This window comes from Lucilia sericata, unplaced genomic scaffold, assembly GCF_015586225.1.
Source record: "Lucilia sericata isolate MDLA Ls3-8-SP2 unplaced genomic scaffold, ASM1558622v1 Contig001732F_arrow, whole genome shotgun sequence".
NCBI lineage: Eukaryota > Metazoa > Arthropoda > Insecta > Diptera > Calliphoridae > Lucilia > Lucilia sericata.
In genome coordinates this window covers 7,702-79,790 of record NW_023995637.1, presented here as the reverse complement: position 1 = coordinate 79,790, position 72,089 = coordinate 7,702, and the positions used below count along the sequence as shown (strand labels likewise).

General features: G+C 31.5%; 2 protein-coding genes across 2 annotated transcripts; one reads left to right on the top strand and one right to left on the bottom strand.

Annotated features, from left to right (window-relative positions):
- Positions 1 to 38,210: 38,210 nt before the first annotated feature.
- LOC119612552 lies at positions 38,211 to 60,607 on the top strand. The gene is made up of 6 exons (XM_037968368.1): positions 38,211 to 38,418; positions 41,480 to 41,724; positions 51,911 to 52,098; positions 52,672 to 52,819; positions 59,411 to 59,576; positions 60,599 to 60,607. The coding sequence occupies exons 2-6, from the start codon at positions 41,639 to 41,641 to the stop codon at positions 60,605 to 60,607; spliced, it is 597 nt and encodes a 198-aa protein (XP_037824296.1). The 5' UTR covers positions 38,211 to 38,418; positions 41,480 to 41,638.
- A 10,128-nt stretch (positions 60,608 to 70,735) lies between these two features.
- Positions 70,736 to 71,311, bottom strand: LOC119612551. Its single transcript, XM_037968366.1, has one exon. The coding sequence runs from the start codon at positions 71,309 to 71,311 to the stop codon at positions 70,736 to 70,738; it is 576 nt and encodes a 191-aa protein (XP_037824294.1).
- Between the last annotated feature and the right edge of the window lie 778 nt (positions 71,312 to 72,089).

Genomic DNA, 72,089 nt, shown 5'->3' with positions numbered 1-72,089 from the left:
AGTTCAGTTCTAGTTCAGTTCTAGTTCAGTTCTAGTTCAGTTCTAGTTCAGTTCTAGTTCAGTTCTAGTTCAGTTCTAGTTCAGTTCTAGTTCAGTTCTAGTTCAGTTCTAGTTCAGTTCTAGTTCAGTTCTAGTTCAGTTCTAGTTCAGTTCTAGTTCAGTTCTAGTTCAGTTCTAGTTCAGTTCTAGTTCAGTTCTAGTTCAGTTCTAGTTCAGTTCTAGTTCAGTTCTAGTTCAGTTCTAGTTCAGTTCTAGTTCAGTTCTAGTTCAGTTCTAGTTCAGTTCTAGTTCAGTTCTAGTTCTAGTTCAGTTCTAGTTCAGTTCTAGATCAGTTCTAGTTCAGTTCTAGTTCAGTTCTAGTTCAGTTCTAGTTCAGTTCTAGTTCAGTTCTAGTTCAATTCTAGTTCAGTTCTAGTTCAGTTCTAGTTCAGTTCTAGTTCAGTTCTAGTTCAGTTCTAGTTCGTTCTAGTTCAGTTCTAGTTCAGTTCTAGTTCAGTTCTAGTTCAGTTCTAGTTCAGTTCTAGTTCAGTTCTAGTTCAGTTCTAGTCAGTTCTAGTTCAGTTCTAGTTCAGTTCTAGTTCATTTCTAGTTCAGTTCTAGTTCAGTTCTAGTTCAGTTCTAGTTCAGTTCTAGTTCAGTTCTAGTTCAGTTCTAGTTCAGTTCTAGTTCAGTTCTAGTTCAGTTCTAGTTCAGTTCTAGTTCAGTTCTAGTTCAGTTCTCAGTTCTAGTTCAGTTCTAGTTCAGTTCTAGTTCAGTTCTAGTTCAGTTCTAGTTCAGTTCTAGTTCAGTTCTAGTTCAGTTCTAGTTCAGTTCTAGTTCAGTTCTAGTTCAGTTCTAGTTCAGTTCTAGTTCAGTTCTAGTTCAGTTTCTAGTTCAGTTCTAGTTCAGTTCTAGTTAGTTCTAGTCAGTTCTAGTTCAGTTCTAGTTCAGTTCTAGTTCAGTTCTAGTTCAGTTCAGTTCAGTTCTAGTTCAGTTCTAGTTCAGTTCTAGTTCAGTTCTAGTTCTAGTTCAGTTCTAGTTCAGTTCTAGTTCAGTTCTAGTTCAGTTCTAGTTCAGTTCTAGTTCAGTTCTAGTTCAGTTCTAGTTCAGTTCTAGTTCAGTTCTAGTTCAGTTCTAGTTCAGTCTAGTTCAGTTCTAGTTCAGTTCTAGAACTAATAACTTTTACTCAATTTTATTAACATATAACAATGTTTGCATACATATATCCATACGATAAGATTTAATAAATTTAAAGTTTTTATAAAAATGAACAAAAAAACTTGTATATACTACATTTCAGTTCTAGTTCAGTCGTATGTTATTAGGGTAGATATTTATAGTGTATAGTATATTTTAATAAAACAACAATAGAAGTTCCGACCAAGTCAATAAGTTTGAGCTGAAACAAACATAACTGTCAGGAATTTTGATTTTGGAAAGGGAAAACTCTAATACTTTAAAAAAATCACAAAGAGCAACCTTAATAAACATTTTAATTTTTGGCGTGAGTTTATAATAGTATAAATGTTATCTATGGAATTTAATATTGTAAAACCGTAGAATTAATTTGGAAAAGTTACTTTATAAAACGTATGATAAATATTAATTACAGGGAATATAATATTGCTCATACGATTACAAAAAAAAAAACTGTGGGAGTTAGCTAATAAATATGTATGTATATAGTACATATTACATAAACATTTCAGCTGGAATTGTGTGGTAAATTTGAATTCATAAAAACTTTCGTTAAACTGATAGTAATAGTTCTGTTAAGCTTAAGTGCAATCATGGCATATTAAAATTTTGTTTTAATAAAGGTTTAAAAAAGCTTTGCTTAGTTAAGGAGGCAAACAGCCAAAAAAAGATCGACTGGACCTTAGATCATTAATGGGTCCGGCTCTGATAAATGAAGCCATATCTCTCCATTAACCATAATGGATCTCCTAGGATAGGAGCTACGAGATTTAGTCTTCTAGCACTAAATCTTACCCGAAAAAACCAACCCATCCACTAGTTCTGATTCCACAAAGACCATCAACTCTAAATGAAATGAATAACAACTCAGCTTCGGCCACGATATTTCCAATACCTCATGATATCCCAAACTAAGACGATTCTAAACCATTGTTTTATTTTGACCATTTTACCAAAATTAATAAGGATTGTTACATCTCTTTTAAAATGAGTTTCAAGTTTAACTTTCCTTGTTATTGTTTCTGCCATATTGTTTTTATTTTCTTCCTTCCATTTTAAGACACACAAAGCGTGAAATATGTTTTTACCGTTACCAAATAAATCAAACTAAAATACAAAACAATAGTTAGATGTGAAAAAAGAGGGGAAAAGAACAAATTTTAAACCATTAATAGAAGAAGCGAAAATAGAACAAAAACAAAGTTACTTCTTGTCGTAAGATTTTTCTAACCCATTCTTTTCATGTAACATTCAAAATTATACTTCACACAATACCAGCCAAAGAAAATAAGCAGTTGTTTGCAAGAACAACTGAATGCATGTTCTCGACTACTAAATGGTTGGTTGCTGATGGTTGAATACTTGAATGGCTGGTAGAGCGGTTTGTTTGTTTTAAAATTGTAAGGAGGCAAAAACAAAAAAGAGTTACATCTTCAACTGAAAAACACATTTGGTTTTAATGGCTAAAATACTTTCCTTTTTTTCCTTTCTCAGCTACTGTTTTCATTATTAACTATTTTCCTTGTGTTTTCTTTTTCGGAAATGTTAAGACAGCTGCAAACAAAGTACAATTTATCTCTCATCATTTATGCACTTTGGAAAGGAACAAAAACAGTTACCAAAAAAATATATATACTAAAGAAAATTATAAGAATGAAGACAAAACAATAACAACAACAAAGTGGCAGCAAAAATGGAAAATTCTGCAAATACGTTTGAATGACTGTATTATTAATCATCATAAAAATGTTCTCATGGCGGTAGTTTTTTTCTTTTTGTTTTTAACTTTTTATGAATGTAGATTTGGAAACGGAAGAAAAAAGTTCTTAAACAAGTCTGGAAATACACAAAACAGTCTCTGTTTACATTCTTTAGTTCAAAATTCTCAAATAATTTGAAACCATGACTTGACTATATAGATAAGTCTTGTCTATAAGGATAAGTCCATAGTCTTTTCTATAGATCAGTCTATACACTTGACTATAGTCTTAGATATGGCTCCATCTATAGTCTTGACAATAGAGCAGTCTAGAGTCAGTCTTGACTATAAATCAGTCTATAGCCTTGACTATATTGACTAAATATAAGTCTATAGTCTTTACTATAGATCAGTCTATAGTCTTGACTATAGATCAGTCTATAGTCTTGACTATAGATCAGTCTATAGTCTTGACTATTGATCAGTCTATAATCTTGACTATAGATCAGTCTATAGTCTTGACTATAGATCAGTCTATAATCTTGACTATAGATCAGTCTATAGTCTTGACTATAGATCAGTCTATAGTTTTATCTATAGATCAGCCTATAGTTTTGACTATAGATCAGTTTATAGTCTTGACTATAGATCAGTCTATAGTTTTGACTATAGATCAGTCTATAGTATTGACTATAGATCTGCCTATAGTCTTGACTACAGATCAGTCTATAGTCTCGACTATAGTTCAGTGTATGGTCTTGAGTATACATCAGTATATAGTTTTGACTATAGATCGGTCTATAGTCTTGACTGTAGATCAGTCTATAGTCTTGACTATAGATCAGTCTATAGTCTTGACTATAGATCAGTCTATAGTCTTGACTATAGTCCAGTGTATGGTCTTGACTATAGTTCAGTGTATGGTCTTGTGTATAGATTAGTCTCTAGTCTTTACTACACAGCAGTTTACTAATATAATCTACTAGAATAGTCTAGAGTCTGGATTATAGCTCAGTCTATAGTCTTGACTATAGAACAGTCTATAGTCTTGACTATAGATTAGTCTACAGTATTGACTAAAGATCATTCTATAGTCTTGACTATAGATTAGTCTACAGTCGTGACTTTATATTGGTTTATAGTCTTGACTATAGATTAGTCTATAGTCTTGACTATAGATTAGTCTATAGTCTTGACTATAGATTAGTCTATAGTCTTGACTATAGATTAGTCTATAGTCTTGACTATAGATTAGTCTAAAGTCTTGACTATAGATTAGTCTATAGTCTTGACTATAGATTAGTCTACAGTCTTGACTATAGATTAGTCTATAGTCTTGACTATAGATTAGTCTATAGTCTTGACTATAGATTAGTCTATAGTCTTGACTATAGATTAATCTATAGTATTGACTATAGATTAGTCTATAGTCTTGACTATAGATTAGTCTATAGTCTTGACTATAGATTACACAGAAAAAAATATGCACAATTTTTTTCTTAACAATCGTTTGCTTAAATTTAATTTCGATTTTTATAAATATTTTTATTTGGGTTTATAACGAATTTGTTTGATGTTCACACAGAAGGAAAATATTTTCTAACAAACACTTTATTGAAATAAATTTAACTTTCAGTAAATATTTTTACTGATTCAATAAATGTTTTTGTTTGAGTTTTATTTTTATGTCAGCATATGGAATACAACAATAAAACCAGTTTTGGAATGTACTAAAATGAATTGATATAATTCCTATTTGGTTTATAACATTTAATGTATAAGTGTTTCAGTTTTCACAGTACAAAATAATAGTTTCTAGAATTAGAAACGTTTTCTTAAAAATGTTGTAAGTATATATGTAATTTTTTTACTACTTTTAGTTTTAAATATTTTTTGTAAAATTTTTGTTAAAATTTAGTATATATTTTTTAACAAAATTTTTATGGATTCAATAAAAAATTTTCTTTTTATTATTGCCAAAATACAATAATTAATTTAACTGTTTCAGAAACATATTGGCTTGAATTTCAGTACAAATACTAATAACTTGTGTTATTGTTTCAGTAAAATAATTGTTTGGAAATGTTGCAATTATTTATTAATGTTTTTCATAAATAGTATATTATTTTAATAAGAAAAATCCTGAATTTTTTTCAATAAAGAATTTACGAATTTGAGTACTTGATTTTACGAATTTCGTGATAGGTCCTATTTTAGTAAAAAAAATACTTGGCTTTATGAATTTTTTGTTTGATTTTGAATTCCATTTTTTTCTGTGTAGATTAGTCTATAGTCTTGACTATAGATTAGTCTATAGTCTTGACTATAGATTAATCTATAGTCTTTACTATAGATTAGTCTATAGCCTTGACTATAGATTAGTCTATAGTCTTGACTATAAATTAGTCTATAGTCTTAACTATAGATTAGTGTATAGTCTTGACTATAGATTAGTCTATAGTCTTGGCTATAGATTAGTCTATAGTTTTGACTATAGATTAGTCTATTGTCGTGACTATAGATTAGTCTATAGTCTTGACTATAGATTAGTTTATAGTCTTGACTGTAAATTAGTCTATAGTCCTGACTATAGATTAGTCTATATTCTTGACTCTGGATTAGTCTATAGTCTTGACTATAGATTAGTCTATATTCTTGACTATAGATTAGTCTATAGTCTTGACTATAGATTAGTCCATAGTCTTGACTATAGATTAGTCTATAGTCTTGACTATAGATTAGTCAATGGTCTTGATTATAGATTGATAGTATTGACTGTAGATCAGTCTATAGTCTTGACTGTAATCAGTCTGTGGTCTTGTCTATAGATCAGTCTATAGTCTTGACTATAGATCAGACTACAATAAGCCTAAAATATTGAAAATTTTCACACAAAAGCCTATTTTAACTCACATCTAAAATTTAAACATTTTGGTTTTATTATTTTTTTTTTTTTTTTTTTTTCGTCGGTTGTTATGGTAGCAGTTACTACACCATTTTAAGTTTAAATTGAGAAAATCCAAATTTATATTGTGAAAAACCAAATTGAATTTCAGAAATCCAATTTTATATTGAGACATAACAAAATTAAATTTAGGAATCAAAATTGATATTAAGAAAAAACAAATTGAAATTTAAATTTCCAACTTAATATTGAGAAAAGACCAATTGATATTGAGAAACAGAAATTAATATTGAGACAATACAAATTGAAATTCATAAAATACAACATGATATTAAGAAAACCTAAATTAATATTGGGAAATAATCATTTTGTACTGAAATTTATAATATATTAAATTCATATCCTATTTAAAAAATTTATAAGAAAAATATTTTCAAATAATTTTATACAAATTTATATATCTCATTATCATTTATTAATTTCTCAATTTCAATTTGTAATTTCTTAATATAATGTTGAAATTCCGAATTTCAACTTGGTTTTTCTCAATATTAATTTGCATTTCTTAATTTAATTTTCTCATTTCTCAATATTAATTTGGATTTCTCATTTTTAAATAGGTTTTTCTCAATATTAATTTAAATTTCTCAACTTTAATTTGTATTTTCTAAATTTTAATTTGTAATTCACAATATGAATTTGTATTTTCTCAATTTAATCTTAAAATGGTGTAGAACATGCACAACAAGGAAAATATTATTAAAAAAGTTTGAAAAAAACATATTTAAGTGCATAATATTTTTCATTTAATGTTAAAATGGCATGTTTTTGTTCTTTTTGTAATTTTGCGAAATGCGATGTGTATGTTTCTTTTTCTTTATTCTTGCATTTTGTTTCCACCAAAATGTGCATGACCATGAAAGAACAGGGGGTTATTAAAAATTTAATGATCTCTTTTGAAAAGAATTTTTAGTGGAAAATAGAAAATAATCTACTGTTTAATTTATTTGGAATGCACATTTTGTAGAAAGAATATTTTTCGTTGTATAAATATAAACTTGCTCTGCTAAACACATGGTGCAGTGAATATTTATGACTGTAGACTACAGGAAGAAAATTAAGTTTTAAGGAAAATTATACACTATATGGAAAGGTAATTTTATAGCTTGAATATAATTTATAAGTTGTAGTCAAGAGGTAACAGAAAATAATTTAAAACCAAAATATTTTAAAGTTCTGCTTTAATTTCAAGCAATCAAGCATTCTTCAGTTTATTTTTTATAAAAATCTTAAATTTCTTTTCATATTTGTAACTGACAGATTGTCTATCAGCTACTTAAACAATTAACAGGTGTGAAATTTAAATATGTATCCCTTTACAAAAATAATCTATTTATTTAAATAATTTCCCCTTTTAATCCTTTAGGTTTAAATGCTTTTCCCTTTTTTTTGAAATTTAATATTATTCAATTTTTTTATTTTTATTTCAATAATAAATCATTCTTTAGTAGATGAATTATACCGTTTGTAGGTTTTGTATTTAAAAGTTTTCCTTTTGAAATCATTCATGCTTCTCTGTATTTACTAATTTTATTAAGGATTCTTTACATTTTTCTCGTTTTCTATAACCTTTCAACATTATGATGTGAATGGATTTGAGTTCTTCCTTTCGTTTGTGTGATTCATTTGTAACTTTGACTAGTGAACCCAATTCTTGGGTTCTGAACCGCTTAAAATATCTGTAATTTTAATAAAACCTTTTTTTGGTTTTTCCTCATATCGCTTTAAAATATCTCCCGATTTCTCTGAAACTGCTTTTTAACAATTATCAACACATATTATTAGTCAGTAAAAAAATATCTTTTAAAGTTATAGATTTTTTTAAAACAGTGTTGTAGTCTTAACTATAGATCAGTCAAGTCAAGTCTTGACTAAAACTAAGTCTATCAGTCATGACAATACATATATATCATCAGATCACTTTAGAGTCTTGACTTTAGGTCAGTCTATAGCTTTGACTCCTGATTATAGATCACTCAATAGTCTTGAATATGGATCAATCTATAGGATACACTATAGATCATTCTATAGTCTTAACAACAGATCAATCTATAAGCTGCACTATTGATCATTCTATAGTCTTGACAAAAGACCAATCTATAGACTTGACTACAGATCATCCTATAGTCCTGATTACAGGTCAGTCTATAGGATAGTCTATAAATCACTCTATAGTCTTGACTATAGATCACCCTATAGTCTTGATTATACATCATTCAATAGTCTTGACTATGGATCAATTTATAGTCTAGACTACAGATCACTCTATACTGTTGACTATAGATCACTCTTTCTTCTTGACTAGATATCTCCATAGTCTTAACTATAGACTATAGATCACTCAATAGTCCTGACTATGGATCATTCAATAGTCTTGACTATAGATCACCCTATAGTCTTGATCATTCTATATTCTTGATTAAAATCACTCAATACTCTTGACTGTAGTTCACTCTTTAGTCTTGACTATAGATCACTTTTTAGTCTTGTCTATAGATTAGTCTGTAGTCTCTATAGTCTTGACTATAGATCACTGGATAGTCTTGACTATAGATCACTATATAGTTTTGACTTTAGATCACTCTATAGTCTTGGCAAAAGACCAATCTATAGTCTTGACTACAATCATCCTATAGTCCTGATTACAGGTCAGTCTATAGCATAGTCTATAAATCACTCTATAGTCTTGCCTATAGGTCACCCTATAGTCTTGATTATACATCATTCAATAGTCTTGACTATGGATCAATCTATAGTCTAGACTATAGATCACTCTTTCTTCTTGACTATAGATAACTCCATAGTCTTAACTATAGACTATAGATCACTCCTTAGTCCTGACTATAGATCATTCAATAGTCTTGACTATAGATCACCCTATAGTCTTGATCACTCTATATTCCTGATTAGAATCACTCAATACTCTTGACTGTAGTTCTTCCTTTAGTCTTGACTATATATTAGTCTGTAGTCTCTATAGTCTTGACCATAGATCACTGTATAGTCTTGAACTATAGATCACTATATAGTTTTGACTTTAGATCACTCTATAGTTTTGATTATAGATCACTCTATAGTTTTTACTACAGATCACTCTGTAGCCTTGACTATAGATTACTCTATATTATTCATTATAGATCACTCTACAGTCTTGATCACTCCATATTCTTGATTGTACATCACTCTATAGTCTTGATAATATATCACTCTATATTCTTAACTATAGATCAGTCTATAGTCTAGGCTATAGATCACTCTATAGTCACTTTATAGTCTTTACAATAGATCTAGTCTATAGTCTTGACTATACACAAATCTATAGTCTTGACTACAGATCAGCATAAAGTCTTGACTATAGGTCTATATATAGTACTAACTGTAGATAAGTATATTCTTGACTATAGATCAGTGTAATTCCTTCAATATATTTCTGTATATAGTCCTGACTACAGATGAGTCTATAGTCTTGGCTATAGGTCAGTCAGCAAAATGATTCATTTACATTCCATATAGAGCCTTATGTTAGATTCGTTAATGCCGAGCTTTTTACTTTTCTATTCCAGTTATAAGTGTATTGTGTATGTTTGGTTGCTTAGTAGATTGAATGATTTTCTTATTGTTATTTTTTGTGCTATTCATCTCTATTGTCCTTTACTACTACTACTTTATTAGGATGTTTTTTATACGTTTTCTTTTTTTTCCAACATTATTCATAGAAATTCATTCGTAGAAGATGATTATTATAATCAAGTTGCCTTTAGAATTTATATAAGAGAGTCAGTATGTTAAGTAGTTCTTGAATAAATTTTATTATTGTAAAATAACTTTAAACACGCATCTACAAATATATATTTTTAAAAATATACCCAATAAGCAAAAGCCTTTGAAATGATGTAAATATGTATTTGAAAACCTATTCAAATTTCATACATAGCCTTTGAGAACAAATTTGAAAATTTTTGTTTTCAAATGGAAAATTATGGCCTTCTCAAACAAAAAGGCAGTTAGAAATCAAACGTATTTTTCAAATGTATTTCAAATTTAAAAAAAGGCTAGAGGTAAGCTTGAAACTAAAAAAATTTTCAAGTATATATTTCAAGTATTCTTTATTATTATTTTCAAGTATTCTTTATTATTATTTTCATACATATTTCAAACCCTAATTATAATGCTAACTATTGCAAAATTCATATATTTTTTTACATCACCTGAAAATAAAACATTCATACATTTATTTTAGCATATTTTTCTTTTATATCTCCGATTATTTCTCCTATATTTAACGTTTTTTCGCTCCCTTGCTGCAGAAAAAATGTTCTGTTTTTATTTTTCTAAAATAATTTATTTTTTGAAAGAAACTTTTCTAAGTTCAATTAAAACAAAACTTTGAAAATTTTATAAATATCACACATTATATTTTTTTAAACGTTTTTTGAAATTATCATGTTTATTTCAAAGGCTAAACTTTAAAATTTGAAAACAATTTGGAAAATACATTATTTAGTTAAGAAAATTTTCAAAAATATTCACAGGTTTGAATCGATGTTTATTGGGAAAATTTAAAAGCTTTTATTTAAATTTAATTTTTGAAGTACATATTTAAAAATTCATGAAAAATTTGTTTAAAAAATCAGATATGCTGACAATATAGATTTTTAATAAGAGTTTGTCTTTTAATTATTCTATTAAAAAAAACTGCTTACATGGCCATCATTAAAGCCATTTCATTTATTCTGACCTTTGCCGAATGATTAGCAGCAAAATATATAAAATTATCTTTTATTAAGTTCTCCTTCGTACTTTATTCTATGTCACTTTATACTGTTGTTGCAAGGTCCTTCTTCAACTGCACGGTTTATATATATGAGTTCGTAGAAATCATTGACATTTACAAATACTGTCGTACGTTAACTTTTCATAATTACTCGTTTTATATTAAATTTAATGAATTTTATGATTTTGTTTCTCCTAATTTATTTTCATTCAATAACGACCAACAGCAAATTTAATGAAACATGAGCTCTTTTGTAAATGTAACGACCGTTTTTTTTAAAGTTACAATTTAATTTAGTAAAACTTTTTTAATATTTATTGTAATCTTCGTAATTGAAAATAATGAATTGCATACACCCACATTTTGGTATGAAATTTTATGTTTTTGTTAAAATGTTGAAGCATGATCGTGATATGAAATAAATAGTCTAAAGATCAATTTTTTATATTTATACTTAAGTATAGATATGGACTGGACTACAGACTAGACTAGACTAGACTAGACTAGACTAGACTAGACTAGACTAGACTAGACGAGACTAGACTAGACTAGACTAGACTAGACTAGACTAGACGAGACTAGACCAGAAAAGACTATAGACTAGACTATAGACAAGACTATAGACTAGACTATAGACTAGACTATAGACTATACTATAGACTAGACTATAGACTAGACTATAGACTTGACTATAGACTAGACTATAGACTAGACTATAGACTAGACTATAGACTAGACTATAGACTAGACTATAGACTAGACTATAGACTAGACTATAGACTAGACTATAGACTAGACTAGTAGACTAGACTATAGACTAGACTATAGACTAGACTATAGACTAGACTATAGACTAGACTATAGACTAGACTATAGACTAGACTATAGACTAGACTATAGACTAGACTAGACTAGATAGACTAGACTATAGACTAGACTATAGACTAGACTATAGACTAGACTATAGACTAGACTATAGACCTAGACTAGACTATAGACTATAGACTAGACTATAGACTAGACTATAGACTAGACTATAGACTAGACTATAGACTAGACTATAGACTAGACTATAGACTAGACCTATAGACTAGACTATAGACTAGACTATAGACTAGACTATAGACTAGACTATAGACTAGACTAGACTAGACTATAGACTAGACTATAGACTATAGACTAGACTATAGACTAGACTATAGACTAGACTATAGACTAGACTATAGACTAGACTATAGACTAGACTATAGACTATAGACTAGACTATAGACTAGACTATAGACTAGACTATAGACTAGACTATAGACTAGACTATAGACTAGAACTATAGACTAGACTATAGACTAGACTATAGACTAGACTATAGACTAGACTATAGACTAGACTATAGACTAGACTATAGACTATACTATAAGACTAGACTATAGACTAGACTATAGACTAGACTATAGACTAGACTATAGACTAGACTATAGACTAGACTATAGACTAGACTATAGACTAGACTATAGACTAGACTATAGACTAGACTATAGACTAGACTATAGACTAGACTATAGACTAGACTATAGACTAGACTATAGACTAGACTATAGACTAGACTATAGACTAGACTATAGACTAGACTATAGACTAGACTATAGACTATACTATAGACTAGACTATAGACTAGACTATAGACTAGACTATAGACTAGACTATAGACTAGACTATAGACTAGACTATAGACTAGACTATAGACTAGACTATAGACTAGACTATAGACTAGACTATAGACTAGACTATAGACTAGACTATAGACTAGACTATAGACTAGACTATAGACTAGACTATAGACTAGACTATAGACTAGACTATAGACTAGATTATAGACTAGACTATAGACTAGACTATAGACTAGACTATAGACTAGACTATAGACTAGACTATAGACTAGACTATAGACTAGACTATAGAATAGACTATATAATAGACTATAGACTAGACTATAGACTAGACTATAGACCAGACTATAGACTAGACTATAGACTAGACTAGACTAGACTATAGACTAGACTATAGACTAGGACTATAGACTAGACTGTATAGACTAGACTATAGAATAGACTATAGACTAGACTATAGACTAGACTATAGACTAGACCTATAGACTAGACTATAGACTAGACTATAGACTAGACTATAGACTAGACTATAGACTAGACTATAGACTAGACTATAGACTAGACTATAGACTAGACTATAGACTAGCTATAGACTAGACTATAGACTATACTATAGACTAGACGAATAGACCTAGACTATAGACTAGACTATAGACGTAGACTAGCTATAACTAGACTATAGACTAGACTAGACTAGCTATAGCTAGACTATAGACTAGAGACTATAGACTAGACTATAGGACTGAGACTATAGACTAGACTATAGACTAGACTATAGACTAGACTATAGACTAACCTATGACTAGACTATAGACTAGACTATAGACTAGACTATAGACTAAGACGATAGACTAGACTATAGACTTAGACTATTAGACTAGACTATAGACTAGACTATAGACTAGACTAGACTATAGACTAGACTATAGACTAGACTATAGACTAGACTATAGACTAGACTATAGACTAGACTATAGACTAGACTATAGACTAGACTATAGACTAGACTATAGACTAGACTATAGACTAGACTATAGACTAGACTATAGACTAGACTATAGACTAGACTATAGACTAGACTATAGACTAGACTATAGACTAGACTATAGACTAGACTATAGACTAGACTATAGACTAGACTATAGACTAGACTATAGACTAGACTATAGACTAGACTATAGACTAGACTATAGACTAGACTATAGACTAGACTATAGACTAGACTATAGACTAGACTATAGACTAGACTATAGACTAGACTATAGACTAGACTATAGACTAGACTATAGACTAGACTATAGACTAGACTATAGACTAGACTATAGACTAGACTATAGACTAGACTATAGACTAGACTATAGACTAGACTATAGACTAGACTATAGACTAGACTAGACTATAGACTAGACTATAGACTAGACTATAGACTAGACTATAGACTAGACTATAGATAGACTATAGACTAGACTATAGACTAGACTATAGACTACGAGACCTATAGACTAGACTATAGACTAGGACTATAGACTAGACTATAGACTAGACTATAGACTAGACTATAGACTAGACTATAGACTAGACTATAGACTAGACTTAGACTAGACATAGACTAGACTATAGACTAGACTATAGACTAGACTATAGACTAGACTACTAGACTATAGACTACTATGACTAGACTATAGACTAGGACTATAGACTAGACTATAGACTAGACTATAGACTAAGACTATAGACTAGACTATAGACTAGACTATGACTAGACTATACAGACTATAGACTACTAGACTAGACTATAGACTAGACTATAGACTAGACTATAGACTAGACTAGACTAGACTAGACTATAGACTAGACTATGAGACTAGACCTATAGACTAGACTATAGACTAGACTATAGACTAGACTATAGACTAGACTATAGACTAGACTATAGACTAGACTATAGACTAGACTATAGACTAGACTATAGACTAGACTATAGACTAGACTATAGACTAGACTATAGACTAGACTATAGACTAGACTATAGACTAGACTATAGACTAGACTATAGACTAGACTATAGACTAGACTATAGACTAGACTATAGACTAGACTATAGACTAGACTATAGACTAGACTATAGACTAGACTATAGACTAGACTATAGACTAGACTATAGACTAGACTATAGACTAGACTATAGACTAGACTATAGACTAGACTATAGACTAGACTATAGACTAGACTATAGACTAGACTATAGACTAGACTATAGACTAGACTATAGACTAGACTATAGACTAGACTATAGACTAGACTATAGACTAGACTATAGACTAGACTTATAGACTAGACTTATAGACTAGACTATAGACTAGACTATAGACTAGACTATAGACTAGACTATAGACTAGACTATAGACTAGACTATAGACTAGACTATAGACTAGACTATAGACTACATAGACTAGACTATAGACTAGACTACTAGACTATAGACTAGACTATAGACTAGACTTAGACTAGACTATAGACTTTAGACTAGACTATAGACTAGACTATAGACTAGACTTTAGACTAGACTTTAGACTAGACTATAGACTAGACTATAGACTAGACTATAGACTAGACTATAGACTAGACTATAGACTAGACTATAGACTAGACTATATACTAGACTATAGACTAGACTATAGACTAGACTATAGACTAGACTATAGACTAGACTATAGACTAGACTATAGACTAGACTATAGACTAGAATATAGACTAGACTATAGACTAGACTATAGACTAGACTATAGACTAGCCTATAGACTAGACTATAGACTAGACTATAGACTAGACTATAGACTAGACTATAGACTAGACTATAGACTAGACTATAGACTAGACTATAGACTAGGCTATAGACTAGACTATAGACTAGACTATAGACTAGACTATAGACTAGACTATAGACTAGGCTATAGACTAGACTATATACTAGACTATAGACTAGACTATAGACTAGACTATAGACTAGACTATAGACTAGACTATAGACTGTAGACTAGACTAGACTAGACTATAGACTAGACTATAGATTAGACTATAGACCAAACTATAAACGAATTATTAAAATATTCGTTCTTAAATTAAAACATATTAATGTGTTTGTGTTTAAATTTCCAGCAAATCTTTATGACTTTATTATGAATTTTTAAAATTAATTTTATTTTATTCTTATCTACTGCATATGAATAACATAAAAGTAAATACAAATATGCGATAAATCGTTAAATATTTATTTATTTAAAAGTTCAACACCAATTTCAGTGATACTAGTGACTGAAATTTTAAATATTGAATTGTTAATATTTTTCTGTTTGCATTTTCCTAGAAGGTGAAGTGGAATTTATCTCTGTTTTCCAATATTTTGATTTGTTTTCATTTCGTTGGTGTTGCTGCTGGTAATGTTCATTGAGGCGTGTTTTAAATTGACAATAAAATCTTTTAAGTCTTTACAGTATTGTTGAAAGTTATGACACTGATATGTTGTGGAAAATAAAAGCAGAAACCCTAACTACTTAAATATGCTAGAATTGTTTGCATAACTGTTAAATGTGAGGGTGTAGAAAGCACCTGTTGTTTTTTTATATTTTCGAATGTGTATATGTATTTGTAATTGTAAGCAAATCTTTTGTGTGTCAATTTTAATTATCTTATGTATTTAAGCTAACATATTGTTATGACATGAAGTCTGAGGTGTTTTCTTATGATATCAAAAAGTGTGACATTGTTTCTTTAGAAAATATATATGAAATATTTTAATGATTTGTTAGCTAATCCAGCACATCAGCTGCTAATGTTTAAATACAATTTGTAGGTCTGAAAAAAAGTTTCTTAAAATATGACTTCACATTATTATTAAACGCAAAATAGACTTATTGTATGAAATTCTTTTTCACAATTAATATTGATAATTATTCGTAATGAATGAATGTATAGCTGAGCATTAATTGTCAGTTTTTAAATTATTTTTATTACGCGCCATTAGCACATTTTTATTCTCTTTAATTTTTTTGCTTTTGAAGTATTACTGCGAAAATAAAACTAATATACATAAATTTAGTGGAAACCAAGATCAAAGTAAATGTTATACACATCGAAGAAAACTGTTTAAAAAAAGTTTATATTTATCTGCATTTCATTAAAAAGAAATTCCTAAATATTTTGTTCAACTAAATTTTTAACTTTATTACCACAAACTATTTTAAACACATTGTAAGTTTCATCATAAGCTTTAAACACAAAACTGTATTTTCCTTATCTAATGCCATTCTTTGAACATACAACATCTCAGAAGATAAATAGATTTCCGTACATTAATTACCAGACAAGTAGATCACTTATAGGTTTTAATTGTATTACAATATACAATGGATTTATTGTTTGTTCAAATGTTCTATTTTTGTTGGTTATATTTGAAAATTCTTCGTAATTTTGCTTATAATATTTTGCATTTATGTTTAATGTGTTGGCATTAAAAGTACATGTTATAATAATAAGATTTAATTTTCAATATGTATTTCAAAAGATTATTCAATGATTTAAGGAAATTTCTAAGAACTACATATCATATGTGTGTACGTACTATATCATGGGAAACAATTTATTTAAGAGTTTCGTGTGAATTGATACTCAACACTTTTTAATGTCTGAAAGCAATTTTCAATTTTTTAGTTTATGTACAGTGGCCTCTACACAAAAGTTTATAGTACACTATAGAATAATACTATTGCCAAGACTATCTAACGACTAATATAAAGTCCAGACTCTACAATCGAGATATAACACTGGTATATAGTCAAGTCTAAACAACAGATTACAGACTCCTTTATAGTCAAGACTATAAACTCATCTATAGTTAAGACTATAGACTCATTTATTGTCAAGACTAAAGACTCATCTATAATCAATACTATAGACTCATCTATAGTCAGGACTATAGACACATCTGTAGTCAAGACTATAGACTCTTCTATAGTCAAGACTATCAAGACTATCATCTATGTTCGAAGCTATAGACTAGTAGACAATACTTTAGACTGACATTTACTCAATAATATAAACTGGACTACAGTCAAGAGTAGAGAAATCTTATAATTTTATTTTATTTCTAATACACACCCGTTCTATTTCCCTTTTTACTTCCGTTTTCAGATTTCATTGTTTAATCAAGCACTTTATTTTGGATTTCTATTTTTTCCTTGTTAACTTTTAGACAATTAATCATTTGCTTTCAATTTCCTTTTAATCGCAAAAGTTTTGATTTCCCTTATCTATTGTTACGAAAATTTCAAGTTGAAAAAAAAATATATTTTTTTATTTATTAAATAAAAAATTGTTTCATGAGAGATAATAAGAAATTTAATTTTTTTATAAATATCTAAGGTTTTAAGGAAAAGTTTTTTCATATTTCCGTTGAATTTTCATTGAGATTCGAAAGATTAATTATGAGTTCATTTTACATATTGATTTTAATTAATTAGACATTGGAATATGTCTTTTAATCTTAATTGAAATAAATTAATGCAAAAAAAATCGCTATAAACTGGTTGTTATTGTTATTGTGGCTTTCATATATAATAGATATACATATTAAGTGGATTGTTTAATATTTGTTTAAAACTATTATACAGCCATCACTTGAAAATCTCTATTATAATATCAAGCTTTTTACGTAATTGACTTTAAAAAATATCAAATAGTTATTAGTTTTCCTTTTAAAAATTAGCATTTAATATATTTTAATATAATATACAATTTAATATAATAATACAATACACTTAGCAAAACAAATAATTTATACAATTTTCTAAATTATTCACATTTTCAGTTGCATCATCCAACACTTCCTGGCTTAACAACAATTTTCAAACCGGATGTCCTTTGTGTGGTAAGTTTTTGTTTGTGTCTAATTTGTATTCAAATTCTATATACATTTACAACTAAAGTAGCAATTTTGTTTTATAATACTAAATAAATGTACATACATACATACATATATACATACATACATACAATTGATTTAAATTATTCAAAAATATATATATCTATGTATGTGTTTAGTCATTTGTTTTTCTTTGGCCAATTTGTATACAATAATTTTGTTTAATCTATCAGACGTGCTCTTTTAATCCCATTCATGCATTCAATTTTCAATAAATTTTTTTATTGTATATTATTTGTATCTGTGGAAAATTGTGTATGTGTGTCTGTTTTTGTTTTATAATCAATAATTATCGAAAAATATCATCAAGTCCTGAATGTACACATATACATACATCTATCTATATAATTAAAAAGTTTAACATGTTATTTGAATGTAAATTCACCTTTGGCATAAAATTTGACTAAATGAATTTTTATTCAAAATATTATTCATAAAAACATTACGTGTGTATGGGGTAAAATAAGTAAATATTGATGGCAATGAAGTTAAAAACATTTGAAAAACGTTTAAAGCATTGAATTCACATTGAATCACATTTTAATTCAATTGCAATGAAAAAGGATATAAAAACTCTAATCAGAAATTTTATGGCAGAAACATTTAAACATTAAAAGTGTTTGCAATATTTAAAGTATAACTACCGCATAACTAACACCTAGAACTGAACTAGAACTGAACTAGAACTGAACTAGAACTGAACTAGAACTGAACTAGAACTGAACTAGAACTGAACTAGAACTGAACTAGAACTGAACTAGAACTGAACTAGAACTGAACTAGAACTGAACTAGAACTGAACTAGAACTGAACTAGAACTGAACTAGAACTGAACTAGAACTGAACTAGAACTGAACTAGAACTGAACTAGAACTGAACTAGAACTGAACTAGAACTGAACTAGAACTGAACTAGAACTGAACTAGAACTGAACTAGAACTGAACTAGAACTGAACTAGAACTGAACTAGAACTGAACTAGAACTGAACTAGAACTGAACTAGAACTGAACTAGAACTGAACTGAACTGAACTAGAACTGAACTAGAACTGAACTAGAACTGAACTAGAACTGAACTAGAACTGAACTAGAACTGAACTAGAACTGAACTAGAACTGAACTAGAACTGACCTAGAACTGAACTAGAACTGAACTAGAACTGAACTAGAACTGAACTAGAACTGAACTAGAACTGAACTAGAACTGAACTAGAACTGAACTAGAACTGAACTAGAACTGAACTAGAACTGAACTAGAACTGAACTAGAACTGAACTAGAACTGAACTAGAACTGAACTAGAACTGAACTAGAACTGAACTAGAACTGAACTAGAACTGAACTAGAACGACTGAACTAGAACTAACTGAACTAGAACTGAACTAGAACTGAACTAGAACTGAACTAGAACTGAACTAGAACTGAACTAGAACTGAACTAGAACTGAACTAGAACTGAACTAGAACTGAACTAGAACTGAACTAGAACTGAACTAGAACTGAACTAGAACTGAACTAGAACTGAACTAGAACTGAACTAGAACTGAACTAGAACTGAACTAGAACTGACTAGAACTGAACTAGAACTGAACTAGAACTGAACTAGAACTGAACTAGAACTGAACTAGAACTGAACTAGAACTGAACTAGAACTGAACTAGAACTGAACTAGAACTGAACTAGAACTGAACTAGAACTGAACTAGAACTGAACTAGAACTGAACTAGAACTGAACTAGAACTGAACTAGAACTGAACTAGAACTGAACTAGAACTGAACTAGAACTGAACTAGAACTAGAACTGAACTAGAACTGAACTAGAACTGAACTAGAACTGAACTAGAACTGAACTAGAACTGAACTAGAACTGAACTAGAACTGAACTAGAACTGAACTAGAACTGAACTAGAACTGAACTAGAACTGAACTAGAACTGAACTAGAACTGAACTAGAACTGAACTAGAACTGAACTAGAACTGAACTAGAACTGAACTAGAACTGAACTTGAACTGAACTAGAACTGAACTAGAACTGAACTAGAACTGAACTAGAACTGAACTAGAACTGACTAGAACTAGAACTGAACTAGAACTGAACTAGAACTGAACTAGAACTGAACTAGAACTGAACTAGAACTGAACTAGAACTGAACTAGAACTGAACTAGAACTGAACTAGAACAGAACTAGAACTGAACTAGAACTGAACTAGAACTGAACTAGAACTGAACTAGAACTGAACTAGAACTGAACTAGAACTGAACTAGAACTGAACTAGAACTGAACTAGAACTGAACTAGAACTGAACTAGAACTGAACTAGAACTGAACTAGAACTGAACTAGAACTGAACAGAACTGAACTAGAACTGAACTAGAACTGAACTAGAACTGAACTAGAACTGAACTAGAACTGAACTAGAACTGAACTAGAACTGAACTAGAACTGAACTAGAACTGAACTGAAATGAACTAGAACTGAACTAGAACTGAACTAGAACTGAACTAAACTGAACTAGAACTGAACTAGAACTGAACTAGAACTGAACTAGAACTGAACTAGAACTGAACTAGAACTGAACTAGAATGAACTAGAACTGAACTAGAACTGAACTAGAACTGAACTAGAACTAAACTAGAACTGAACTAGAACTGAACTAGAACTGAACTAGAACTGAACTAGAACTGAACTAGAAACTGAACTAGAACTGAACTAGAACTGAACTAGAACTGAACTAGAACTGAACTAGAACTGAACTAGAACTGAACTAGGACTGAACTAGAAATGAACTAGAACTGAACTAGAAACTGAACTAGAACTGAACTAGAACTGAACTAGAACTGAACTAGAACTGAACTAGAACTGAACTAGAACTGAACTAGAACTGAACTAGAACTGAACTAGAACTGAACTAGAACTGAAACTAGAACTGAACTAGAACTGAACTAGAACTGAACTAGAACTGAACTAGAACTGAACTAGAACTGAACTAGAACTGAATAGAACTGAACTAGAACTGAACTAGAACTGAACTAGAACTGAACTAGAACTGAACTAGAAACTGAACTAAACTGAACTAGAACTGAACTAGAACTGAACTAGAATGAACTAGAACTGAACTAGAACTGAACTAGAACTGAACTAGAACTGAACTAGAACTGAACTAGAACTGAACTAGAACTGAACTAGAACTGAAACATGAAACTGAACTAGAACTGAACTAGAACTGAACTAGAACTGAACTGACAACTTAACTACAACTGAACTACAACTGAACTACAGAACTAGAAACTGAACTAGAATGAACTAGAACTGAACTAGAAACTGAAACTAGAAATGAAATAGAACTGAAGCTAGAACGGAAATAGAACTGGAACTAAGAAACGGAACTAGAACTGAACTTAGAACTGAACTTAGAACTGAACTAGAAACTGAACTAGAACTGAACTAGAACTGAACTAGAACTGAATTATAACTGAACTAGAACTGAACTAGGACTGAACTAGAACTGAAACTGAAAAGAAACCACATATGTAAGTATGTATGTCTACAACTTGCAACTTTTATTTATATCTAAGCTTTTTTAAGTTTCTTTCTATGTATATAAACATTTCCAATTTGCCTTCTGTAGTCAAAAACCCAATGAAAACTAATTTCTTTTGATTGCAAATTTTTTATGCTGTTTGCCATTTATTTTCAGAGTTTTTGCAATCAAAAATAAAATTTGCATATATATTGATTTAATAACCAAAACAAAAAGTTAATACACACAAAAAAGCAAATAAGTAATGCTGGCAAACAAAAAAAAAGGCAGGAAACAACTTTTTAAAATTTTTTTTCTGGAGGAAAATATTGAATATTAGGATAGCCTCAATAAGTTACTCACTTCAAATATTTTAAATTTGATAGGAAAAAATTTCATCTGACTATAAGGAGGGGTAATATTCTGTGGAACTTTTGTGTTTCAATGAACAATTTTACGAAATGTGGAAATATATGTCTAAAATAAGCATTAAGTTTAATTTATTAAAATCTTCACATTAGTTGCGGTTTTAACTATTTACGAATACGCACCTTTAATGATCTAAAATCACTTCCTATAGTTCAAAATTTAGTAATAATTTGTCTAACTTCATTTCATATATTTTGGTTTTAATTATTAGACATTAATTAATTCTATAATTTATCACAGGTAATCAAAATTGGAGTCAAGAATATTGATATTTTTATATGTCCTTAAAAAGGTCCTTTTGCAGTTTGCTCTTCTGTTACCCATGCAGACCTATAACAGTTGTTCAAAACTCGACTTCGAAAAAAACGCCAAAAACTATAGGGTTTTGTTTATCCAATTGCTCTACTTTGTATCTTCTTTGGTCTCAGGATTATACTGTTTGCTAATGTATATTTGTGTGCATGTTTACACATCTGTGTGTTCAAATTTATCTACTTCAAAACAATATTTGTCTATTTAGTATTCAAAGTGCAAAACCCTTAAAAATAAAATGCAATTTTACCAGATTGTGTTCGATTGTTACTTGTGATGGTATGTATGTATTGTGAGTTTGTGTGTATGCACTTGCATATGTTGTGGGTTGTTTGTTCTTGGTCTATTATAAATTGATTTCCTTTGTAATTCTTTCTGTTTCTATAACAGTTCTTTATCATGCACATATATCTGTACATATGTATGTACTTTGTACAATGTACATACATATGTATTAGTAGGATGGTTCTATTTCTTGGAATTCAAATGAGTGTAGTCAACAAAATGTATTAGAAACACAAAAGAAATACATATATCAGGTCATATGCTAATCTGGAGGCTACTTTAGGGAGATTAGGTATTAGACTCGACTATAAACTGGTCTAAGCTAAGACTACACTATAGTGTAGACTTAAGTTTGGACTATAATCCAGAATATATACTAGACTAGACTATAGATTAGACTATAGACTCGACTAAAGACCAGAATATAGACTAGAATATAGACTAGACTATAGACTAGACTATAGGCTAGACTATAAACTAGACTATAGACTAGACTATACTAGACTATAGACTAGACTAGACTATAGACTAGACTATAGACTAGACTATAGACTAGACTATAGACTAGACTATACTAGACTATAGACTAGACTATAGACTAGACTATAGACTAGACTATAGACTAGACTATAGACTAGACTATAGACTAGACTATAGACTAGACTATAGACTAGACTATATACTAGACTTTAGACTAGACTATAGACTAGATTATAGACTAGACTATAGAGTAGACTATAGACTAGACTATAGACTAGACTATAGACTAGACTATAGACTAGACTAAAGACTAGACTATAGACAAGACTATAGACTAGACTATAGACTATAGACTAGACTATAGACTAGACAAAACTATAGACTCGACTAAACTGGAGGCTACTTTAGGGAGATTAGGTATTAGACTCGACTATAAAATTGTCTAAGCTGAAGACTAGACTATAGTGTACACTTAAGTTGGACTATAATTCAGAATATATACTAGACTAGACTATAGACTCGACTATAGACCAGAATATAGACTAGACTATAGACCAGAATATAGACTAGACTATAGACTAGAATATAGACTAGACTATAGACTAGACTATAGGCTAGACTATAAACTAGACTATAGACTAGACTATAGGCTAGACTATAAACTAGACTATAGACTAGACTACAGACTAGACTATAAACTAGACTATAGACTAGACTATAGACTAGATATAAGACTATAGACCTATAGACTGGACTATAGACTAGACTATAGAACTAGACCACAGACTAGATTATAGACTAGACTATAGACTAGACCACAGACTAGACTATAGACTAGACTATAGACTAGACTATAGACTAGACTATAGACTAGACTATAGACTAGACTATAGACTAGACTATAGACTAGACTATAGACTAGACTATAGCTATACTATAGACTATACTATAGACTAGACTATAGACTAGACTATAGACTAGACTATAGACTAGACTATAGACTAGACTATAGACTAGACTATAGACTAGACTATAGACTAGACTATAGACTAGACTATAGACTAGACTATAGACTAGAATATAGACTAGACCTAGACTATAGACCTAGACTATAGACTAGACTATAGACTATACTATAGACTAGGACTATAGACCTAGACTTAGACTAGACTATAGACTAGACTACTAGACCTAGGACTATAGACTAGACTATAGACTAGACTATAGCCTAGGACTATAGACTAGACTATAGACTAGACTATAGACTAGACTATAGACTAGACTATAGACTAGACTATAGACTAGACTATAGACTAGACTATAGACAGACTATAGACTAGACTATAGACTAGACTATAGACAGACTATAGACTAGACTATAGACTAGACTATAGACTAGACTAGACTAGGACTATAGACAGACTATGACTAGACTATAGACTAGACTATAGACTAGACTATAGACTAGACTATAGACTAGACTATAGACTAGACTATAGACTAGACTATAGACTAGACTATAGACTAGACTATAGACTAGACTATAGACTAGACTATCGACTAGACTATAGACAGACTATCGACTAGACTACGACTAGACTATAGACTAGACTATAGACTAGACTATAGACTAGACTATCGACTATACTATAGACTAGACTAGAGACTGACTATAGACTAGGACTATAGACTAGACTATAGACTAGACTATAAGACTAGACTATAGACATAGACTATAGGACTAGACTATGACTAGACTATAGACTAGACTATAGACTAGACTATAGACTAGACTATAGACTAGACTATAGACTAGACTATAGACTAGACTATAGACTAGACTATAGACTAGACTATAGCTAGACTATAGACTAGACTATAGACAGACTATAGACTAGACTATAGACTAGACTATAGACTAACTATAGACTAGACTATAGACTAGACTATAGACTAGACTATAGACTAGACTATAGACTAGACTATAGACTAGACTATAGACTAGACTATAGACTAGACTATAACTAGACTAGACTACTAGACTAGACTATAGACTAGACTATAGACTCAGACTATAGACTAGACTATAGACTAGACTATAGACTAGACTATAGACTAGACTATAGACTAGACTATGCCTAGACTACGACTAGACTATAGACTAGACTATAGACTAGACTATAGACTAGACTATAGACTAGACTATAGACTAGACTATAGACTAGACTATAGACTAGACTATAGACTAGACTATAGACTAGATATAGACTAGACTATAGCCCTAGACTTATAGACTAGACTATAGACTAGGACTATAGAGTAGACTATAGACTAGACTATAGAGTAGACTATAGACTAGACCTATAGACTAGACTATAGACTAGACTATAGACTAGACTATAGACTAGGACTATAGACTGACTATAGGACTAGACTATAGACTAGACTATAAGACCTAGACTATAGACTAGACTATGACTAGACCTATAGACTAGACTATAGACTAGACTATAGACTAGACTATAGACTAGACTATAGACCTAGACTATAGACTAGACTCTAGCCTAGACTATAGGACTAGACTATAGACTAGACTATAGACTAGACTATAGACTAGACTATAGACTAGACTATAGACTAGACTATAGACTAGGACTATAGACCACTAGACTATAGATAGACTATAGACTAGACTATAGACTAGACTATAGACTAGACTATAGACTAGACTATAGACTAGACTAATAGACTAGACTATAGACTAGAACTCTATACTAGACTATGACTAGACTATAGACTAGACTATAGACTAGACGATAGACAGACTAGACTAGACTATAGACTAGACTATAGACTAGACTATAGACTAGACTATAGACTAGGACTATAGACTAGACTACTAGACTAAGCCTATAGACTAGACTATAGACAATAGACTTAGAACTAGACTATAGACTAGACTATAGACTAGGTTATAGACTAGACTATAGACTAGACTAAACTATAGACTCGACTAAACTGGAGGCTACTTTAGTGAGATTAGGTATTAGACTCGACTATAAATTGTCTAAGCTGAAGACTAGACTATAGTGTACACTTAAGGTTTGGACGATAATTCAGAATATATACTAGACTAGACTATAGACTCGACTATGAACCAGAATATAGACTAGACTATGACAGAATATAGACTAGACTATAGACTAGAATATAGACTAGACTATAGACTAGACTATAGGCTAGACTATAAACTAGACTATAGACTAGACTATAGGCTAGACTATAAACTAGACTATAGACTAGACTATAGACTAGACTATAGACTAGACTATAGACTAGAATATAGACTATAGACTATAGACTAGACTATAGACTAGACTATAGACTAGACCACAGACTAGATTATAGACTAGACTATAGACTAGACTATAGACTAGACCACAGACTAGACTATAGACTAGACTATAGACTAGACTATAGACTAGACTATAGACTAGACTATAGACTAGACTATAGACTAGACTATAGACTAGACTATAGACTAGACTATAGACTATACTATAGACTAGACTATAGACTAGACTATAGACTAGACTATAGACCAGACTATAGACTAGACTATAGACTAGACTATAGACTAGACTATAGACTAGACTATAGACTAGACTATAGACTGTAGACTAGACTGTAGGCTAGACTATAGACTGGAATATAGACTAAAATATAGACTATATTATATTCAAACCTATAGACTACATTATAAACTATAGAAACTATGTTTAATTTTGTTCACTTAAAACTAATTTCTTTCAAATTCAGAGGGAATTAAAGTTTTAGACATTTTATATTTCCTGGAAACCATACATTCCCAGTCCCTTATTGCTAAATATAAATGGAAAAAATAGAAAAGTTTTATTATCTCTTAATGGTTAGGATTAAGAATGACATGACATAGATATTTTTTAGTACCAAAAAATGATTGATTTATTCTTGTTTTCAAAAAACTTATTAAACTTGTCCAAATGGATGGACACAATGAAAATATAAGTAAAGTATATGAAATATCTGAAAACAACTGATGGTGCTCCAAAGCGTATTATTGTTATTTCATTACATACTAAGCATTCAATATCAATCATACGTCTCAGTGGTAAATGTTTTTATAAAATTTTTATTATGTTTTTTTTTACTTTTCCAATTTAGCTTTTTTGCTTCTATATAATTTATAATTTAGTATTTATTGAATTTAATCATTAAAACTTGTTATTGCTACTGTTGTATATAAAAAGTTTAAGAAAATGAAGCAAAGCTCATAAAATTTCTAAATTGTTTTCTTTTTTTCTTATTTATTTTTGCTTGCTAAGAAAAAAACTACAACAAACCAATATTTTGTAATAAAATCAATTGATTTTTCATATTTTTCTTTATTCTTTTCACCATTAACATCATCATCATCGTCATCATGGTCTATATTGTAGCTGCAGTAACAAGTTTCCCCAAAATGTGAAAAATGAAACCAAAAACAAACATAAAGATTCATAACGAAAATCATGCTCTAGGGAATCGTAGGAAAACATAAAATTTACTTGGGTTACAACCAAACAGTAATGGAACAACTTTTACTTGATTTTTTTCCTTTCACTAACAATGATTGGTAAATTGAGTGATTGATGAAAAAACTTAAACAAAAGCAAATGAAGAAGCAGAAGTTGAGGATAACATAACATTTTTCATATAAATATAAAAACTGAAAGTAAAATTTTCTTTGTTGCCTTTTTCCGCTCAATGCAATATGCCAAGAGTTTTACAGTTTGTAGTTTTTTTTTTCGAAAAAGTTTTTCTTAAATGTTAAATATATGGAAAATATACTAGAAGCAGAAAACAAATAGTAAACAGTTAACTGGCAGCTTACAACACTATATTACTACATGGATAGTTTACACAAACCTACTTGTTTTTACAACTTCATTCATAAATATCGAACGTGTTAAATTTTGCGAGAAAATATTGTTGTTTTTCTTTGTTGTGGATTTTGGAGCAAAATTTATCTCTTAAATTTGTTCAGGTTTTTACATATATAGTTGATTATACTAAATATTACTCAGATAAGCAAAACATTATTTAAACGGTACTGTACCAAACTCTAAAAAACATCATGCATTTCTGTTTTCCATAAATTTATATTTTAAACGTCTCTGGGTATATCAAATTTAAAAACATTAAAAAACATTTAAATCCTTCATTGTTTTAAATCAATGGTGCCCAAAATCAACTATTCCCTATCACGCGAGATAGGGCAAGAATATTCTGCTGACGTTGCGTTGACTCACCTACACTATAAGCTTACTTGTGTATTTTCTTATTTGAGCATGAGCTAGTTGATTATCTCTCAACTTGCAAAACAAAATCAACTCAGTTGCTGATCAGCATTTGTCGAAGTAAGATTTGTACGCAACTTTTTTAAAATCCACACAGAAATACAACAACAAAATTTTGAGAAAGTCGAATTTATGTAGGTGAATGAGAGAGGACAGCTGATAGTTTTTTATATATGAACTGTTAATGTACGCTGTCTGTCAAAATCCATAATATCAATTTGACAGTTAGAATATACTTTTAGTATGCAGTCATTTTATTAGTACAGTTTTATTTTGGGTTACATTTTGTTCTCTGCTGCTTTACCAATACAAATGAATGTTGTAACAGTGTGTGTATGGGCAACACTGTTTTTAAATCTATTGTGTTAAAAAACATAACTGACTTGTTTTAATTCATTTATTGTTTTCTATTTTCTATAGTATCATAATTCAATTTTTATTTATACTCTTTTGATTTTTAAAACACGATTCCGAAACCAGTTAAACAACTGAAAACTAAACAAATGTGCTGAAATGCATTCATACGAGTATATAGAGTTTATAACCACCATCATAATCATGCCAAATGCATGCGAAATAGACTAATGGTATAGATTTTTCCAAATGTCACAGCATTCTTAACGAATTTAGAAATATTTATTACTTTTAAAAATTGGTTATTGTTCAAAGCTAAAGTCATAGAAAATCTGTGTGTTACACTTCAACGAGACTATAGACCAGACCATAGACTAGACAATAGACTAGACTATAGACTAGACCATAGACCAGACTATAGACTAGACTATATCTAGAATATAGACTAGACTATAGACTAGCCTATAGACTAGTCTATAGACTATATACTAAACTATAGACTAGACTATAGACTAGACTATAGACTAGACTATAGACTAGACTATAGACTAGACTATAGACTAGACTATAGACAAAAGACTAGTCTATAGACTATAGACTAAACTATAGACTAGCCTATAGATTAAACTATAGACTAGCCTATAGACTAAACTATAGACTAGCCCATAGACTAGACTATAGACTAGCCTATAGACTAGCCTATAGGCTAGCCTATAGACTAGACTATAGACTAAACTATATACTAGTCTATAGACTAGTCTATAGACTAGCCTATAGACTAGACTATAGACTAGACTATAGACTAAAATATAGACTAGACTATAGACTAGACTATAGACTAGACTATAGACTAGACTATAGACTAGACTATAGACTAGACTATAGACTAGACTATAGACTAGACTATAGACTAGACTATAGACTCGACTATAGACTAGACTATAGACTAGACTATAGACTAGACTATAGACTAGACTATAGACTAGACTATAGACTAGACTATAGACTAGACTATAGACTAGACTATAGACTAGACTATAGACTAGACTATAGACTAGACTATAGACTAGACTATAGACTAGACTATAGACTAGACTATAGACTAGACTATAGACTAGACTATAGACTAGACTATAGACTAGACTATAGACTAGACTATAGACTAGACTATAGACTAGACTATAGACTAGACTATAGACTAGACTATAGACTAGACTATAGACTAGACTATAGACTAGACTATAGACTAGACTATAGACTAGACTATAGACTAGACTATAGACTAGACTAGACTAGACTATAGACTAGACTATAGACTAGACTATAGACTAGACTATAGACTAGACTATAGACTAGACTATAGACTAGACTATAGACTAGACTATAGACTAGACTATAGACTAGACTATAGACTAGACTATAGACTAGACTATAGACTAGACTATAGACTAGACTATAGACTAGACTATAGACTAGACTATAGACTAGACTATAGACTAGACTATAGACTAGACTATAGACTAGACTAGACTATAGACTAGACTATGACTAGACTATAGACTATTGACTAGACTATAGACTAGACTATAGACTAGACTATAGACTAGACTATAGACTAGACTATAGACTAGACTATAGACTAGATAGACTAGACTAGACTATAGACTAGACTATAGACTAGACTATAGACTAGACTATAGACTAGACTATAGACTAGACTATAGACTAGACTATAGACTAGACTATAGACTAGACTATAGACTAGACTATAGACTAGACTATAGACTAGACTATAGACTAGACTATAGACTAGACTATAGACTAGACTATAGACTAGACTATAGACTAGACTATAGACTAGACTATAGACTAGACTATAGACTAGACTATAGACTAGACTATAGACTAGACTATAGACTAGACTATAGACTAGACTATAGACTAGACTATAGACTAGACTATAGACTAGACTATAGACTAGACTATAGACTAGACTATAGACTAGACTATAGACTAGACTATAGACTAGACTATAGACTAGACTATAGACTAGACTATAGACTAGACTATAGACTAGACTATAGACTAGACTATAGACTAGACTATAGACTAGACTAAAGACTAGATTATAGACTAGACTATAGACTAGACTATAGACTAGACTATAGACTGGACTATAGACTAGACTATAGACTAGACTATAGCCTAGACTATAGACTAGACTATAGACTAGACTATAGACTAGACTATAGACTAGACTATAGACTAGACTATAGACTAGACTATAGACTAGACTATAGACTAGACAATAGACTAGACTATAGACTAGACTATAGACTAGACTATAGACTAGACTAGACTATAGACTAGACTAGACTATAGACTAGACTAGACTATAGACTAGACTAGACTATAGACTATAGACTAGACTAGACTATAGACTAGACTATAGACTAGACTAGACTATAGACTAGACTATAGACTAGACTATAGACTAGACTATAGGCTAGACTATAGACTAGACTATGACTAGACTAGACTATAGACTAGACTATAGACTAGACTAGACTATAGACTAGACTATAGACTAGACTATAGACTAGACTATAGACTAGACTATAGACTAGACTATAGACTAGACTATAGACTAGACTATAGACTAGACTATAGACTAGACTATAGACTAGACTATAGACTAGACTATAGACTAGACTATAGACTAGACTATAGACTAGACTATAGACTAGACTATAGACTAGACTATAGACTAGAATATAGACTAGACTATAGACTAGACTATAGACTAGACTATAGACTAGACTATAGACTAGACTATAGACTAGACTATAGACTAGACTATAGACTAGACTATAGACTAGACTATATACTAGACTATAGACTACACTATAGACTACACTATAGACTAGACTATAGACTAGACTATAGACTAGACTATAGACTAGACTATAGACTAGACTATAGACTAGACTATAGACTAGACTATAGACTAGACTATAGACTAGACTATAGACTAGACTGTAGACTAGACTATAGACTAGACTATAGACTAGACTATAGACTAGACTATAGACTAGACTATAGACCAGTCTATAGACTAGACTATAGACTAGACTATAGACTAGACTATAGACTAGACTATAGACTAGACTATAGACTAGACTATAGACTAGACTATAGACGACTATAGACTAGACTATAGACTAGACTATAGACTAGACTATAGACTAGACTATAGACTAGACTATAGACTAGACTATGACTAGACTATAGACTAGACTATAGACTAGACTATAGACTAGACTATAGACTAGACTATAGACTAGACTAGACTAGACTATAGACTAGACTATAGACTAGACTATAGACTAGACTATAGAGACTATAGACTAGACTATAGAGACTAGACTATAGACTAGACTATAGACTAGACTATAGACTAGACTATAGACTAGACTATAGACTAGACTATAGACTAGACTATAGACTAGACTATAGACTAGACTATAGACTAGACTATAGACTAGACTATAGACTAGACTATAGACTAGACTATAGACTAGACTATAGACTAGACTATAGACTAGACTATAGACTAGACTATAGACTAGACTATAGACTAGACTATAGACTAGACTATAGACTAGACTATAGACTAGACTATAGACTAGACTATAGACTAGACTATAGACTAGACTATAGACTAGACTATAGACTAGACTATAGACTAGACTATAGACTAGACTATAGACTAGACTATAGACTAGACTATAGACTAGACTAACTACATACAAAAAAGCTTAGTGTTTACTTTACTACTACATTACAAACCAGATTATGGACTAGTTTGTATACTTAATTATTAATTGGGAGTCTTATGTTCTAACTGATCATAGTATTGTTTAGCAGTATGTGAAATATGTTTGTACTTATGTATATGTATGGTTGATTACAAATTGCCTTCTAATTGCTCTTTCTAAATAGTTTGACATAGAGACATTAAAGGACAATGATACTTTTAATGTTACCTACACAACATTAAAAAATCGTTTTACGTATGTGTGAGAATGTAAAAGTATTTATAACAGTTTTTGTACAAATATCCTTCCCTATGGCTTTCTAAGAGTTCATAAATTTTAAGAAAATCAAATTGCAAGTCTAGTTGTATTTTGTGGCAGGAAAAATAGGTATGCGTGTATGTATGTACGTATGATATGTATTTATAATTGATGAAAGAATTTAGACATTTATGTCAATAGCAGTAATAATAACAATTTTGATAACTTCGATGACGATGATGATGAGGACAACGTTACTATTGCTAATAATGAGGTTAACAGTAATAATTATGTATATTTTGTTTGATAAAATAACATCAATGACAATTGTCAAATGTTTATTGAAGTGTAATGACAGAGTCTTACTGATTGGATTTTGGGAGTATTTTACAAATCATTACTTTATCTATTGTTTAGAAATTGTCATGCTTCATATAATGTTGTCATTATAATAGGACTATGGGTTTTTAAATGGTTTTGAAGGATGAGTTCGTAATTGTAATAAAACTATTATTAGAATGGAATCTGTTATTTGGTACTAAATAAGTAATTAAGCATGAAATTGCATGAACTGAACTAGAACTGAACTAGAACTGAACTAGTACTGAACTAGAACTGAACTAGAACTGAACTAGAACTGAACTAGAACTGAACTAGAACTGAACTAGAAACTGAACTAGAACTGAACTAGAACTGAACTGAACTGAACTAGAACTGAACTAGAACTGAACTAGAACTGAACTAGAACTGAACTAGAACTGAACTAGAACTGAACTAGAATGCTGAAAACTAGAACTGAACTAGAACTGAACTGGAACTGAACTAGAACTGAACTAGAACTGAACTAGAACTGAACTAGAACTGAACTAGAACTGAACTAGAACTGAACTAGAACTGAACTAAACTGAACTAGAACTGAACTAGAACTGAACTAGAACTGAACTAGAACTGAACTAGAACTGAACTAGAACTGAACTAGAACTGAGCTAGAACTGAACTAGAACTGAACTAGAACTGAACTAGAACTGAACTAGAACTGAACTAGAACTGAACTAGAACTGAACTAGAACTGAACTAGAACTGTACTAGAACTGAACTGGAACTGAACTAGAACTGAACTAGAACTGAACTAGAACTGAACTAGAACTGAACTAGAACTGAACTAGAACTGAACTAGAACTGAACTAGAACTGAACTAGAACTGAACTAGAACTGAACTAGAACTAGAACTGAACTAGAACTGAACTAGAACTGAACTAGAACTAAACTAGAACTGAACTAGAACTAAAACTAGAACTGAACTAGAACTGAACTAGAACTGAACTAGAACTGAACTAGAACTGAACTAGAACTGAACTAGAAACTGAACTAGAACTGAACTAGAACTGAACTGAACTGAACTAGAACTGAACTAGAACTGAACTGAACTGAAGAACTGAACTGAAAGAACTGAACTGAAAGAACTGAACTAGAACTGAACTAGAACTGAACTAGAACTGAACTAGAACTGAACTAGAACTGAACTAGAACTGAACTAGAACTGAACTAGAACTGAACTAGAACTGAACTAGAACTGAACTAGAACTGAACTAGAACTGAACTAGAACTGAACTAGAACTGAACTAGAACTGAACTAGAAACTGAACTAGAACTGAACTAGAACTGAACTAGAACTGAACTAGAACTGAACTAGAACTGAACTAGAACTGAACTAGAACTGAACTAGAACTGAACTAGAACTGAACTAGAACTGAACTAGAACTGAACTAGAACTGAACTAGAACTGAACTAGAACTGAACTAGAACTGAACTAGAACTGAACTAGAACTGAACTAGAACTGAACTAGAACTGAACTAGAACTGAACTAGAACTGAACTAGAACTGAACTAGAACTGAACTAGAACTGAACTAGAACTGAACTAGAACTGAACTAGAACTGAACTAGAACTGAACTAGAACTGAACTAGAACTGAACTAAACTGAACTAGAACTGAACTAGAACTGAACTAGAACTGAACTAGAACTGAACAAGAACTGAACCACTTTTATAAGAGTATTTGAATGTTTAAGATTTATTTAAAAATTTGTGATTAAATTTAAAGAGAATTCATAAAGCACAATAGACCATTCGCATGCCAGGTAATTGCACTTACAGATTTCCAATTAAGACCTGATGTTGTAGTCAAATACATGGCCACAACAATTTCCTTATTCATTTGTTCGTTTATTAAAATCTTGAATATTTTATGGCCGAAGTACATGATGGTAGCACTGATTTCTGTTTCCACCTAACTGCCCAAATACATACAAATACATTAGATCTGCCCGTAAAAAATATATTTGAATTTAAAGTTTTAAAATAGGATTTTTAATTGCACAACGAGACCCAAGATCGGTAATCAGTTTAATATTGTAAAAGTGGATTTTTTAGAAAAATTATAATAACTAATTAGTTTTGTTTTGATATTATTCTGTTTCATGATGGAAATAAACTTTCTTTAGATATTGGTCGACATGGCTACATATATTCACTTTGTGGAGCTAGTTTAATGCACTTATTAACATGTTAGTAAGTGACGAAATTCTCTGTATTTTTTGCCATGAATGTTTTTTATGGTTCAATCAACTAAATGGTAAAAATATAAATAAATCAATAAAAATTCAATTTACAACAAAATTACATACCTACAAGTGTTCAGCATACTGTTTTGTTGCTACAAACAGCAACAAAACTAAATGCCATAAATTCCAATAACAATAGCAACAACTTGAATAACAACTATGAACTTTTGCTAGTAACACTAACCAGTTGGAAAATTCTTATAAATAATTTATATGACATATTAGCTGATTTTTGCTTTCTTCTTATAAAACAATTCAACTTAGTAAAAGCAACAACATTTTACATGTTTGTTTCTTTGTCCGTAAAGTCGATAATACATCTGTAGGAATAACAACGCTTTAAGATTACAAAACATACATATTAAATAATTATTATCGGGTTAAAATTCCACCTGGGGCAACTGCACCTATTTGTTTTAAATGGTCAAAACGAGTTAAAGTTAAAGTAAACAAACGTTAAATCCGTTTTTTGTATGCAAAAGGTATTAAAATGGCATCATGTGTTGCGGTATAAATATTTGCACAAAGATGAGAACACTTTCACTTCAATTTAAAAAATTTTAAAAATATAAAAGAGAAATTTGAAAGTATATGTTGATCAAATATTTTTTTTTTTTTTTTTTGTAACAAAACTGTACAAATAGAAATTAGACAAGAATTGAACTAGAACTTAACTAGATCTAGAACTTAACTAGATCTAGAACTGAACTAGAACTGAACTAGAACTAGAACTGAACTAGAAATGAACTAGAACTGAACTAGAACTGAACTAGAACTGAACTAGAACTGAACTAGAACTGAACTAGAACTGAACTAGAACTGAACTAGAACTGAACTAGAATGAACTAGAACTGAACTAGAACTGAACTAGAACTGAACTAGAACTGAACTAGAACTGAACTAGAACTGAACTAGAACTGAACTAGAACTGAACTAGAACTGAACTAGAACTGAACTAGAACTGAACTAGAACTGAACTAGAACTGAACTAGAACTGAACTAGAACTGAACTAGAACTGAACTAGAACTGAACTAGAACTGAACTAGAACTGAACTAGAACTGAACTAGAACTGAACTAGAACTGAACTAGAACGAACTAGAACTAGAACTGAACTAGAACTGAACTAGAACTGAACTAGAACTGAACTAGAACTGAACTAGAACTGAACTAGAACTGAACTTGAACTGAACTAGAACTGAACTAGAACTGAACTAGAACTTAACTAGAACTGAACTAGAACTTAACTAGAACTGAACTAGAACTGAACTAGAACTTAACTAGAACTGAACTAGAACTGAACTAAAACTGAACTAGAATGAACTAGAACTGAACTAGAACTGAACTAGAACTGAACTAGAACTGAACTAGAACTGAACTAGAACTGAACTAGAACTGAACTAGAACGAACTAGAACTGAACTAGAACTGAACTAGAACTGAACTAGAACTGAACTAGAACTGAACTAGAACTGAACTAGAACTGAACTAGAACTGAACTAGAACGAACTAGAACTGAACTAGAACTGAACTAGAACTGAACTAGAACTGAAGTAATTCAGAATGTAAATTTAATTTAATCTATAATATGATGATACACTGAATATATTTCAAAATTAAATGTGACATTTTTATTGTTTCGTAGACATTTATGCGAATAAATAAAAAATTTTGCAAATTTCAATTATTGTTCAATGTTAAATGAAAAACTTTATTAACAATTTATAACTTTGCATTTTTTTTGTATATTTTCAGTCTTTCACATTTCAACCAGAAATAAATAAAAGAAAATGGTTCTAAAATCTTCATAAAAATAAATGAAAAATAGCAATATTATTGGCCAAAAAAGAAGAGGCAGACAGAAAATAAATAAAATGAAATGAAATAAAACAAAATTTATAGATGAAACATGAACAGCATGTATAATGGAATAAACACTTTTATACAATCACCCGGTCATACAATCAAAGGTTAACAAAAGGGTCCTTTTGTAATCCTGTCAAGTCACCTTTTTGAACAAATACATACATATCCGCACACATACACTCATACACTAAGAAAAAATAAATAAAATTGTCATACCAAAATCAATTTGAAATAAAAATTTCAAATAAAGCAAAAAACTATTGGAGTGAAAGCAACAAAAAAAATATAAAGGACTTTAATAAACAAAAAAAGGAATTGCAACAACAACAAAAATAACATAAAAGAGGGATAATATCAGCCCTGTAGCATCCCCCTTGGCATATAATAACAATAAAAATAGGATCATAAAATAAAATTAAGAAACCCCACCAACTCAAACATGCTGTGCCCATTGATGAGGGCGTCTTGAATGCCCTCAAGGGTGTAACCAGCCAAAATACACGTCTGCCTAAGCCTTTAATAATTAAAGTTATGTCCCAGTTTAAACAAGGTAAGTTGGAAAACGAAAACTATACAACAAATACCTTTAAAAAGGTTAAAAAAAATTTATTTTATTAACTTATCTTATAGAATTTTGTCAAGAACGTCGCATGCTGCTGGAATTGGTTGGTCCAGAGTTACAATCGCTGTACGATGATCGCCAAATTGAAATTGAAATTGTTGACAGCATTTCGGCACAGGTAGTCTGGATATAACAGAAGTCGAAAGGATCCTTATATATTACAGGATTATTTGCATGAAATTGAAACATGTGCCCAATATTCAAAGAGTGTTTCTTTATGGTAAGTCAAAAAATTTAGAACTAGAACTGAACTTAAACTGAACTAGAACTGAATTAGAACTGAACTAGAACTGAACTAGAACTGAACTAGAACTGAACTAGAACTGAAACTAGAACTGAACTAGAACTGAACTAGAACTGAACTAGACTGAACTAGAACTGAACTAGAACTGAACTAGAACTGAACTAGAACTGAACGAACTGAACTAGAACTGAACTAGAACTGAACTAGAACTGAACTAGAACTGAACTAGAACTGAACTAGAACTGAACTAGAACTGAACTAGAACTGAACAGAATTGAACTAGAACTGAAACTAGAACTGAATGAACTAGAACTGAACTAGAACTGAACTAGAACTGAACTAGAACTGAACTAGAATTGAACTAGAACTGAACTAGAACTGAACTAGAACTGAACTAGAACTGAACTAGAACTGAACTAGAACTGAACTAGAACTGAACTAGAACTGAACTAGAATTGAACTAGAACTGAACTAGAACTGAACTAGAAGAACTAGAACTGAACTAGAACTGAACTAGAACTGAACTAGAACTGAACTAGAACTGAACTAGAACTGAACTAGAACTGAACTAGAACTGAACTAGAACTGAACTAGAACTGAACTAGAACTGAACTAGAACTGAACTAGAACTGAACTAGAACTGAACTAGAACTGAACTAGAAATGAACTAGAACTGAACTAGAACTGAACTAGAACTGAACTAGAACTGAACTAGAACTGAACTAGAACTGAACTAGAACTGAACTAGAACTGAACTAGAACTGAACTAGAACTGAACTAGAACTGAACTAGAACTGAACTAGAAACTGAACGAACTGAACTAGAACTGAACTAGAACTGAACTAGAACTGAACTAAACTGAACTAGAACTGAACTAGAACTGAATTAAACTGAAGTGAAGTAGAATTGAACTAAAACTGAACTGGATCTGAACTGGAACTGAACTGGAACTGAACTAGAACTGAACTAGAACTGAACTAGAACTGAACTAGAACTGAACTAGAACTGAACTAGAAATGAACTAGAACTAGAAATGAACTAGAACTGAACTAGAACTGAACTAGAACTGAACTAGAACTGAACTAGAACTGAACTAGAACTGAACTAGAACTGAACTAGAACTGAACTAGAACTGAACTAGAACTGAACTAGAACTGAACTAGAACTGAACTAGAACTGAACTGAAACTGAACTAGAACTGAACTAGAACTGAACTAGAACTGAACTAGAACTGAACTAGAACTGAACTAGAATGAACTAGAACTGAACTAGAACTGAACTAGAACTGAACTAGAAATGAACTAGAACTGAACTAGAAACTGAACTAGAACTGAACTAGAACTGAACTAGAACTGAACTAGAACTGAACTAGAACTGAACTAGAACTGAACTAGAACTGAACTAGAACTGAACTAGATCTGAACTGGAACTGAACTAGAACTGAACTGAACTGAACTAGAACTGAACTAGAACTGAACTAGAACTGAACTAGAACTGAACTAGAACTGAACTAGAACTGAACTAGAACTGAACTAGAACTGAACTAGAATTGAACTAGAACTGAACTAGAATTGAACTAGAACTGAACTAGAACTGAACTATGAACTGAACTAGAACTGAACTAGAACTGAAACTAGAATTGAACTAGAACTGAACTAGAACTGAACTAGAACTGAACCTAGAAACGAACTAGAACTGAACTAGAACGAACTAGAACTGAACTAGAACTGAACTAGAAATTGAACTAGAACTGAACTAGAACTGAACTAGAACTGAACTAGAGAACTGAACTAGAACTGAACTAAACTGAACTAGAACTGAACTGAACTGAACTAGAACTGAACTAGAAACTGAACTAGAACTGAACTAGAACTGACTAGAACTGACTAGAACTGAACTAGAACTGAACTAGAACTGAACTAGAACTTGAACTAGAACTGAACTAGAAACTGAACTAGAACTGAACTAGAACTGAACTAGAACTGAACTAGAACTGAACTAGAACTGAACTAGAACTGAACTAGAACTGACTAGAACTGAACTAGAACTGAACTGAACTGAACTAGAACTGAACTAGAACTGAACTAGAACTGAACTGGAACTGAACTAGAACTGAACTAGAACTGAACTAGAACTGAACTAAAACTGAACTAGAACTGAACTAGAACTGAATTAAAACTGAAGTGAAGTAGAATTGAACTAAAACTGAACTGGATCTGAACTGGAACTGAACTGGAACTGAACTAGAACTGAACTAGAACTGAACTAGAACTGAACTAGAACTGAACTAGAACTGAACTAGAACTGAACTAGAAATGAACTAGAACTGAACTAGAACTGAACTAGAACTGAACTAGAACTGAACTAGAACTGAACTAGAACTGAACTAGAACTGAACTAGAACTGAACTAGAACTGAACTAGAACTGAACTAGAACTGAACTAGAACTGAACTAGAACTGAACTAGAACTGAACTAGAACTGAACTAGAACTGAACTAGAACTGAACTAGAACTGAACTAGAACTGAACTAGAACTGAACTAGAACTGAACTAGAACTGAACTAGAACTGAACTAGAACTGAACTAGCACTGAACTAGAACTGGAACTAGAACTGAACTAGAACTGAACTAGAACTGAACTACGAACTGACTACTAGAACTGAACTAGAACTGAACTAGATCTGAACTGGAACTGAACTAGAACTGAACTGGAACTGAACTAGAACTGAACTAGAACTGAACTAGAAATGAACTAGAAAATGAACTCTATAAAATAACGTACATATTCTTTATGTTTAATTTATATTATTACACATGTGTATTGAATTAATTTTAACTTGAAGTCAGGCGGACTAATAGCTGCTCAAATTAATTTAAGTTAAAAAAGTATTATAAACATTACATATTAAATTTCCCTGATGACATGAAGGTAACTTAAATTTTCTTTAAAATCCATTAATGATTATCTGCTTTCTTCTCTTCTCGTTTCATATTTCATTTACTTGTTTCATTTTTAAACAAATTATCCTTAATTAGGCATTAATAGGCGACAGTATTGGCCGCATGCCATTACCCATACTATTGGATAAGAGATTTATGATGCCATTTCAACTGACACTACTTTAACACACACCGAACGACAATTTGTTCAACAAATGGTATGCATTGGACACGGAGAGTGGGCAGCAAGAGGTGATGAGTGCTGTCGAAGGCAATGGCAATATAAAATGTGATGATGACACATTGAAAAGGGTTCAATATAAACTCAAGCAGGACTATCGGTATGTATTGTGAAAGAGGGTGAGTGAGTGAGTGAGTGAGAGAGATTGAGATAAAAAACAAATAAGCTTAAATCTTTCAAGTTTTTTCTGGAGCACAAAGTACAACTACAAACAAGTAGGTTTGATTGTGTTTGTGTGCACAGAACAATTAGGATTGTCTATGAAAAAGTGTATGTGTGATTATGTATAAAAAGTGTAATAATTGTTAAGTGTGCTATTAGGCTGTATATTCTTTATATCTATCATTACATTTTTATGTTAGTAGCAATGTATTGTTTTAGAACTCTTTTGTGAACTAGAAGTGAACTAGAAGTGAACTAGAACTGAATTAGAACTGAACTAGAACTGAACTAGAACTGAACTAGAACTGAACTAGACTGAACTAGAACTTGAACTAGAACTGAACTAGAACTGAACTAGAACTGAACTAGACTGAACTAGAACGAACTAGAACTGAACTAGAACTGAAACTAGAACTGAACTAGAACTGAACTATGAACTAGAACTGAACTAGAACTGAAACTAGAACTGAACTAGAACTGAACTAGAACTGAACTAGAAACTGAACTAGAACTGAACTAGAACTGAACTAGAACTGAACTAGAACTGAACTAGACACTGAACTAGAACTGAACTAGAACTGAACTAGAACTGAACTAGAACTGAATAGAATGAACTAGAACTGAACTAGAACTGAACTAACTGAACTAGAACTGAACTAGAACTGAACTAGAACTGAACTAGAACTGAACTAGAACTGAACTAGAACTGAACAGAACTGAACTAGAACTGAACTAGAACTGAACTAGAACTGAACTAGAACTGAACTAGAACTGAACTAGAACTGAACTAGAACTGAACTAGAACTGAACTAGAACTGAACTAGAACTGAACTAGAACTGAACTAGAACTGAACTAGAACTGAACTAGAACTGAACTAGAACTGAACTAGAACTGAACTAGAACTGAACTAGAACTGAACTAGAACTGAACTAGAACTGAACTAGAACTGAACTAGAACTGAACTAGAACTGAACTAGAACTGAACTAGAACTGAACTAGAACTGAACTAGAACTGAACTAGAACTGAACTAGAACTGAACTAAAGCAGAACTATAAATATGTTTGATTGCTTACTGTAGAATTAGTAGTTAAATTAGTACATATGTTTTTATATCCACAATATTTTCAGCTTTAACTAAGAACAAAGAGGTATCATATAACCCAGTTAAATGCCTGTCATTTAAGAATAAATACAAATTTATTACCCACCCTAACCCCCTCTGTCATCAATGTACGAACTGGTTATATTCAATAACTTTAATCACTCTTACTGGGGCGTCACTTCTGCTCCCTGTTTCCTTTTATTAAACTCTTGTTGTAGTCCTTGTGATGTGGTGCTGGCCTGTTTAAGTTTTGGCTTTAATCCTGTTCATAATAATGCGCATAATTTGTTACCAATCTGTTTTAGTTACTTACTTAATGTTGACTAGTTCCTTAGTATTTTATTAGTTTTTGGGGTGGTGGTTAAAAGTGGGTGGTCTCATGTTTGCTAGTTGTTCGACTAAGAAGACATGGTGTCAAAGTGTCAATTAATATTTATAGCTAAAACAGAATAGCAATGTGTTTATTCATTTCTATGCCAACCATCCTTCCTTCGAAACATGTGCTTGCGATGCGGTTTAGTGTTTAAGTTTTCATTATTATTTATAATTTACAAAAATTAGTAAATTATATTTTTATCTAAACTCAAGGCTGTAGGTATAAAGGCAGTAATCCAGTTATAAATAGTTATTAATTGGAAATTTTTTATGACATCGCTCTGTTAAAAGTTTTAATTAAGCTTATATTAAATGCAATTAAAGATATCTGATATATGTATGTATATATGTACAATGTACATATATATGTATGTTATGAGAATTAATAAAAATTTATCATTATTTATGAAACTAAATTGAAGTAAAAACATATAACACCTTATGATTTTACAGATTCTATACAATACATGTATGAATATAATTTTTTCTCTCGATATTGTAGAAACATGCCTCAACAAGAATTCTACGAAATGCCAACTTTGGTGATATTATCCTTAATTTGTATAGAACAACATAATTTTATTTACGGACATACACAAATATAAATTATACATTACACAAGGTCAAGATATATTTAATGTTCATAAATATTAAATTGTTCATATTCATACATATATACCGGCATCGTATACATACATATTTACAACAATTAAATAAACATCTGAAAAGAAAACAAAAACACTTACTACACATTGTAAGTACATATTTTTAACAACATCGTATGTGGTTTTTGAGTGTAGTACCTAAATGTTAAAATTAAAAATATATATTGCAAGTAAAAATTTTATATTCGGTTATGTCGAACTTTTTATACCCACTATAAAAACATGTGTCGTAACTTATAAAGTTAATTATCGAAAGGTAGTCCTATTCCACGAACTTAAGTGGTTATGGAATTTATTATATTTATGATTGAAAGGTTAGTAATCACATGTCGACAATTGTCAGTTTCAGTTCATGTTCGATTCTAGTTCAGTTCTAGTTCAGTTCTTAGTTCAGTTCTAGTTCAATTCTAGTTCAGTTCTTAGATTCAGGTTACTAGTTCAGTTCTAGTTTCAGTTCTAGTTCAGTCTAGTTCAGTTCTAGTTCAGTTCTAGTTCAGTTCTAGTTCGTTCTATAGTAAGTTTCTAGTCGTTCAGTTCTAGTCAGTCTAGTTCAGTCAGTTCTAGTTCAGTTCTAGTTCAGTTCTAGTTAAGTTTCTAGTTCAGTTCTAGTTTCTAGTTCAGTTCTAGTCTAGTTCAGTTCTAGTTCAGTTCTAGTTCAGTCTAGTTTCAGTTCTAGTTTCAGTTTCGTTCAGTTCAGTTCTAGTTCAGTTCTAGTTCAGTTCTAGTTCAGTTCTAGTTCAGTTCTAGTTCAGTTCTAGTTCAGTTCTAGTTCAGTTCTAGTTCAGTTCTAGTTCAGTTCTAGTTCAGTTCTAGTTCAGTTCTAGTTCAGTTCTAGTTCAGTTCTAGTTCAGTTCTAGTTCAGTTCTAGTTCAGTTCTAGTTCAGTTCTAGTTCAGTTCAGTTCTAGTTCAGTTCAGTTCTAGTTCAGTTCAGTTCTAGTTCAGTTCTAGTTCAGTTCTAGTTCAGTTCTAGTTCAGTTCTAGTTCAGTTCTAGTTCAGTTCTAGTTCAGTTCTAGTTCAGTTCTAGTTCAGTTCTAGTTCAGTTCTAGTTCAGTTCTAGTTCAGTTCTAGTTCAGTTCTAGTTCAGTTCTAGTTCTAGTTCAGTTCTAGTTCTAGTTCAGTTCTAGTTCAGTTCTAGTTCAGTTCTAGTTCAGTTCTAGTTCAGTTCTAGTTCAGTTCTAGTTCAGTTCTAGTTCAGTTCTAGTTCAGTTCTAGTTCAGTTCTAATTCAGTTCTAGTTCAGTTCTAGTTCAGTTCTAGTTCAGTTCTAGTTCAGTTCTAGTTCAGTTCTAGTTCAGTTCTAGTTCAGTTCTAGTTCAGTTCTAGTTCAGTTCTAGTTCAGTTCTAGTTCAGTTCTAGTTCAGTTCTAGTTCAGTTCTAGTTCAGTTCTAGTTCAGTTCTAATTCAGTTCTAGTTCAGTTCTAGTTCAGTTCTAGTTCAGTTCTAGTTCAGTTCTAGTTCAGTTCTAGTTCAGTTCTAGTTCAGTTCTAGTTCAGTTCTAGTTCAGTTCTAGTTCAGTTCTAGTTCAGTTCTAGTTCAGTTCTAGTTCAGTTCTAGTTCAGTTCTAGTTCAGTTCTAGTTCAGTTCTAGTTCAGTTCTAGTTCAGTTCTAGTTCAGTTCTAGTTCAGTTCTAGTTCAGTTCTAGTTCAGTTCTAGTTCAGTTCTAGTTCAGTTCTAGTTCAGTTCTAGTTCAGTTCTAGTTCAGTTCTAGTCTAGTTCAGTTCTAGTTCAGTTCTAGTTCAGTTCTAGTTCAGTTCTAGTTCAGTTCTAGTTCAGTTCTAGTTCAGTTCTAGTTCAGTTCTAGTTCAGTTCTAGTTCAGTTATAGTTCAGTTCTAGTTCAGTTCTAGTTCAGTTCTAGTTTCAGTTCTAGTTCAGTTCTAGTTCAGTTCTAGTTCAGTTCTAGTTCAGTTCTAGTTCAGTTCTAGTTCAGTTCTAGTTCAGTTCTAGTTCAGTTCTAGTTCAGTTCTAGTCAGTTCTAGTTCAGTTCTAGTTCAGTTCTAGTTCAGTTCTAGTTCAGTTCTAGTTCAGTTCTAGTTCAGTTCTAGTTCAGTTCTAGTTCAGTTCTAGTTCAGTTCTAGTTCAGTTCTATTCTAGTTCAGTTCTAGTTCAGTTCTAGTTCAGTTCTAGTTCAGTTCTAGTTCCGTTCTAGTCAGTTCTAGTTCAGTTCTAGTTCAGTTCTAGTTCAGTTCTAGTTCAGTTCTAGTTCAGTTCTAGTTCAGTTCTAGTTCAGTTCTAGTTCAGTTCTAGTTCAGTTCTGCGTTCAGTTCTAGTTCAGTTCTAGTTCAGTTCTAGTTCAGTTCTAGTTTCAGTTCTAGTTCAGTTCTAGTTCAGTTCTAGTTCAGTTCTAGTCAGTTCTAGTTCAGTTCTAGTTCAGTTCTAGTTCAGTTCTAGTTCAGTTCTAGTTCAGTTCTAGTTCAGTTCTAGTTCAGTTCTAGTTCAGTTCTAGTTCAGTTCTAGTTCAGTTCTAGGTTCAGTTCTAGTTCAGTTCTAGTTCAGTTCTAGTTCAGTTCTAGTTCAGTTCTAGTCAGTTCTAGTTCAGTTCTAGTTCAGTTCTAGTTCAGTTCTAGTTCAGTTCTAGTTCAGTTCTAGTTCAGTTCTAGTTCAGTTCTAGTGATCAGTTCTAGTTCAGTTCTAGTTCAGTTCTAGTTCAGTTCTAGTTCAGTTCTAGTTCAGTTCTAGTTCAGTTCTAGTTCAGTTCTAGTTCAGTTCTAGTTCAGTTCTAGTTCAGTTCTAGTTCAGTTCTAGTTCAGTTCTAGTTCAGTTCTAGTTCAGTTCTAGTTCAGTTCTAGTTCAGTTCTAGTTCAGTTCTAGTTCTAGTTCAGTTCTAGTTCAGTTCTAGTTCAGTTCTAGTTCAGTTCTAGTTCAGTTCTAGTTCAGTTCTAGTTCAGTTCTAGTTCAGTTCTAGTTCAGTTCTAGTTCAGTTCTAGTTCAGTTCTAGTTCAGTTCTAATTCAGTTCTATTTCAGTTCTTATCGTCTCATATTATGAATATTCATACATTTTTCTGTTCTACGACTAATATTTCGAGTGTTACAAACGGTGTGACAAATTCAATATATAATTTTGATTAAGTTTATATAAAAAACATAAAAAAAAAACATGTTTGCCATAAAAACTAAACCACAGAAGCATATTCAAGATGCCACTTAAATAAAATGGAAGAAAAACGCCTCAGTTTTAAGTGAGATATTGTTGAGCAGCCACCAACAACCATAACAACAACAGTAAGGGTCTAAAAGTGTACTATATAAATAAATGACAAAAAAATACTTAAAATGTTCTTATAATTTTACCATTGCATTTTCTTTTTTTGGACTAAAGTCTAATTTCTTAACTGATCACAAATTTATGTAATTTTTGCAAAAATATGACATTGTTTACTTAACATATCACAGGTAATCTAGCATAGGGTCAGTTAACCCTTATATGTCCCAGGATCCCAAATGTTGGAAAGATACGGTACGGTTACCCAGAATAATTGGTTTCTGTAAACTATACACATACATATGTAAACTATACACATGTGTATATATACAAGTTCGTTTAAATTCGTGGAAAATTCTAAATTCTATTAAATTGTAGTTGTATTTGTTTACTTAGTATCTATAAAATTGTATAAATATTTTTATAAAAACAAAAAGCAATCAATACTTTTAGTCAGTTTTCTAAAAATTTATATTATAGTTTGACTGATACAAAACTTATATTGTTGAAATATATATAAAAAAAAAGTTTAAACAACAATCATTGATGATTTGACAATTGATATACAGAAACAAAATCAAATTATTATCAATTACCAATTTACGCCTCTTAAAACAATTACCCAGAATTGTAAATAATAAACGTTTATTATTGATTTTTTTTTTTTAAATTTTATTTAAAAAAAAAAATACGTCGACAAAATATTAAATTTCAATAAAGTATTTTATTTAATGAATAGAAACATTTAATTGATCATAACAAAGAAAGTAATTGTTGGAGTTTTTAATCATATACGAGTTATAATAATTCATTAACGTATAGTTTCCAAGAATCGAAATATCAGTAGCTCCTGTACAACTTATTATATTTTAACTGGCAGCTTCAATTTCTGCCAACCCATTGTGCAATAAGTAGTAAGTATGGAATAAATACTTAAACCACAATTTTTATTTAATTAATTTTTTAATTTATACATTTCATTTAATAAACTCAAATTACTCATATATCACGTATTACATTAAAAAAAATGATTTGTTTTTTTCTATTTGCCATATAAAATATTCCACAAACTTAAAAATTAATTTCAACAACAGTTTTTTTTAATTTATAAAAAGTGGAAAAATACATAAATGCAAATAAATTTCTGATAAAAAAAGTATTTTTTTTTTTTTTAATAATTTTCACATCACCCACACTATTATCAGACAAGGAACTTGTCCTCGTTCTCAAAGCACTTAAAATGATTAATGAAATAATCTTTTTTATACTATGACATACATAGTTAAAGAAAAGCATCCACTTACTCTTTTTCTCTTTAGTTATACATTTACACCCTACATTTATATATACAATTGTAAACAAATGTTTTGTAACACTTCAAAATAATTTAGACCAACACAATTTTAATAAAGTCGAAACCCATAGGCCTTCCCAAAGTTCCCATTAATGTCAAAGTTGTAAATGTAAATTTTGAGGTTACTTGATGTAATAGTTTCCCAGATATATATATACATTTTGTATTTAATTCATATGTGTATGCCACTCCCCCTACGTTTGTATCATAAATATGGTATTTCCTCATTGCCCGCCCGCTATAGTCTGTCCGCTCATTTCATCCCCAAATGTTCATATGTATTTTAAAGTTTCTCGTGCAAAGTTTCGTTATTCTAGCTCAAACGGTTTCCCAGATACAAAGATTTTTGTATTTAATTCATATTTGAGATGACACGCCCCCTATTTCTAAAACGCCAATTTATAAGCCAAATGTTTACATGGATGTCAATGTTGTTCGTGCAAAATTTGAGTATTCTAGCTTAAATAGTTTTCCAGACATATGAAATTGTGTCTTTAATTCAAATGGGAGATGCCACGCCCCTATTGTTAGTCCGACCATTTTCCCACAAATTGTTTATATAGATTTTAAAGTTCACCGTGTCAAATTTCAAAGCTGTAATAGTTTCCTAGATATTCTACTTTTTGTATTTAATTCATGAGGGAGGTGGCACACCCCTATTCTTAGTTCGTCCTTAAATATTCCTAATAATACTAAAGTGGCTGCGTTACGATTCTAACCACTAGTTCGTAAATTTTCTCCTTTTGCAGTTTCTGAGATGCTAACATTAATATTTATTTTCTTTGTGGGCATCTGGCCTACTAGAAATTTCGAAATAAATAGTAGTACAGGAAGATTCTGTTAAACTTGCTATAAAATCGGTCTTACCGTTTAGGCGTCTATATACATTAAACACCCTCATAAACAAACAAATAAACACAAATTCATTTTTATGCTAGGACCACTTCACAGATGATGTATTATTTATTATTAGATCCAGCTTTTAGCCGTGAGAAATTTCAAAAGGTCATTAAGTTTAGACATGGATAACTCACCAAAGTTGGATGAATTGTAATTGCCTCGTAATTTGTTTCTACTGGCGTGTAAAGCAAGACATTCGAAGAGAACATATAAGATTCTTTTTTTCCTTTCCCTGTCTTTCGATTTGCGTGTCTAGATCTAGAGAATATCCCGTCCTATGTAGCTCATCCGCTGGCTCATTGAAATAGTAATCCCTTTCTTTTCCATATCCTTCAATTTGCGTGTCGAGATCTAGAGCGTTCTAGCCGGCTCATTACAACAGTTGTCCCTATAAGCAGGAACCCATAATAGAGTAATGTCATGGTATACGAGTTTAACGAAAGAAGTGCCGCCTAGCTATAGACAAAAATTCCTATATTCCCACGAGTATTGAGATCATATAATGATCTACAGACTGACATTATCGCAAATATTTAAACCTAAAAACACTACAGCTCTGGAGAAGACGGTGAGAGAAACTTATAACAGCTTCTTCGCAGAAGACATTAGAACCAACACAGCAGTTAATTTTAGAACCAACTGTATAAATGTTAACGGTGTATTCTTTCGGTTGGATGCACATATACCACTCATTCTTGGTAGGAACTCTGACTTTGAACTCTTTCAAAGTCCGCGTGCGGGGACTTGTCTCTCCTGAGAGACAAGTTCTTAGAACAACTATTATATCAATGCATGCTGAACTCTGAACTTTGTGTTGTGTTGGTCAACAATAAATTTTATTCTAGTTGAAGTCCAGAATCCATTTGACTATGTTGGAACAAAGTTCTCATTTTATACTGAACATCTTACGATAGGTGTAGTACGCGACTGTTGCTTTCTTATCTCTGAGTTAGATGTTCAGTTTTCATGACCAATTTAGAGTTCTGGATAATTCCTAAATATCTAGAATTGTTTGATAAGGGAATTTTACAGTTCTTTAATCGTGGAATTTTAGTCTTAACTCCAAGGACATAATCTGTGGTCCAGTTATTCAGAATCAGCAGAGCATTATACAACTTTTATCCCTTTATTATCCAGTTGAGTAAGAATCGAGATATTATGTCTCTACGTAGTGTGACTCGTTAAACTTACTTATGTACTTAACGTTGTTATCAAGACTTCTCTTAACCATTCTAGATTCCAATATTGTTACTAACCTATTGCCGATACCTTCATCGACAACCAGGATAGTAAGAGCTTGTGGAATTGCAGAAGTAGTTACGTTATTGATGGCACATTCTATGTATAAAAAGGCTCCCATGACAACTTCTTGAACAAATGAGTTATGAAGGTAAATTTTCTGAAGAGGAATTTTTATAAGTTCAAGCTAAGCTGAAATCAGTCCCGATCATGACGATTTTCCTAACGACAGTATCGTTTAGAGTTATATAAAACTCAGGTTGGGTTAGATAATCGGATTGACCATGTACTTACATCTCTATGAACACACACAATTTGTGATACCTGTAAATAAAAAGGGTCATAACTTCGATGTAATTACTCAGGTTTCTATCCAAACTAGTTTGCCGAACGAATAACTATCGGATGCTTACTTCTCATAAAGCCCTTACATCGAGCAGAAAATGTGTGCCTAGCATGTTACTTCCCGGTCTTAGCGGAAACATCCTCTCCTTCCTCTTCTTCTATATAGCTTTTCAAGATATCGCTTCTTGGAAATGGAAATGGCTTGTAGTGGGCTATACATATACTGACCACTTGATCTTCGTCATTCTCTAGCTAACATCGATGGACTACCAGAATTGTACATGCTTGAGAAGTCTGTCCCGAATCAACATTTTGCAGTTTGTTCTCTCTTAATTGTGAAGTCCCAGTTTTTGCACGATAATTCGCAATTGTATTACCAGGTATCTGTTGCTGATATGAAATCCAAGATGATCCTACTAAGCCAATGGTAGCCCGTTTTATGACTGAGAATTGAGCCATCTGAATGTTACACTCCAGAAGTTTAAAAAGCATTTTTGGTTCCTGAGTACGCAACATATAAGCCACCACCCAATCAAGACTTTGTTTTACTGACATCAGAGTAAATGTTGTAGATCAATTATGGAGAATTATTCTATATCGTATCATACCAGCTCGATAGGGATCAGTCTATATAAAAAAATTTGTTTGGGGTTGCAGTAGTCAATAATGTCGCATAGTTCTCCCACACTATTGAATATGGTTGTATGGCCAGATTGAGCATTTTTAGCATAGATTTCAACTCAGATAAGTGTACTATACAACAGAAAGGTATTGACTTCCAGGACAGTCTATATTCTCGATTCTAAATCTAATACAAAGAGTAGTTGTAGTATATTTAATATTCGTTATAACCCAAAATCACTCACTTACTTGTTCTTACTATAGTATTTTACACTTATTTAACACCCGCCCCTTTTTTTTTGGTTTATTTTACTTACAGCAATATGGTGCTTGAGAAATGGCACGAAGAATATGTTGAATTGCGTGACATTATTGATAAATGCCTGCAACGTATTTTGCGCGGAGACACTATACTGGCAACAACAAAAACATTAACGCCTGATATGCAACAACATTTGCAAAAGTTGCGACAGACACAAATGGAACAAGAAGTACTGAAGGCATTGGGTAAGTAAATACATGATACACATACATACATATTGTACATGTACTTAAAGCACATACATACATACATAAAGTAAGCATATGGGTATGAATGGGTATCGTATATTAATCGGCTTTAAAGTTTGCAAATCCCCTAAAGCGGGAAATTAGTTTTATGTTCGAAAAACATTTTCTTATTTAGTTATAAAGAAATTAAAATCTACATAGAATTATCATCATTTGAAGGTATAAAAGTAAAATCTAGATCTTCTAACTTGTTTACCTTAATTAATGAATATCTTTACTTTATTGGTAAACAAGCATTTAATTACCCCATAGGCTTTTATGGGTTAAGAATTGCCAAAATAAATAATAACTTACTATGTATATTTGTATAATTATTTTTCACTATATGTTTATGTTTTCCTTCACCAACACCTGAAATATCCCATTAATTCAATCCATTAAATGTGAAATCAACTAAAGAGACCCATTAACAATTTTTGTTAATTTGTATTACGCATTGCTAAATAATTGAATAATTTGTTTTTTGTTTTTTTGTTTTTTCCAATTTAATTATTTAAATCCACCACACAGAACTTTCGAATGAAAAAATTCTGGCCGTTTACCGCGAATGGTCATCAACACAATTAAGCGTGAAAGGTGCTGAGAGTTCGGAACGTTTGCGTACGTTAAAGGATCAATTGACAATGAATTTATCAACAGACAATTATACAACATTAGTGTGAGTATTGTTTAAATATTTATTTAAATTTGTTATTTTAATAAACCGATTACATAAATGAAAATGAAAAATATATGTATGACTATAGACTAAACTACAGACTAGACTAGACTATAGACTAGACTATACACTAGACTATAGACTAGACTATAGACTAGACTATAGACTAGACTATAGACTAGACTATAGACTAGACTATAGACTAGACTACAGACTAGGACTATAGACTAGACTATAGACTAGACTACAGACTAGACTATAGACTGGACTATAGACTAGACTAGACTAGACTATAGACTAGACTATAGACTAGACTATAGACTAGACTATAGACTAGACTATAGACTAGACTATAGACTAGACTATAGACTAGACTATAGACTAGACTATAGACTAGACTATAGACTAGACTATAGACTAGACTATAGACTAGACTATAGACTAGACTATAGACTAGACTATAGACTAGACTATAGACTAGACTATAGACTAGACTATAGACTAGACTATAGACTAGACTATAGATAGACTATAGACTAGACTATAGACTAGACTATAGACTAGACTATAGACTAGACTATAGACTAGACTATAGACTAGACTATAGACTAGACTATAGACTAGATATAGACTAGACTATAGACTAGACTATAGACTAGACTATAGACTAGACTATAGACTAGACTATAGACTAGACTATAGACTAGACTATAGACTAGACTATAGACTAGACTATAGACTAGACTATAGACTAGACTATAGACTAGACTATAGACTAGACTATAGACTAGACTATAGACTAGACTATAGACTAGACTATAGACTAGACTATAGACTAGACTATAGACTAGACTATAGACTAGACTATAGACTAGACTATAGACTAGACTATAGACTAGACTATAGACTAGACTATAGACTAGACTATAGACTAGAATAGACTAGACTATAGACTAGACTATAGACTAGACTATAGACTAGATATAGACTAGACTATAGACTAGACTATAGACTAGACTATAGACTAGACTATAGACTAGACTATAGACTAGACTATAGACTAGACTATAGACTAGACTATAGACTAGACTATAGACTAGACTATAGACTAGACTATAGACTAGACTATAGACTAGACTATAGACTAGACTATAGACTAGACTATAGACTAGACTATAGACTAGACTATAGACTAGACTATAGACTAGACTATAGACTAGACTATAGACTAGACTATAGACTAGACTATAGACTAGACTATAGACTAGACTATAGACTAGACTATAGACTAGACTATAGACTAGACTATAGACTTGACTATAGACTTGACTATAGACTAGACTATAGACTAGACTATATACTAGACTATAGACTAGACTATAGACTAGACTATATACTAGACTATAGACTAGACTACAGACTAGACTATAGACTAGACTATAGACTAGACTATAGACTAGACTATAGACTAGACTATAGACTAGACTATAGACTAGACTATAGACTAGACTATAGACTAGACTATAGACTAGACTATAGACTAGACTATAGACTAGACTATAGACTAGACTATAGACTAGACTATAGACTAGACTATAGACTAGACTATAGACTAGACTATAGACTAGACTATAGACTAGACTATATACTAGACTATAGACTAGACTATAGACTAGACTATAGACTAGACTATAGACTAGACTATAGACTAATAGACTAGACTATAGACTAGACTATAGACTAGACTATAGACTAGACTATAGACTAGACTAAAGACTAGACTATAGACTAGACTATAGACTAGACTATAGACTAGACTATAGACTAGACTATAGACTAGACTATAGACTAGACTATAGACTAGACTATAGACTAGACTATAGACTAGACTATAGACTAGACTATAGACTAGACTATAGACTAGACTATAGACTAGACTATAGACTAGACTATAGACTAGACTATAGACTAGACTATAGACTAGACTATAGACTAGACTATAGACTAGACTATAGACTAGACTATAGACTAGACTATAGACTAGACTATAGACTAGACTATAGACTAGACTATAGACTTGACTATAGACTAGACTATAGACTTGACTATAGATTAGACTATAGACTAGACTATATACTAGACTATAGACTAGACTATAGACTAGACTATAGACTAGACTATAGACTAGACTATAGACTAGACTATAGACTAGACTATAGACTAGACTATAGACTAGACTATAGACTAGACTATAGACTAGACTATAGACTAGACTATAGACTAGACTATAGACTAGACTATAGACTTGACTATAGACTAGACTATAGACTTGACTATAGATTAGACTATAGACTAGACTATAGACTAGACTATATACTAGACTATAGACTAGACTATATACTAGACTATAGACTAGACTATAGACTAGACTATAGACTAGACTATAGACTAGACTATAAACTAGACTATAGACTAGACTATAGACTAGACTATAGACTAGACTATAGACTAGACTATAGACTAGACTATAGACTAGACTATAGACTAGACTATAGACTAGACTATAGACTAGACTATAGACTAGACTATAGACTAGACTATAGACTAGACTATAGACTAGACTATAGACTAGACTATAGACTAGACTATAGACTAGACTATAGACTAGACTAGACTATAGACTAGACTATAGACTAGTATAGACTAGACTAGACTATAGACTAGACCATAGACTAGACTATAGACTAGACTATAGACTAGACTATAGACTAGACTATAGACTAGACTATAGACTAGACTATAGACTAGACTATAGACTAGACTATAGACTAGACTATAGACTAGACTATAGACTAGACTATAGACTAGACTATAGACTAGACTATAGACTAGACTATAGACTAGACTATAGACTAGACTATAGACTAGACTATAGACTAGACTATAGACTAGACTATAGACTAGACTATAGACTAGACTATAGACTAGACTATAGACTAGACTATAGACTAGACTATAGACTAGACTATAGACTAGACTATAGACTAGACTATAGACTAGACTATAGACTAGACTATAGACTAGACTATAGACTAGACTATAGACCAGACTATAGACTAGACTATAGACTAGACTATAGACTAGACTATAGACTAGACTATAGACTAGACTATAGACTAGACTATAGACTAGACTATAGACTAGACTATAGACTAGACTATAGACTAGACTATAGACTAGACTATAGACTAGACTATAGACTAGACTATAGACTAGACTATAGACTAGACTATAGACTAGACTATAGACTCGACTATAGACTAGACTATAGACTTGACTATAGATTAGACTATAGACTAGACTATAGACTAGACTATATACTAGACTATAGACTAGACTATAGACTAGACTATAGACTAGACTATAGACTAGACTATAGACTAGACTATAGACTAGACTATAGACTAGACTATAGACTAGATTATAGACTTGACTATAGACTAGACTAGACTTGACTATAGATTAGACTATAGACTAGACTATAGACTAGACTATATACTAGACTATAGACTAGACTATAGACTAGACTATAGACTAAACTATAGACTAGACTATAGACTAGACTATAGACTAGACTATAGACTAGACTATAGACTAGACTATAGACTAGACTATAACTAGACTATAGACTAGACTATAGACTAGACTATAGACTAGACTATAGACTAGACTATAGACTAGACTATAGACTAGACTATAGACTAGACTATAGACTAGACTATAGACTAGACTATAGACTAGACTATAGACTAGACTATAGACTAGACTATAGACTAGACTATAGATAGACTATAGACTAGACTATAGACTAGACTATAGACTAGAACTATAGACTAGCACTATAGACTAGACTTATAGACTTAGACTATAGACTAGACTATAGAATTAGACTATAGACTTAGACTATAGATAGACTATAGACTAGCACTATATACTAGACTTATAGACTAGGACTATAGACCTAGACTATAGACTATTTAACTATAGACTAGGGACTATAGACTAGACTATAGCCTAGACTATAGAACCTAGACTATAGACTAGACTATAGACTAGACTATAGACCTCGACTATAGGACTAGACTATAGACTAGACTCATATAGACTAGACTATAGACTATAGCTATAGACTAGACTATAGACTAGACTATAGACTAGACTATAGACTAGACTATAGACTAGACTATAGACTAGACTATAGACTAGACTATAGACTAGACTATAGACTAGACTATAGACTAGACTATAGACTAGACTATAGACTAGACTATAGACTAGACTATAGACTAGACTATAGACTTGACTATAGACTAGACTATAGACTTGGACTATAGATTAGACTAGGATAGAACTATAGACTAGACTATATACTAGACTATAGACTAGACTATAGACTAGACTATAGACTAGACTATAGACTAGACTATAGACTAGATATAGACTAGACTAGACTAGACTAGACTAGACTAGACTAGACTATAGACTAGACTATAGACTAGACTATAGACTAGACTATAGACTAGACTATAGACTAGACTATAGACTAGACTATAGACTAGACTATAGACTAGACTATAGACTAGACTAGAGACTAGACTATAGACTAGACTATATACTAGACTATAGACTAGACTATAACTAGACTATAGACTAGACTATAGACTAGACTATAGACTAGACTATAGACTAGACTATAGACTAGACTATAGACTAGACTATAGACTAGACTATAGACTAGACTATAGACTAGACTATAGACTAGACTATAGACTAGACTATAGACTAGACTATAGACTAGACTATAGACTAGACTATAGACTAGACTATAGACTAGACTATAGACTAGACTATAGACTAGACTATAGACTAGACTATAGACTAGACTATAGACTAGACTATAGACTAGACTAAGACTAGACTATAGACTAGACTATAGACTAGACTATAGACTAGACTATAGACTAGACTATAGACTAGACTATAGACTAGACCATAGACTAGACTAGACTATAGACTAGACCATAGACTAGACTATAGACTAGACTATAGACTAGACTATAGACTAGACTATAGACTAGACTATAGACTAGACTATAGACTAGACTATAGACTAGACTATAGACTAGACTATAGACTAGACTATAGACTAGACTATAGACTAGACTATAGACTAGACTATAGACTAGACTATAGACTAGACTATAGACTAGACTATAGACTAGACTATAGACTAGACTATAGACTAGACTATAGACTAGACTATAGACTAGACTATAGACTAGACTATAGACTAGACTATAGACTAGACTATAGACTAGACTATAGACTAGACTATAGACTAGACTATAGACTAGACTATAGACTAGACTATAGATAGACTATAGACTAGACTATAGACTAGACTATAGACTAGACTATAGACTAGACTATAGACTAGACTATAGACTAGACTATAGACTAGACTATAGACTAGACTATAGACTAGACTATAGACTAGACTATAGACTAGACTATAGACTAGACTATAGACTAGACTATAGACTAGACTATAGACTAGACTATAGACTAGACTATAGACTAGACTATAGACTAGACTATAGACTAGACTATAGACTAGACTATAGACTAGACTATAGACTAGACTATAGACTAGACTATAGACTAGACTATAGACTAGACTATAGACTAGACTATAGACTAGACTATAGACTAGACTATAGACTAGACTATATACTAGACTATAGACTAGACTATAGACTAGACTATAAACTAGACTATAGACTAGACTATAGACTAGACTATAGACTAGTCTATAGACTAGACTATAGACTAGACTATAGACTAGACTATAGACTAGACTATAGACTAGACTATAGACTAGACTATAGACTAGACTATAGACTAGACTATAGACTAGACTATAGACTAGACTATAGACTAGACTATAGACTAGACTATAGACTAGACTATAGACTAGACTATAGACTAGACTATAGACTAGACTATAGACTAGACTATAGACTAGACTATAGACTAGACTATAGACTAGACTATAGACTAGACTATGACTAGACTATAGACTAGACTATAGACTAGACTATAGACTAGACTATAGACTAGCTATAGACTAGACTATAGACTAGACTATAGACTAGACTATAGACTAGACTATAGACTAGACTATAGACTAGACCTATAGACTAGACTATAGACTAGACTATAGACTAGACTATAGACTAGACTATAGACTATAGACTAGACTAGACTAGACTATAGACTAGACTATAGACAGACTATAGACCTAGACTATAGACTAGACTATAGACTAGACTATAGACTAGACTATAGACTAGACTATAGACTAGACTATAGACTAGACTATAGACTAGACTATAGACTAGACTATAGACTAGACTATAGACTAGACCATAGACTAGACTATAGACTAGACAAAATTATTTAGGCTAAGGACTGGACAAATTTACCTCAACAATTGTTTTTTAATTATTTTCTTATTTACCTTTATTTCAGTGTGCCGGGTAATTGTTGTGACAGCGGCATAGATCCCGATGATGAGCAACACGAAACGTATTTGAGTAAATTTAAGAACAAAGTTTTCGATAAATTACGAAATCTTATAGAGGAACATATTGCCAATGATCCCGATGTTATAAAGGGTAGAAAAAAGACTGTACAGGTGAGTTGAAAAATATTATAATCACAAACCTTTAAAAACTGCACTTTAAGAAAACAAACGCTTTTTCAAGCGAGCATAATTAATATAATATTGAATTTTAAGTGCTTTCAAACAATGTTGTTTTCACTTCCTATTAGTTTCATGGCTTTTCCAGTCATTGCACTCAATCAGCAATATGTGAAACGAAATAAAAACCATTTCACAGAAATGGCAAAAAAACAAAAAGCTTTTTTTATCACTTCCTCTGAAATGACCAATTGTTCAGAAAAACGAAAAATTCCTTTTAATTTTACATTTATGCTCTGCTAACACCTTTTGGATAGAAAATATATGTATATAGAGGTTAGAATGAAAATTCGCTGTTTTCAGTTTTCCAAACATTTTTTTGTTTAAGATTTTTTTTAAATCCGGCAACATGCCAGTCGTGGCATGAAAGATATGGTCGTTGTTTGCCAGTGATAGTGAGGAAGGAGGTGGTGGATGGTAACACTGACGTTGTAAATTTACATTTACGTTTTTTTCTCCATCGTCTCTTTCGACGTTTTCCTGCATGCAATATTTGTTTGCCACAATTTCTAGCCAAACTTGTGGCATAAACTTATTTCAATGTTTTCCTACAACAGCAACAACAACAACACCAGTTTCAAAAAACACAAAAAATGCAAATGGGTTTATGAATTTCATATAGTGATTTCTTGTTCTTTTTTCCGCTGCCCCACCTCTATCAACTTTTTATGTACTCTAACCTATCACACCGTTCACAACAAAGAAATTCTGCCTTTTGCAAAAAAATGTAAAAAGTCGTTAAAGACTGGATAAAAATTTGTTACTTTGGCTAACGGTGATTTAAAAACATAACTGGTTACCAGTTATACAGGATATTGGAAAAAAATGGAGGAAATTTTATTAAAACAGATGTTTTGTTCGTCCCCAATATCAAAAAATGGGACTTGTTGTGAAAATGTTAGTTTGTTTAAAATAGTAGTTTTAATGTAAATCATGTTTTTCATTCTTTGTTATAGAATGAATAAAAACAAAGTTTCTAAGTTATTGAAAATCAAAACTTCAACAGGATATTTTCAATACAAAACAGTTCGTAAAGGGAAATAAATTATCTTTAAACCATTATGCTGAATATACAAAGTTTGAGAAGTGGAGTTGAACCGATCACAAATAGAGAGCAGATTTCTTCAGTTTATCGCAAAACACTAATAATACTATGCGTATTTTTGAAGTCACGGAAATATCACCATATACTGTCCCAAAGATTTCTCATTCTTCATTTTGTGATTATTTTATCAGGCTCATATCTTGCAAAACATATGGATTTACTCTCAAAAGCAAAGTTGTAGCGCATGTCATAAAGAATAAAAATTGTGAACATACGAAGTCAAAAAACTCCTTTATAATTTTGTTATTTCAAGTGGAAGGCTTTACATTGGGAAATTTCACTGTTTTTAATAACGACACCAGTACGTATACGTATTAATGATTCGTTGATATCACAAATATTAAGTATACGCCTAATTAACGGAAGCTTTTGATATCTGTTTTCAACACGTTAAAATCGTTTTTTTTTTTTCAATTTTTACAATTTTGATCTTGAAGAGTTGGTTAGTTAGTTAGTTAGTTAGTTAGTTAGTTAGTTAGTTAGTAGTTAGTAGTTAGTTAGTTAGTAGTTAGTTAGTTAGTTAGTTAGTTAGTTAGTTAGTTAGTTAGTTAGTTAGTTAGTTAGTTAGTTAGTTAGTTAGTTAGTTAGTTAGTAGTTAGTTAGTTAGTTAGTTAGTAGTTAGTTAGTTAGTTAGTTAGTTAGTTAGTTAGTGTAGTAGTTAGTTAGTTAGTTAGTTAGTTAGTTCGTTAGTTAGTTAGTTAGTTAGTTAGTTAGTTAGTTAGTTAGTGTTAGTTAGTAGTTAGTTAGTTAGTTAGTAGTAGTTAGTTAGTTAGTTAGTTAGTTAGTTAGTAGTTAGTTAGTTAGTTAGTTATTTAGTAGTTAGTTAGTTAGTTAGTTAGTAGTTAGTTAGTTAGTTAGTTAGTAGTTAGTTAGTTAGTTAGTAGTTAGTTAGTTAGTTAGTTAGTAGTTAGTTAGTTTAGTTAGTTAGTTAGTTAGTTAGTTAGTTAGTAGTTAGTTAGTTAGTTAGTTAGTTAGTTAGTTAGTTAGTTAGTTAGTTAGTTAGTTAGTTAGTTAGTTAGTAGTTAGTTAGTTAGTTAGTTAGTTAGTTAGTTAGTTAGTAGTTAGTTAGTTAGTTAGTTAGTTAGTTAGTTAGTTTAGTAGTAGTTAGTTAGTTAGTTAGTTAGTTAGTTAGTTAGTAGTTAGTTAGTTAGTTAGTTAGTTAGTTAGTTAGTTAGTTAGTTAGTTAGTTAGTTAGTTAGTTAGTTAGTTAGTTAGTTAGTTAGTTAGTAGTTAGTTAGTTAGTTAGTTAGTTAGTTAGTTAGTTAGTTAGTTAGTTAGTTAGTTAGTTAGTTAGTTAGTTAGTTAGTTAGTTAGTTAGTTAGTAGTAGTTAGTTAGTTAGTTAGTTAGTTAGTTAGTTAGTTAGTTAGTTAGTTCGTTAGTTAGTTAGTTAGTTAGTTAGTTAGTTAGTTAGTAGTTAGTTAGTTAGTTAGTTAGTTAGTTAGTTAGTTAGTTAGTTAGTTAGTTAGTTAGTTAGTTAGTTAGTTAGTTAGTGTAGTGTTAGTTAGTTAGTTAGTTAGTTAGTTAGTTAGTTAGTTAGTAGTTAGTTAGTTAGTAGTTAGTTAGTTAGTTAGTTAGTTAGTTAGTTAGTTAGTAGTTAGTTAGTTAGTTAGTGTTAGTTAGTTAGTTAGTTAGTTAGTTAGTTAGTTGTAGTTAGTTAGTTAGTTAGTTAGTTAGTTAGTTAGTTAGTTAGTTAGTTAGTTAGTTAGTAGTTAGTAGTTAGTTAGTTAGTTAGTTAGTTAGTAGTTAGTTAGTTAGTTAGTTAGTTAGTTAGTTAGTTAGTTAGGTTAGTTAGTTAGTTAGTTAGAGTTAGTTAGTTAGTTAGTTAGTTAGTAGTTAGTTAGTTAGTTAGTTAGTTAGTTAGTTAGTTAGTTAGTTAGTTAGTAGTTAGTTAGTTAGTTAGTTAGTTAGTTAGTTAGTTAGTTAGTTAGTTAGTTAGTTAGTTAGTTAGTTAGTTAGTTAGTTAGTACAGAATTCAGTCTGGACGATCTATTTCTAAGCCTAATCGCTAAATCCGTTATAATCATGGTGTAAACAACTCGTTTTTCATGTAAATTGTTCTAATTTAAATTTGTTCTCTTTTGTAAAGGCTCGACCTAATATCGAATATAATCTGTATAAGTTGACCTGATTTTGCATTTTTCTTTTTAATTAATTACATTAATATTTCACCTCCATTGAAATGAAATATATACGCTGTCATCACATTAACAACAACAACAACAACATCCTTTTACTTCAGTAAGTGCTGTGTTAATGTAATATTTTCATACACTGGAAATAATCCATGCTTAACTTTAGGAAAGACTTGTTCTAACTACTTTTTCGTAATACTAACGAAATTTACGTGTATAAGACGAAATATTACTTAGTCAAACCCTTTTCTAAGTAAGAAACCCGTATTTTTGTTTGAAATTTTAGAGAAATTTAACATAATAATATTAATTACATTAGAATCACATAAGACAACGAAACATTCGTACAATATACCACATTTTTCGTTTATTCTAGGATTGAATTATTTTCAATGTATGTGCATATTTTTTTAATCAGACAAACATCATATGTATGTATACATATTTACACGAGAATATCCATCATACAACTATTTACCAGTATACTATTCTATATTCAAATGTATGTTATAAGTAAAATTGGTTGACGTACCCTGCATCTTCAAAGTATGACAATTATTCACATTCACATTAATATTTGCACTTTATGGAGTTCTATTGTATCTTAAGGAGAACATTTAAATATAATAGTTAAATGGCTCAAAAAGTAATTAAATAGTTATTGATGTAATGATGTTATAATACTTTAAAAAATGCATCACATCTACTCTCTTGTATTGTAGAAGAAGTTTCAAATGAATTCGCTGACTGTCATAGGCACTGTTGGGATGCAAATTTCATATTCACAAGTACTTCCATTGGTAGTTCTCTGTATATATCTATAAACCTTGTTATATATGTTAACCTTGTTGTTATCAACTTAAGCCATGTTTTTTTTTCCAAATACTTTACTGCTGGTTTTCAATGGCTTTTGTACCTATTGAAATTGTGAAAAAGGAAATACACTCGAAAAAATATACAGATTAAAATGGTATTAAAAAAAATATATTCCAAATTTAAAATGAAACATGTTAAAGTTTTTACGTTATTGTTAATATAAACAATATTTTAACCATTAAGAAATAAACTAAAAGTTAAAAATTTTATTTCTGAATTTCAGTCAGGACATTTTACTACAAATAGAGTATTATATAGTCATGACTTGGACTCTTTTATAGTCTGGACTATAGTCCCTTTCTATAGTATATAGTCTATAGTCCCAACCATTGACTCTCCATAGTCTCAACTATAGACACTCTATAAGTCCGACCATAAACTCTCTATAGTCCCTACTATAGGTTTTCAATTGTCCCAACTACAGGCTATTCTATAATACCGACTCAAGACTTTTCTATAGTACCGACTATTCACTCTTCTAAAATCCCTAATATAGACTCTTCTATTTTTCCGACTATAAACTCTTATATAGACCCGACAATAAACTCTTCATTAGTACCGGCTATAAAATCTTCTATAGTTTTGCCTGTAGACTCCTCTCTAGTCTTGACTATACGCTCATCTATAGTCTCCACTATAAATACTTCTATAATTCCTACTATAGACTCTTATTTATTCCTGACTATAGATTGTTTTATAGTTCGACTATAAACTCTTTTATAGTCCCGACTATAGACTCTTGTGTGGACTCGATTATAGATTCTTCTATAGTCCTGATTATAGACTATTCGTTAGCCCTAACTATATACTCCTGTATAGTTCTAACTATAGACTGTTCAATAGTTCCGACTATAGAAGAGTATATAGTTCCGACTATAGACTCTTCTATAGTACCGACTATACGCTCTTCTATATTCCCGACTATAAAATATTCTATAGATTCTTCTATAGACCCTACTATAGATTCTTTTCAAGTGCCGAACATAGAGTCTTCTTAAGTGCCGACTATATATTCTTCTATAGTTCCGACTAGAGACTAGTGTCGACCGACAGTCCGGGCAATAGACTTTTCGATAGTACCTACTATGGACTCTTCTATAGTCCGACTCTTCTATAGTTTCGACTATACACTCTTTATAGTCCTGACTATAGACTCTTCTTTATTGCTGACTAAAGATTATTTTATAGTTCCGACTATAGATTCTTTTATAGTCCCCATAATAAACTCTTCTACTTATAGTCGCATCTACAGACTCTCCTATAGTCACGACTATAGACTCTTCTATAGTCCCGACTATAGACTTTTCTATAGTCACAACTATAGATTCTTCTATAGTCCCGACTCTTCTATAATCCCGACTATAGAATCATCAATAGTCCCTACTATGAACCTTTTCATAGTCCCGTGTACAACCTCATTTAAAGTCCCTACCGTGGATTCTTCTATAGTCCCTACTTTTTTATGTCTTTATCTCTTTTAAATCTTTTTTGGAACTTTAGTTGGAAACTTATTTCTCTCAGTGTATATAACCTATACATTCGTTATTCTAGTTATAAATATGACTGTATTTGATGTTAAGTGGACAGATTTGAATAGACGAACGAACTCTATCTCTCTTATATAGAAATATACAAATTCAAATATACTTACTTTTATTACATATTCTACCTGTAAATGATGTTTTAAGTACTAGGAAAATGAAAAAAAGTGGAAAATAAATATGCCAACAAAATAGAATTTGAAGCAGTAAATCTACAAGTACCATATTGTCAACAAAAATCTATTTTATGTGAACATACAAACATTCATTCTTATATAAATTTAATATTTGAGCCCTTTCATTTCTCAATTTCAAAATCATTAAATTCTCAAGTATCATTGTTAACGAAATTATATCATGATGCAATAATATCACCAACGCCATTCGTTATCATCGTCGTCGTCGTCATCATCATCATCAACATCATCAACAACATTTTTATCAACATCATCTGTAATAAAACCTTCCTCCTCATCAACAGCGGCGGCATTAGTAAATTCGTAATAATATTATTTAATATTTTATGAACAGAGTTCTTGTTTTTATTACAATTTCATTTGTTCTCATTTTGAATGTTCGTATAGAAATTACCGTGTTTCAATTTGTCTTCTATTCGGTTTCCTTCATAACCCAGCAAACATGTCTTTGAAAAATAGAATCTATTATCAATTCTCAAATTGTTATCACTCTCCTCTTCTGTTCAATGTTACATGTTTACTGGGTATACATTTTAAATGAGACAATTTTCTTTGCACTAGTATGTAAGTATTTGTGTTTTGTCTATATAATTTATGTGTACACAAATAAATACACTCAAACACAGTCACACACAGCAACAAAATACATATCTCGCCGTACATTTATATTTGCTTCAGTTAAATTTTGTTTGCATTTTACATGGCTTTTTAGATCTTGTGGTAGTTGCTGACTGTTGGCCTTGTTTGCTCATTTGTTGGAACTGGGTATTTGGGCCATAGTTTTTTTAACATTTTTCCATTCCCACAAAAGGAGCACTCAACAAATTGGATTTTTTTCTCTTTGCTTTCCGTTTTTCTTTTCCGTTGACTTAGACTAAATATGGTATTTCTGGTTTCTTTGTATAATAGTGTATCCCAGCAATATTGTTCATTTAAAGCGAACTATATGAATCGAACTATATATAGACTTTTCTCTAGCATCGACTGTATACTGTTCTATAGTTTCGACTATAGACTGTTCTACAGTCTCGACTATAGACTGTTCTACAGTCTCGACTATAGACTGTTCTATAGTCTCGACTATAGACTGTTCTACAGTCTCGACTATAGACTGTTCTATAGTTTCGACTATAGACTGTTCTATAGTCTCGACTATAGACTGTTTATAGTCTCGAATATAGACTGTTCTATATAGACTGTTCTATAGTCTCGACTATAGACTGTTCTATAGTCTCGACTATAGACTGTTCTATAGTCTCGACTATAGACTGTTCTATAGTCTCGACTATAGACTGTTCTATAGTCTCGACTATAGACTGTTCTATAGTCTCGACTATAGACTGTTCTATAGTCTCGACTATAGACTGTTCTATAGTCTCGACTATAGACTGTTCTATAGTCTCGACTATAGACTGTTCTATAGTCTCGACTATAGACTGTTATATAGTCTCGACTATATACTGTTCTATAGTCTCGACTATAGACTGTTCTATAGTCTCGACTATAGCCTGTTCTATAGTCTCGACTATAGACTGTTCTAACAGTCTCGACTATAGACTGTTCTATCAGTCTCGACTATAGACTGTTCTATAGTCTCGACTATAGACTGTTCTATAGTCTCGACTATAGACTGTTCTATAGTCTCGACTATAGACTGTTCTATAGTCTCGACTATAGACTGTTCTATAGTCTCGACTATAGACTGTTCCATAGTCTCGACTATAGACTGTTCCATAGTCTCGACTATAGACTGTTCTATAGTCTCGACTATAGACTGTTCTATAGTCTCGACTATAGACTGTTCTATAGTCTCGACTATAGACTGTTCTATAGTCTCGACTATAGACTGTTCTATAGTCTCGACTATAGACTGTTCTATAGTCTCGACTATAGACTGTTCTATAGTCTCGACTATAGACTGTTCTATAGTCTCGACTATAGACTGTTCTATAGTCTCGACTATAGACTGTTCTATAGTCTCGACTATAGACTGTTCTATAGTCTCGACTACAGACTGTTCTATAGTCTCGACTATAGACTGTTCTATAGTCTCGACTATAGACTGTTCTATAGCCTCGACTATAGACTGTTCTATAGTCTCGACCTTAGACTGTTCTATAGTCTCGACTATAGACTGTTCTATAGTCTCGACTATAGACTGTTCTATAGTCTCGACTATAGACTGTTCTATAGTCTCGACTATAGACAGTTCTATAGTCTCGACTATAGACTGTTCTATAGTCTCGACTATAGACCGTTCTATAGTCTCAACTATAGACTGTTCTATACTCTCGACTGTAGACTGTTCTATAGTCTCGATTATAGACTGTTCAATAGTCTCGACAATAGACTGTTCTATAGTCTCGACTAGAGACTGTTCTATAGTCTCGACTATAGACTGTTCTGTAGTCTCGACTATAGACTGTTCTATAGTCTCGACTATGGACTGTTCTATAGTCTCGACTATGGACTGTTCTATAGTCTCGACTATAGACTGTTCTATAGTCTCGACTATAGACTGTTCCAAGTCTCGACTATAGACTGTTCTATAGTCTCGACTATAGAATGTTCTATAGTCTCGACTACAGACTGTTCTATAGTCTCGACTATGGACTGTTCTATAGTCTCGACTATAGACTGTTCTATAGTCTCGACTATAGACTGTTCTATAGTCTCGACTATAGACTGTTCTATAGTCTCGACTATAGACTGTTCTATAATCTCGACTATAGACTGTTCTATAGTCTCGACTATAGACTGTTCTATAGTCTCGACTATAGACTGTTCTATAGTCTCGACTATAGACTGTTCTATAGTCTCGACTATAGACAGTTCTATAGTCTCGACTATAGACAGTTCTATAGTCTCGACTATAGACTGTTCTATAGTTTCGACTATAGACTGTTCTATACTCTCGACTATAGACTGTTCTATAGTCTCGACAATAGACTGTTCTATACTCTCGACTAGAGACTACTCTATAGTCTCGACTATAGACTGTTCTATAGTCTAGACTACAGACTGTTTATAGTCTCTATATAGACTGTTCTATAGTCTCGACTATAGACTGTTCTATAGTCTCGACTATAGACTGTTCTATAGTCTCGACTATAGACTGTTCTATAGTCTCGACTATAGACTGTTCTATAGTCTCGACTATAGACTGTTCTATAGTCTCGACTATAGACTGTTCTATAGTCTCGACTATAGACTGTTCTATAGTCTCGACTATAGACTGTTCTATAGTCTCGACTATAGACTGTTCTATAGTCTCGACTATAGAATGTTCTATAGTCTCGACTATAGACTGTTCTATAGTCTCGACTATAGACTGTTCTATAGTCTCGACTATAGACTGTTCTATAGTCTCGACTATAGACTGTTCTATAGTCTCGACTATAGACTGTTCTATAGTCTCGACTATAGACTGTTCTATAGTCTCGACTATAGACTGTTCTATAGTCTCGACTATAGACTGTTCTATAGTCTCGACTATAGACTGTTCTATAGTCTCGACTATAGACTGTTCTATAGTCTCGACTATAGACTGTTCTGTAGTATCGACTATAGACTGTTCTATAGTCTCGACTATAGACTGTTTTATAGTCTCGACTATAGACTGTTCTATAGTCTCGACTATAGACTGTTATATAGTCTCGACTATATACTGTTCTATAGTCTCGACTATAGACTGTTCTATAGTCTCGACTATAGACTGTTCTATAGTCTCGACTATAGACTGTTCTACAGTCTCGACTATAGATGTTCTATAATCTCGACTATAGACTGTTCTATAGTCTCGACTATAGACTGTTCTATAGTCTCGACTATAGACTGTTCTATAGTCTCGACTATAGACTGTTCTATAATCTCGACTATAGGACTGTTCTATAGTCTCGACTATAGACTGTTCTATAGTCTCGACTATAGACTGTTCTATAGTCTCGACTATAGACTGTTCTATAGTCTCGACTATAGACTGTTCTATAGTCTCGACTATAGACTGTTCTATAGTCTCGACTATAGACTGTTCTATAGTCTCGACTATAGACTGTTCTATAGTCTCGACTATAGACTGTTCTATAGTCTCGACTATAGACTGTTCTATAGTCTCGACTATAGACTGTTCTATAGTCTCGAATATAGACTGTTTTATAGTCTCGACTATAGACTGTTTTATGGTCTCGGCTATGGATTATAGACAGTTCTATAGTCGCATCTACATCACTCGCAACAACTTTTATTGGGATATACTTTGCTCTTCTTTCAAAACATATTTTTATTTAATTTTTCATGCACTCCCAGCACAAAAGCAACTAAATCTAAAGAATGGATTTTATATGCTTTTTACCGTTTTCTCTTCGTTTTTACTTCTGTTACTACCATTAAATTTTAAAGTAGGAGTTGAAAACCATTTTTTACTTATTCCCCAAAAAAGGAAAGGTTTTTTTTAATATTTTAGAAAGATTCGAGTGTCAACGATTTTATTCAATTTCCTTCCATGACATGGAGCAAATTGTATTTTCACTGTGAAGACAATGATGACAAAAATAATTTGAATGGCAAGTGCATTAAAGAAAAATAATTATAGTATTTTTTTTTTTTTGGTATATCTTGGTAAATTTGTTTTTGTCAAAATCAGATTAAATATTGTAAAATAATGTAAAAAAAAATAAACAGTGATAAATTATACCAAAAAAATCTTGTTTTATGGTGAAGTTTTTTGGGGTTTTTATCGCTAGCGATGAGGAAGGATGTAAAATTATATAAGAGACCAAAATAAGTAAGAAATTGAGACTTTTTTACTTTTGACTATAGACCATAGTAGCACAATGTTATAATAATGCTGTAGCGCACTATAACTCAAGTGAAACTGTGGAAAAAAGAATTCTGTAATTTAATTATACCTCTAAAATGAAATTAAATCTAATTTACTTACACTTTTAGTGGTATAATGAGTTAGGCAAAATAATAAAACTCAAACACTAAATTTATATTTTATATAAAAACAATTTATTTAAAAATAATAAAAGAAAAGAAAATTTTTACGAACACTCAAAATCAAAATTATCAAGAAGAATGAAAAATTATTTTTCAAAAACAGAAAACTTATTAATATAAATGCAAAGATATTTTGATTAAAAATATTTCAAGAAACAAAGTGTTATTTTCAAAAAGTATTTTTAAATGTTAAAATATTATAACGCCACAGTACCCCCCCGCCCTAGTGACAACGACAATTTAAGGTAAAGCGAAGGTAACTCGACGACCAGAACGAAGTTTGATTCCATCATTATTTTTCTGGGGAATTTGTTTGGGTTCTATATTTGGTTCTTCTCTTGTGTCTTCTGTAAATATAAATGCTGGTTTAAGGCGGTCGATAGATACAACTTTCTCCTTTCCAGATACCAGCAATTTAAATATTTTGTCGTTACGACTTATCACCTTAAAGGGACCATCATATGGACGTTGTAAAGGTTTTCTGACAGCATCATGTCTAATAAAAACGTGAGTGCAGTTTTTTAAAGTGCTAGGTATGAAGCTGCTGTTTGCACCGTGATGTGCTGTAGGGCTGGCTTTAAGCATTTGCATGTTTTCACAAAATTGTTTTACCCAATCATTGTTAGTTCTTGCTTCTTCATAAGATTCAAAAAAATCACCAGGGAGACGTAAATTTGTTCCATATAACATTTCTGATGGTGAATATCCAATGTCTTGAATCACTGATGAACGGTAACCCATTAGTACTAACGGTAAATTATCAACCCAATTTTGATTTTTGTAGCATTTAAAGCTGCTTTCAATGAACGATGCCATCTTTCAATAAGGCCGTTTGCTTGAGGATGATAAGGCGTCGTATGAAATGTTTTAATTCCAAGAATCTTGCAAAATTCACGAAACAACGAACTTTCAAATTGGCTCCCTTGGTCAGTAGTGACTTGTGCAGGCACTCCATATCGGGATATCCAACCATGTAGAAAAGCAGTAGCAACCGATTCAGCAGTTATATCTTCCAGTGGTATGGCTTCCGTCCACCTGGTAAATCTATCAATACAAGTCAAAACATACCTGTAATTTTTTACAAAGCGTTAGAGGTCCAACGATGTCAATGTTGATATTCTTGAGACGTTGGCTTGGTAACTCAAAATTGCCAAGTGGGCTTTTTACATAGCGCTGAACTTTTGATGATGGACAGGCAATACAACATTTAGACCAATTACGTACATCTTTAGAAATTGACGGCCACACATAACGACTTTTGACAAGTTTCCACTGATTTATTTATTCCTGGGTGTGAAAGATTATGTAAATAATCAAAAAGTGGCTTGCGATAACTTGGAGTTATATAAGGTCGAATATTTGTTGTTGACACATCGCAGTAAATTTGTACATCAGCATCAGGTAATTTCATTTGTTTCAAAGATAAACCTTGTGGTGAATTTAGTATTGCTTGCAATTCTTCATCAGATTGCTGCTCTTTTGCTAATAATTCAAAGTTTATAGGTGATGGCATTGTCACAACATTTAGGCGCGATAGTGCATCGGCAACTACATTATCCTTTCCAGGTATATATCGAATGTCGACTGTGTGTTG

Bases quoted from the DNA above. Each gene is read 5' to 3' on its own strand.
- LOC119612552 (XM_037968368.1), top strand. From the start codon at position 41,639: ATGAGTGCTGTCGAAGGCAATGGCAATATAAAATGTGATGATGACACA. The intron at 52,099-52,671 runs GTAAGTAAATAC...TCCACCACACAG, and splicing joins AGAAGTACTGAAGGCATTGG to AACTTTCGAATGAAAAAATT. The intron at 52,820-59,410 runs GTGAGTATTGTT...CCTTTATTTCAG, and splicing joins GACAATTATACAACATTAGT to TGTGCCGGGTAATTGTTGTG.
- LOC119612551 (XM_037968366.1), bottom strand. From the start codon at position 71,311: ATGGCATCGTTCATTGAAAGCAGCTTTAAATGCTACAAAAATCAAAAT.